This window comes from Haliotis cracherodii, unplaced genomic scaffold, assembly GCF_022045235.1.
Source record: "Haliotis cracherodii isolate W230 unplaced genomic scaffold, xgHalCrac1.p SCAF_13, whole genome shotgun sequence".
In the NCBI taxonomy this organism is placed as follows: domain Eukaryota; kingdom Metazoa; phylum Mollusca; class Gastropoda; order Lepetellida; family Haliotidae; genus Haliotis; species Haliotis cracherodii.
Window position 1 is genome coordinate 30,522,506 of NW_027266268.1, and position 67,083 is coordinate 30,589,588.

The 67,083-nt window shown below is 39.2% G+C and overlaps 2 protein-coding genes and 3 pseudogenes across 2 annotated transcripts; 3 read left to right on the top strand and 2 right to left on the bottom strand.

The window, feature by feature from the left end:
* The first annotated feature begins 31,214 nt into the window (after window positions 1–31,214).
* On the top strand, window positions 31,215–34,235 carry LOC139458607 (neuronal acetylcholine receptor subunit beta-3-like; annotated as a pseudogene).
* A 4,795-nt stretch (window positions 34,236–39,030) lies between these two features.
* Window positions 39,031–40,087, top strand: LOC139458608 (neuronal acetylcholine receptor subunit alpha-6-like; annotated as a pseudogene).
* A 1,743-nt stretch (window positions 40,088–41,830) lies between these two features.
* Window positions 41,831–43,049, top strand: LOC139458609 (neuronal acetylcholine receptor subunit beta-3-like; annotated as a pseudogene).
* Window positions 43,050–50,866: 7,817 nt separating this feature from the next.
* LOC139458610 (neuronal acetylcholine receptor subunit beta-3-like) lies at window positions 50,867–53,672 on the bottom strand. The gene is made up of 2 exons (XM_071240033.1): window positions 53,614–53,672; window positions 50,867–52,184 (listed from the first exon to the last, which is right to left on the bottom strand). The coding sequence occupies exons 1-2, from the start codon at window positions 53,670–53,672 to the stop codon at window positions 50,867–50,869; spliced, it is 1,377 nt and encodes a 458-aa protein (XP_071096134.1).
* A 4,756-nt stretch (window positions 53,673–58,428) lies between these two features.
* Window positions 58,429–60,623, bottom strand: LOC139458611 (neuronal acetylcholine receptor subunit beta-3-like). The gene is made up of 3 exons (XM_071240034.1): window positions 60,497–60,623; window positions 59,238–59,627; window positions 58,429–59,060 (listed from the first exon to the last, which is right to left on the bottom strand). The coding sequence occupies exons 1-3, from the start codon at window positions 60,621–60,623 to the stop codon at window positions 58,429–58,431; spliced, it is 1,149 nt and encodes a 382-aa protein (XP_071096135.1).
* Between the last annotated feature and the right edge of the window lie 6,460 nt (window positions 60,624–67,083).

Here is a 67,083-nt window from a genome sequence, read left to right on the forward strand (position 1 = left end):
TGCTGAATAGTATAGCCGGCGAGTTTCACGCCTAACATATTTCCTGGTCTATTTAAGTTTATTATTTAATTGAGATTTGTAGTTCTCTCTCTCTCTCTCTCTCTCGGACATTCGGACTGATGGTACATTATGCCCGGTTTTAATAACTCCACAATATGAAAGCTCCTAAGTTAACCTTTCAATAATTACAGGATGGGGATACTCTTCAGTCTTCGGACATTGAGTGTCCGATGTGGGCAGCGTCCAGACAGGACATCAGCAGGGCGTCGGCGTGTCGTGTGTTATCACCAATAAACATCAGGGAATAAATATGGTAATTTATGGGAACAGGCACGTTTAACATATATAATTATCATAAATATGTTTCAATTATTGTTTATCAACTACAATCAACCATCAGATTCCTGTCGCGGTATAACAATATAAGAACGCTACCATTGTCGAGTGTTGACGGACTGAAATTGACATGTCATATTGTGGGATATGATGGTTTGAGACGTGAATATACATTGCAAAGCCAGTTTAGTGTTGTTACAGATTTAATAAAGGCGATTATCTTGCTGCAAACAAACCGGCACGCGATCGGGTTTTTCATTCATGTGCCCCAAAATAGTGCTTTTTGTTACTTTGATTAAACCATTTGCTTGAGTGAGTCTGATTGAGTTTAATCGCTTTGAACAATATTTCAATAATATCACATCGTGTCAGCTTGATGTGGGAGGAAAGTCCTAAGTGATGCAGGTAGACGTTGTCCTCCTTGGTGAGACTTTCGGACATCGGTATGGTGTTGACCAAACAATATGTTTAGGGACAATCTTTGATTTGACCCAAAACCTGCAAAAACGACGAAGAAAGACAAGAGGCCGTCCTGGTCCACTGGGAACCGCAGCTTTTATGGTTACGGGAAACTTTGCATTAAAGTCTAAAAATATTTACAAAATGAGACATATTAAAATGATCGAAAAAATATTTTTTTCTTTCTTACATTTGCAAGTTTTTACTTTTGGCTTTTTCGAGTATATTAGAATGGCGAAATGAACAAAAATAACCGATTTTCCACCTTCAAGAATAAATTTAATTTTGTCCGTGACCTAAGATGCTGTTTTTACCATGTGTGTGTGCATTCTTCATCTACATCTTGAAACAAAATCATCTGGCGTAAAAAACTTGCTCATGTTCAAACATTTAAAAATGCCTCTCTGAATACCTTTAAAACCATCAATCTTTTTCGACACGTTCAGTTTGGTCCAAAGTACAAAACATGCAATCGATATGAAAAAAGTGCATTTCTCATTCATATGAACATATCTGATAGCGTCCATAACAGTTCTAAATGATTTTGGCGTGTTGGGTGTTTGGGGGTGAGTGTGTGACAGAGTTAGAGTCAATAAAAAGCAGCTCTAAATGTTGCACTTTAACTCTGAAAATGAACAGCGAAGGTAACATTGGCATTGTTTCCGCTGGTGAGTGGTGTTTGTCTTCATGAATCGCACAGAACTGAACTGTTCCCAGACAATATATTAACACCATTTTGTTTGTTTGTTGTTTAACGCTGCACTCGGCAGTATTGAATCAACATGACGGTGTCCAGTAATAGTCGAATTAGAACCAGACAATCCAGTGATTGATATTATGAGGAACGTCGACCCATGCTGTCGGGGGACGATGACATTCAACTAACCATGTCACAGAGACCAACACCCTATCCATACAGTCGTATTACCTTGTACATCAGCCATAGGTAACTTGATGCCGATTCTAGCCATGGGGTTATAAACATCGTTTTATCTTTTTATTTAATTAAAAAAGTTAAAAACTCAACAAGTGATAAATATTTGAAAGTCCACGTTGTTATATGTTTTGTATTTCGCTTTCAGTACAGCTTTTCTATTTATTGAGTTTCGGGCGTTTAACCCCAACATTCCCCCCAAACCTGACACTTGCTAGACGTCTTCTGATACTGTTTTGCTGTTACATCGTTATTCGAGGACTATGATATTTGTTGCAAAGCAAAAGCTGACAACATTTAATTTGTCAATAATATCAACAATTTGATTTTTCTCAACTGTCAGAGGAACGCGCGTGATGCCCTCTGTTTGAACGGAAGTGACGTTGATGTCAAGGTCAACTCTGACATATGCCATTTGTCTCAGCACTGAAGCTGGACTTGTCAGCCAAAGACAGGTGCACGCTTAATGACCGTAAAAACTCATTTATCTTTGGAATGATATTTTTATTTTCTCACAGTTTCTCAAACCAAGGATTACTTGAACTGCTTGTTGAATTAATCAAATTAAGGAGAACCCAAATACTATGCAACGATCAAAGAAAATGTATGCATATGTAAACGAACACTACAATATAAGATCACGTGATCTTATTGAATAAACGGCACTGTTACATAAACTGCCAATTAATGTTATTTCCGACCTGGCTTGGAATAATATACAAATAATCAACCCTCGATTAATTTACAAGGAATGTAATGTTACGATAAGAATTATTCGTCAAGGAAAGCATTGTGTAAGGACATCATTATAATCGAAATATACGTTACCAGTGACTGTCCAGATCAAACGCGAACCCCTGGGTGAGGATAGGGGATTGTAGGAGATTCCTGGGGGGTATTACACGAGCGCGTGGCACAGTCTGTTTCATCGGTCAAGCATAGACTAATACCAATCACCCCCTCCCTCTCACCCCCGGACAAAGCACCACCCGTTCCATCTGGGACCCCGTGGGGTCGGGCAGAGAGGCTGCGTGGTTGCTGCTGTTAGCTACACACTGTCCTATGTGAAGGCCGTTGTTTCAGTTTGAAGAGGGATTAATTATGTGAATGGCTTCATGTATGTACTCAAATGAAAGCGGCACAAATAAAAGAGAGTATTCGTGTTTCAATCACACGTGAAGATCGGATGGAATGTGTGTGTTGCGACACAGAACAGCTTTTGTCTGAACAGATTTTCAGCGATGTGAAAACAGTGGTACTTGACATGTGAGCAATATACAGCTCAAAAGAAATTAAGGAACATCTGATTCTTTCATATTGCTATAGTTAATAATTTGTCATGCTATTATTAACTATATGATTAACTATAGTAATATACAAGATCCAATATTTTATTATTGTGCAAACGTTCCATGTAGAAACACTTACAATATTCTATAAACTATATAAAAAGATAACATAATAAGTCAGGATAACAATACAAAGTATAAAAACATAACACTATGTTATGACCTAGGATTATCTATAATAAGTATTTCAAATTTATTTGAAGCTGTATACGTGATAGCAGAATATTTATAAATCATAAAATATTTTAAGCCTGCTTTTTATAAAAGAATAGTGTTAAGAGATATAAAGCAAACCCTGATAATCCAGACTATCATTTACATAGAACTCGTTCGGGCAATGAAAGGTCAAGGTATAGGAACCCTTTCACCCCAAGACCTGCATAATTTAAGAAATATACATTACTGTTAGACATTGTCATGTCAGTTTAACTTACTAGATGTGTCCATATTAATGAAAACTAGACTTCACTCTAACACATGCTGGTTTTGGACAAACGACAAACACACCCGTGAAGATCCGGGGTAGAATAGGTCTTCAGCAACCCATGCTTGACGTAAAAAGCGACTGTGCTTGTCGTAAGAGGCGACTAATGGGATCGGGTGGTCAGACTCGCTGACTTGGCTGATGCATTTCATCGTATCCCAATTGCGTGGATCGATCATTGGATTGTCTTGTCCAGACTCGATTATTCACAGGATCTTTTACACCGAATTTAGCAAACTAGTCTTCATACATACCCATGTTGGGTAGCGAACCCGAGTCTTCGGCAGAGCGAGCCGTCGCTTTAACCAATCTGCTATCACACCGCCTTTCAGATAATATAAATCACCCTGTCTGTCTTTCTTGTTTTACGCCCAAGTCAGCAATATTCCATCTGTTTTACGACAGCCTGTAAATACTCGATTCTGTGTAACCAGTGAATGATATTAAGAGCAACGTCCCACGCCGTTCTGGGACATTCACACTAAATTATTAACGAAATCAGAGAGCCTGACCAGCCGATCCAATTTGTCACTCTTACAACAATAGTCCGGGGACCGATTTTACCCACGTGGAGACGTGATTTTGGTTAGAAAGTTTGAACAAGTTTTTCCAAGGTTTTACAGTTATAACATATGTAACTACAACTACGCTTCAGAACATTGAAATTCACCTCAGCTATTTAATTTTTCTTTCAGGTTGTTTTCAGAATCTTAAAAAAAAAGTCTCGGAGGACCAAGTTTGTTGACCTCGTGTCCACAAAACGGGAAAGGCGAAATGAAGACGGCGGGTTCGTCTTCATGTTTTGCACGAGAAGTCCGTGAAATGTGCACGTGCACAGCTGCGATTGCGATTGGCCGAGCCCAGACCTGCGCTTCAGACAGCGGGATACGTCATCAAATGACAATAGCATGACTTGCACGTGAACTATTCAATTCTTGTTAGCGTCTCGTGCAATACGTGACAACTCGGTGACGTCACACTCACCATGCTTTATGCCGGTATTACACCTTTCACGAGAAACTATCCCACCATATGTCACAACCAAGCAATTACCTGTTCCCGACAGGTTTCCTTCAGTGAAACGACAATGGCTGTCACGTGTGTGGTTAACCTTCTTACGTCATGACTAGTCGTTCGGTGTCATATGGACACAACAGAGACATAATTGTAAGATTGGAAATATGGACCCCTTGCAGCGAATACTAAGAAGTCTAGAAAACTACTAAACAAGATTCGCAGCTCGATCGTCTTTAAGGGGCACGGGGTGTAAATACAATGCCTTTGACTCAGTGCTCAGAGCAACGAATATACTGCTCAACATTCGATAGGGATATCCTTTGTGTCCAGATTGGGGATAAATCTGACGTTGACGTACGAATAGGATGCGATTAGGGCATGGAACTGACGCATGTGAAGCTTTATTTCAAGAAGTAATAAACACAAGTAAACATGGGTGTGTGCGTGCGAAGTTTTTGTTGAGACACTGAGTGAGAAAAAAAATATTTGTTGCATCTCTCTTCTCCTCAAATGCGTGAGTCGGAATAATGCTACTCAAACCCTGATAAGGATACTGTGCAAGCTCACACTCTAACGAAAGTCGGGCCACAACATCGTATATAAATGTTTATTTGGTTTTTTTTAAATGGCCACTTCCGTGGTAGAGTGTGGTCTTTGCTGTTACCCTGTCTGGGGCGAAAACAAGGACTGGTCGGCTCGGAGTCAGCATTACTGTGTCTGAGTGGGGTATTCATGTTAAACTGCGGCATGGTATTTCAGTGAGCTAGCACTATAAATCGGCATCAGTCCGGACTAGTACAAGCAGCCACACTATATCGCTATATCACTGCAGTAATCTTGGACCCGTCGTTAAACCCAATTTCACCTCACCCGAGTGGGGTAGTCATCTGGTACAACAGTGGCTTAGCATTATAAAACTAAGCCACTTTATGTTGTCCATTTTTATCTTATTTTGTACCAATGTTGAGTAATCCAAGTCACTTACGTCGGTTTTAAGCAAGTCCGGACTAGTACTAGCAGCCGTACGTGTTTGTCGCTGTATGAGTAAAATAATCTTGAAGGTGACGTTCAGCACCATTTCGGGCGATTCCAGAATAGGTCCCCTGTACCCAATTCTCGTGGGAGCTGAATAAAAGAGTTTTACGCTCACTGAAAGAGGATCGGATGGCAGTGTGTGACCTTGATGATTATGTGACATCGTGACCCCACAACGTGGATCCTTGCTCATGCTGTCAGCTACCGATTTGCCTTTTCAAGGATCAGTTATTAACACGACATTGCTAGGATTTTGCTGACTGTGGCATAAAAAACAGTCACTCAAGAAGCCATTGAATGATTTCTCGTTATTTCTCTCATGCTATCAGCTATCGGTTTTCCTTTTCAATGATCAATTATTTTCAGGCCATCGCGATATTGACAGGATTGTGCTGATTGGCAAAACAATATCCACTTATTCCCCCCATTTATGGTTTATTTCTCTGATAAATAACTCGTCGCCTCCCCTCAGTTATGAGTAATAGTACAACTAAAGCCCCATTCACATGGACACTTTTACTTACGTGAGTATATATACTTACATAAGTAAATTTACTTATGGTGGCATGTGAACGCATTTGCTTACGTGAGTATATATACTCCAGGAGTAAAGAGACATGAGTAAAAGTATATTTGCTACACCTGATGAGGTCTAATAAAAGTATCTTTACTCATAAGTATAAATGCTCCTGGAGTATTTCTGGTCATGTGAACAGATTCTCTATTTGCTTACGTAAGCATATTAAATCCAAGATACTGATGATTTATGAAATGATGTTTACTTCTGCCTTGCATAAACTTCATGTGAATGCAACGTAAATATACTTTTGCTTACATGAGTAAATATACTCCATGAGTAAATTTGTTTACATGAGTAAATTTTGTCCATGTGAATGGGGCTTTAGTGACTTGGATTATTCAACATTGGTAAAAAATAAAATATAAATGGACAACATAAAGTGCCTTTTTGAAGGGACCTTCGACGTAGTCTCTTTAGTTCTTAACCCGAACGTGATCATATCGCATTAGACACCAGGTGTCTTGTCATTCAGTTCTAATTACTTAGTTCATTAGTAACGTAAATGTTGCGCAACTAGCTTAATCGTAAGATTCATTTGTGTCCTACAGACTGAAGAGGTGAAAATTCATTTCTTATAAACGACGGCAATACAGCTTCATTAACGATGATAGCAGCTTGGAAACGTTCAACACCAGTCCTAATCATCTAACAGACTCCATTATCGAAGCGTCTTAGAAAGGGAGACAACTGCTGCCGTAATGGTAGACAATGTGGTATCTCGTTGTTTACCCAGAAGCCAATCACAGATAAAAAATTTAGTGTCAATTAAAGAAACAGCTGTATCGTTCACGGAATGTGACGAGGAAATCTGTTGCTCTCTTCACGTGGTGTGATAACACGAGGGGTGTCCACAAAAATTCTGACATGCACGATAAGATTATTTGAAAGCTATGAATACAGATTGTGGAATTTCTTGATTGCTGCTCAGGGAATTGATAGTGATGACACACGCGGTTATATGACGTTGACATATTATGACGTCATTAGTACAAATTGCAATTGAGTTAAAACGAATTCAAGGTAGTCAATTTCAAATGAATGTTGTGAATTCCTGATTTGCTAAGTACTGGCCAAACTTTATGATCCTGTAAATTAAAACAATTGTTTGTTGTTTATCGATTCCATCCTTACAGTAATAATGATTACGGGATTTTATCGTCAATAAATAGTTAGATGAAATACCTTACAACTTTTGATATACAAAAGGAAATTAGCATGGTAACACATTGTGCAGAAATTTTGTGAGTTTGGTTTAGAGCCAATTTGGGCAGCATTTTAGTCTCGGCGAGTGACCTTGATGTGGGAGGAAAGCCCGAAGTGATGCAGGTCTCTGACGTTTTTGATGGAACGAGTACTGGTGTGGTGATAACAGACCCAGAAACATTATCAGGGCGTATACAAATTGAACTTGTATTCATGGAGATCTAAGAGTATTGACATAAATATATAACATCCGTATTCTATCATATCATTCTATCAGAGGAATTCAATAATCATACTCGTTTACTTATTCAACCCCAAACAGATTAACCGTAGCATGCCTATCTTATTTTAACAAATGTAACAACTCTGCAATCTGTTTTATTAAAAGAAAACAAATCATTAGCCAAAAATGTCGAGACGGCTTGCTACAGCACTTGCAAACTAGTTTTATATAAAACTATGCAAACTGGTTATTTTACCGATCGATGCTCCCAGAATATGACATTAGAATGATGCGCAAGTCAAATGCAGCGGAAATACTGCCAACACGTCTTTTAAATCACTCACTCATGAACTGTTTTGCTCAATGGTGCCCCTCCCCCCACGAACAGAATGTGTTGAGACGGTTTATTCAAAGACTAGATCTTCAAAGAAAACTACCCTTTATGTTTAAATCACAGAAATTCAATTGCAATTAATAGCGCAATTATCACAAGACACTTTAGTACCAAGACACCGACTCACCATATCTTGCGTATCTCAAGATAGAAACTATTGCTATATGTTCTTAAGTAGTCAGAAAGCTCTGTTCAAATGTCAATATCATTCGAACCGTGTCAAACGAATCTGAAAGCATGGGCGGAGAAATAAATAACAATAAAACATAAAAATGAAGGGAGGCAGACATCAACCTTGTCTACTCCCACTTCCGGGTGAAAAGGTGAAACATTGTGGGTCGGGAAGTAACTACTAACATAATTTAGAGGAGGGAGGTCCCAATTGGAGTTTCAGTATCTTTTCCAGTGAATTCAGTCATTTGTTTAAGATAATGTCTTCGGGGTCTTCAGTAACTACCGTTAAATCTGCACAGAGGTCGCAAATCAAACAAGGCCGTTCTGTTCAAGCAATAGTGCAAATCGTACTCCCGAACTCAGTCTTGTGGAAATCCGCGGTTTTTGTGAAACTTAATTTGCATTCTTCCAGTTCGGTTAACCAGTCATCTTTATGAGAGCGTCATAATGAAAACGACAGCGCGGCCAATCTCATTAAATGACACCGTCGTTTAAAGAAAGAGATTTTGAAACGTAAAGAAAAGGGGTTAAACCAAAGGCTGTGCTCTCCAATTTGTTTAAACAACAATTTTTGAAACCTGTGAAAAGTGTCACTCTAAATTTGTGATTTATACAAAGTGTGCCATGCTGCCCTTGTCGCAGAAAGCACATAGAGTTCCTTAAGCTTTGTAGGGATAAGTCAGATCTTATTCATAAATCTTCAACAAAACAACTTCTGACATTGTTTTCAACAGGTGGGAAATATAAATCACCACGTTTTATATCACTTGATAAATGTATTCGCCATATGAAACATGTCTCCAAATAAGTTGGGTTCATCCCTGTAGCTGTATTGTCCAGAACACTGTAGTTGAAATCAACCATGTTGACTGCTTATAATCACTTATAAATGTCAAGGGAGCACCCTGGGATTACAGTGAAACCTTGAAAATCCAGACGGTACCCTACCTTAATCGTCCAGATTAAAAAAAATCCGGATTAACGAGTCGTGGCTATGGTATTATCTTCCTATGGGTGTACGAGGGCGTTCACAACAATGGCCCAGTGGGTAGGCTGGGTTTGAAGTGGCCCCTAGCAACCTATGTTGTAGGCGATTAGATGAATCAGGAGTTCAGACCCTAATTGACTTAATTGATGTAGAGTGTTACTCATAATATCAATCACTCGATTTTCCAGACTCGATTATTTTCAGGCAGTAGTAATATTGCTAACTGCGGCGTTAAACAACAAACAAACAAAACACAACAATGTTGTTTGGAACGAACGTTTCTCTGTACATCACCTAAATTGTCTGTAAGTCACAAGACATGTACTTTCATTTTCTTAGTCAAGTACAATAATATTGAACGCGACGCTAAACCCCCATCTCACCTCACTTGTTCATGGAATCGCTACATCTTTGTGTAATTACTGGAGACCCAGCGTAGAATGTGCCCCAATACTCCTTTGCTTGTAAAGGCGACTAATGTGGGAATCCGCTGGGATTCAGGGTTCGAATTGGTTCCCAGCAACCAATGCCGGTCGTAAGGGGGGACTTACTTGATCTGTGACTTGGTTGGTGGCGTATCAACGTACCCGACAGCGGCATTGTTGCTCATGATATCAATCACTTGATTGTCTGGTCCAAATGTGATTATTTACCGGCCGTCATGATATAGCTGGAATATTATTGAGTGCGGCCTTAAACAAAAACAAACAAACACACAAATATCACTGAAGTACAGATAAACCTATGACCGTCTGTAATCATCTGACCTTATCGCCAGCAGACATCATGAGTCTAATCACCCAACCCCTCAACACTGACCAAAGCTGGTCGCCACTTAAGACGTCGTTAAGGGCCACGAATAATCTGTACATAATTGAAACGTGGTGGTTACATCGCCTGAAAATCTTAACATGGACCAAGCATTAACTGGGGCTTGCATTTCTCATCCCTCGGCTTTAGTGTTGATAGAATCTGTGTTGTTTTTGTCCACGCACTCTGATCATTTCCACAAGGGGTTTATATGAAATGAAAGACGCATTCTGGAAGAAAAGAGAATTTACACTGTTATTTTGGATTTTGTGATTAAATGAAATTGTTTGTTTAGGATGTACCTTTGTAAATCTCAAATGTGTTTGTATAACCCCCTGAGGTTGATGGTTGGTTCTCCCTAAGAGCGTATTAGTTACATGTAGTCAGGTTTACAATGATTGTAGAGCCTCCTATGAGGAGTTACTAATACTTCTATACTCATAAATTTGTACTTGGTGTTTCAGACGTCCAATGTTCTAAAATCGAAGACAAGAAGTGAAAGTGTTTATTATGAATGACGGGAATCGAACCTGCAACTTCATATGACGTGTTTAGTATTGGAACCCATTTTTTTCCCACGGAACCTCGGGCAGGTGAAGATGTTCACTTTTACATGTCATGAATCCAGTTGGTCCATGCTGCACGTGGGTTTCTCTCGCACGCGTTCATCGAATCCCTTTTATCACGCGACACACTGTTTTGCTTCACTATAAGGTATCTCAGTGTTTTCTTATTATCTATGTGATTAGTCGCTTTATAAGTTGGGCAAACCACTTCTCAGGATGACTTGCGATTAGGGGCGATCGGGTAGCATTGTGGTTAAAAATTTCGCTCTTCACGCCGAAGATCCGGGTTCGATTCCCGACATGGGTAAAATGTGTGAAGCCCATTTCTGGTATCTCCCCCGTGATATTGCTGGAATATTGCTAAAAGCGGCGTAAAACCATACTCACTCACTCACTCACTCACTTGAGATTACAAACCCTGACAGGAGGGGGCCTACGGTAAGAAATCCCCAGAAGTGGTTTCCAGTATGTGAAGATTCATTCATAATAACTGTTGTACAGCGGACGCACATGGAACAGAAGTCTGTAAGTGCGATTAACATACTCTGGCTCTATTCTTCGACAAAAATTTGCATCACTTCACAAGGGAGTTTTCAAGCAGTTTTTGCAACGTCCACACGCGTACACTTGAGGGGAGTGAGTATTTTTACGAAACCCTGCTTTTCCGGACCCCTGGAATCGGAAACACTTGCAGTTAGGGACGTCTGAATGATTTATTTGTTTGTTCTTTTACGCCGCCATATAGCGCGGTCTGTAAATAATCGGATCTGGACCAGACAATCAAGTGATTGATATCATGAGCATCGACCGGGTATTGGGATACGATGACATGTACCAACCAAGTCACCGAATCTGATCACCCGATCCGGTTAGTTGCCTCTTACGACAAGCATAGTTTCTAACCCGGATCTTCATGAGATACGTCGACCTGAACAAAATAACTATTTAGCATTCCATGCTTATGACATGCAAATTGTGTGAGTGGCGGGTGCTACCGGTAGAGCACGACATGCTTACCCTTTTCGCGAACAGGGGCGGTCGGGTAGCCTAGTGGTTAAAGCGTTCGCTCGTCACGCCGAAGACCCGGGCTCGATTCCCGTCATGGGTACAATGTTTGAAGCCCATTTCTGGTATCTCCCGCCGTGATATTGCTGGAATATTGCTAAAAGCGGCGTAAAACCATACTCACTTACTCACTGTTCGCGAGCACCCGGTGTCATCACTGTTATTCAAGTATCCATTCACTTAATTTTCACCAGTATTTTGCTTCCAAAACTAATTTAGGGGGATAATCGGAACTGATTGTTCTCTGGCGTTGACATTGTATATTGTTAATACGGCAATATTCACCGGGAACCATACCATCCGAATAAATATTGATTCACCGTATACCCCAGTTGGAGGAACGATGTTTCGCATAAAACACGAGACATTGTATACCGAAATTAATGTAAATCGTTTCATTGTCAAGTTACACTGATTCGCGGATCGATGTTCGTCAAAGCTAAGGGGGCAGGTAAGTGATTCACAGCGTAAAAGATCTAGAGGGCAATAAAGGATGGTACCAAAGGTCAGTAATAATAGTTCTAAATGTATCTTTTCACTTTAATGCACATTTGTGAGTCGTTACTAATTATGTGACTGAAGACCTTGAGGAACTGAACTGAAATGTCATTACTTTAGGTAAACAAATACGGACAAAGAGAGTCCCCTTGCTTACTCCCATGCTGAAGAATATTTTTAGGGGCAACATGGAGAAGCTTTATGGGGATACATAAAGGGGATAATTCAGTATGTAGAAGGATCTGTCTCATGAAAGGGTAAACTTTCATGACTGTTTCATGGACCCTTCATTAACATATGCCAAGTCACCCGTGGTTTCGTTATGGCTTTGTTTTCATGACTCATAACGTTTGTATAGCCCGGGACTCACTTTGTCCACGCCGACAATGTTTTGTTGTAACATAGCGATTCCTCTGAGGCATTAGTTTTCACGCAAAGCAAACAAGGAACGTGAGAAAAAGATAATTCGTTCGATTTTAATTTGAATTAGAAAAATCCAGATAAAAGAATTAAATTAGAATTAAATTGAAATCCGTTAGTCCGAACACCATTAGCCCCTACTAATGATGGGAACTTCTATATTTGATGACAGGTACATTAGTTCGTACCCATGGCTCGTTAATCTGGATGTAGAGATGGCCCGGTCCGTGACATCAGGGATTCGCTTTACAAAGATAATCGATTTGTAAAGAATTATTTGTGATAGCACAGCAACCTATCGAGTGATGTCGTGTGTGTTAATCTGTGTGAAATTAATTTTTGTTTAAAGGCCAGTTTGACAGAACTGATTTATCATTATCAAAATTATAATTAAAAGTATGCACAACCTAATCAATTAGCCTGTCATACCTTCAGAACAGCGCACAGTGGGTGTGCGTTGCGAACTTATAGAACTGGTCTATCAATCATTATGCGTGCGCGGCACGTCATAAGGCTATAATTAATTATATGGTCATCAGTGAATGATGAAAGATGGGTGACCGTATGGACTGAACTGGACCATGCAGCATCAGTGCACGGTGTTGAATGCATGTCTGTAGGGCCAGGGTCAAATGATTCACATGGGAGTTGAAGGTGTGATCGTTCTGGACCCTCGCCTTCCTGTCTGCTACAACTGTTTATTAAAGGAACATCACTGTCTGCTACAACTGTTTAATAAAGGAACATTACTGTCTGCTACAACTGTTTAATAAAGGAACATTACTGTCTGCAACAACTGTTCAATAGAGGAACATTACTGTCTGCTACAACTGTTTAATAAAGGAACATTACTGTCTGCAACAACTGTTTACTAAAGGAACGTAACTGTCTGCAACAACTGTATAATCACGGAACGTTACTGTCTGCAACAACTGTTTAATCACAGAACATTACTGTCTACAACAACTGTATAATCACGGAACGTTACTGTCTACAGCAATTTTTAATCAAGGAACGTTACTGTCTGCAACAAGTGTATAATCACGGAACGTTACTGTCTACAGCAACTGTATAATCACGGAACGTTACTGTCTGCAACAACTGTAAAATCACGGAACGTTACTGTCTGCAACAACTGTATAATCAAGGAACGTTACTGTCTGCTACAACTGTATAATCACGGAACGTTACTGTCTGCAACAACTGTATAATCACAGAACGTTACTGTCTACAGCAAGTGTATAATCACGGGACATTACTGTCTGCAACAACTGTTAAATAAAGGAACATTACTGTCTGCAACAACTGTATAATCACGGAACGTTACTGTCTACAGCAACTGTATAATCACGGGACATTACTGTCTGCAACAACTGTTAAATAAAGGAACATTACTGTCTGCAACAACTGTATAATCACAGAACGTTACTGTCTGCTACAACTGTATAACCACGGAACGTTACTGTCTGCAACAACTGTATAATCACAGAACATTACTGTCTGCAACAACTGTATATTCACAGAACGTTACTGTCTGCAACAACTATATAATCACAGAACGGTACTGTCTGCAACAACTGTATAATCACAGAACGTTACTGTCTGCAACAACTATATAATCACAGAACGTTACTGTCTGCAACAACTGTATAATCACAGAACGTTACTGTCTGCAACAACTGTATAATCAAAGAACGTTACTGTCTGCAACAACTATATAATCACAGAACGTTACTGTCTGCAACAACTATATAATCACAGAACGTTACTGTCTGCAACAACTGTATATTCACAGAACGTTACTGTCATGTAATACTATACGCACGCACGCACGCACGCACGCACGCACGCACGCACACGCACACGCACATGCACACACCACCCAGACACAGTATACTGACTCCGAGCCGACCATTCCTTGTTTTAGCCCCTTAATGCCGAGCGCCAAACAGGGTTATAACAATTACTACCTGTTGCCGTTTTCGTGTGACGCGTTCAGGGGATCGAACCCCCGGCCTTCCGCTCGCCGGGCATGCGCTCTACCATGCGAACAAATCTACGTTCATACATACATACATATGACAAGATTATACATCGTGTATGTTACTGTATTGTCTGTCAGACGTTCGAGTCAACACCTCAACCTTGGCTTTGCCCCCGCGAAGATCAGGGTTAGAATTGGCCTTCAGCAACCCATGTTTGTCGTAAGGGGATTGGGTGGTCAGGCATCATGACTTTGTTGATGCATGTCATCATATCCCAATCACTGGATTGTCTGGTCCCGACTCGAATATTTACAGACCACCTCTATAGTTGGAATAGCTGAGTGCGGAGTTAAACAAACAAACAAACAAACACAAATATCGGTTTTTGAATTAATGTGACAGAATGTTCATCAGTTATTCGAATTCCCTTATATCGAACTATAGATATATTTGATGATCCCAGAAGCGTCGAGGTAAAGAGGTTTTACTGTACACTGAAACAATGCCGGGGAAGCGAGTTGGTATTTTCAAGAGAAATCCCGACACAGTGAATCCTAATTAACGGGATCGGGTGGTCAGGCTCGCTGACTTGGTTGATACATGTCATCGATCTCAATTGAGTGGATCGATGCTCATGATATCAATCACTGGATTGTCTGGTCCAGACTCGATTATTTAGAGACCGACGTCATATAGCTGGAATATTGCTGAGTGCGGCGTTAAACAACAACAACAAAAGCATTAACAGGGCCCCTGCTTATCGGAGTCGTTCAAGAATCGCAGCCTAATTGTAAATTGCGGTTTTAACTGAATTTTTATCGACACTATGGTCTCATTTTGGCTTATCCCGAACTATTGATCTGATCGTCCCAAGACTTCGCGTTATAACTATGTGTCACTGTAATCAAATTAATTATGTGAGACGAATGTTGTTGCTGGTTACGAATCTTACAGACACCCGAATGACAATCAAAGTACGTTTTGAGTGCCAAGAAGTATCCAACTACAGTATTCAACAAGCTGGATCGTTACCTCTAGATAGTGAAACCCCTTATATCCGGACACAGTGAAATCGCAAATGTTGACATAGGTTTGATTGTTTGTTTGTTCTTTAAAGCCGCAATATTCCAGCTATATGACGGCGATCTGTAAATATTCAAGTTTGGACCAGACAATCCAGTGATTGACATCATGAGCATCGATTTACGCAACTGGGATACCAAGCCTGTCCACCCGATCCTGTTAGTCGCCTCTTACGACAACCATAGTCGCCTTTTACAGCAAGCATGGGTTGCTGAAGACCGATTTTACCCAGGATCTTCACGGGTCCGAAGTAAAGGTATGGAATAATGTCCGTTATATATGTTGTAGTTCCCTACAGTGGTTGTGAGGCCACTATAACATCACTTTATAAAAACATACATTGAGTAGGCCCAGTTATTTTTTATGTCCTAAGCACTTTAACATTACTTAACAATTGTGCCGCAACGTTCCCAAGCTTCAAAACCTAGCAGTCTCTTTGGTTTTCAAAGCCATTGCTGGTCGTCAGGCCTGGTGACACTGATATAAAACAAAATAATCTTCGATATTGAAAATAATCCTAAAAGTGCGGAAATCGAACCGAATTTAGCATGCATAATTTCGAGAATATTTTGAATCGGGACAGCAGCTAGGTGATCGGAGAGAAGGCTTTGGATTGGGGTAATGGACGATGGTTTGGAATAAGCCTACGACACCTTTTGCAGAAAGGACAACTCGTGAGAACGAGACTTACTCACGCTAGCCTCGAAACAAAGTAATGTGTGATTCGTTATAAACACGGGACGAATAGTTTAAGACTAAATGTGACAACGTCATACGTTAGCGCTTCAATCATTGGTCAAAGGGAGACAACTTTGCTGTAACCAGACTCTTCCTTGTAATCAGACTGTCGTCTAACAGAGTTGGTTATTTTACTAGCGCTTCTATCAGCCTCGATTTCGACCTTGGTACACCTTGGAACTCTCACAAAGTGATTATTTATTAGTTATAACGGCATATCAGGGCTACTTCTTGACCCTTCACAGGATGCAGCCATGAAACGTTGTTAAAAGCAAGAAACATATTGTTATCCATAAAAGTTTCATGTCTTTATGTGCTTCAAAGCTGTACTAGCCTATCAAAAACTTGAATTTACCATTTATATGCCATTACCCTTATGCATGTTATACCATTGGCTATATGTGTGTTATACCTATAACCTCAATGCGTGTTATACCATTAGCCTTATGCGTCTAATACCATTAGCCTTATGATTTAGACAATATTTATTTCCAAGAAAAAGGAATGGGATTGCGGAACAGATTCAACCGATTTAAACACCTCTCCCTACAAAGGACATTTAACAATTAATGAGAGTTAACTGTACATAAAATAATAAATTTAGATTAACTGTTGCAAATATTATGATGCGAATATACAAGTCACACACAAATACACACATATATCGGTACATAAACAAACACATACAAACAACTATTTGACTGATGTAATCCTAAAGAAGACATATTTAGACACCATTAGCCTTATGTTTGTTTAACCATTAGCTATATTCATGTTTACATTAGCTATAGACCCGTGAAGATCCGGTTTAGATTAGGTCTTCAGCAACCCATTGGTGCTGTAAAAGTCGACTATGCTTGTCGTAAGAGACGACTAACGGGATCGGGTGGTCAGGCTCGCTGACTTAGCTGATGCATGTCAGCGATCTCAATTGCGTGGATCGATGCTCATGATATCAATCACTGGATTGTCTGGTCCAGTCTCGATTATTTCCAGACAGTCGTCAAAAAGCTGGAATATTGCTGAGTGCGGCGTTAAACAAAAAGCAAACCAACATTAGTTATATGCGTGTTATGCCATTCGCTTCATGCGTGTCATTAGCTTTATGGATGTTAAACCGAAGCCTTAAGTCGCTATATGGCTGAAAAGGCCGATGCGACGTTAAATTTTAACTCACTCAACGAAGCCTTCTGAGCGTTATACGATCAGCTTTATGCGTGTTTTGCCGTTAGCCTTGTGCGTGTTATACCTTTAGCTTTATGAGTGTTGTTAGATGGCTCAGCCATATGCGTGGCATAACGAAGGTTGTGTGGAAGACATGTAAAATAAGTCAGGAGTTCGATTCCCAACATTATCCATCAATCCAAACATCTACCCATCCATCCACCTAACTGTATACAGCTACTAGGATAAATACGAACAATAAAAAAAACACTTTATGGATAACAACGTCTGATTTATGTATTTCATTTAGGTAAGTGCGAAATGCAAAAAACAAGAAGATGTTATCTTTAAAGTTGCATGTTTTCTTATTCACTCACCAACTTCTCGAATGCCAATCAAACAGTTACCCGTCATCCCGTTTTGACACACACGTTTATGGGAACCTGACTGCTAACCATTCACAACATGGAGTAGTCTACAAATATTGGTCAAGTGTTGGTGTACTACCTTTTGAGATGTCACTGTCCATCTGGATGGTCAGCTCTTGGCAGCCCTCCTGGGCATTATTAAAGGTCATCATAACACATGGACACGTTCAAGTGTGACTGGTACCTCCCACCCTGCCCAGCCTACCCCGGACCCCCTCCCCTACCCCCCACCCCACCGGCTCCTCAAAGCGTCTTTTGAGACATTTCACTCCTCCAACAAAGGTCTTAATCAACGCAACACTGGGAACAATGGTCGTGCCATACGGCTTGCTCCGATACCGCTGTACTCTGTAATTATTTCAACGTCTTAAACGCGAGAAGAAAACTAACGATCTTAATCCTCTCTTGTTCTCACCAGAGTGGACGGTGTGATTTTTAGATGACCCGCGATAGGAATGTGTCATGTGATTTGTGGTTAAGATTATCAAGGATACAATACCTCCTCAAGAAATGTTGAACTGTTTACAGGTGACAAGGCACCTACGTGACATCTATGAATTTTGATTTGATTTGAGACACATTCCAAACTTACAAATACCTTGTCTATATATCTTTATATCAAATAATATAAATAAATATTCATTGTGCTTTATTGTAGAAGGTCGAGCTGTGATAAGAACTCGTGTAGACCTCTAGCTCTGCATTGTTCAAGATATGAAAAACACTCGTTTAGGTGAAAATAAAATATGTTTAAGCCGGTGAATATATCTTTAAGCCTCTTAGCAATATTTCAGCAATGGCACGGCAGAGGACAACTAATATGGGCTTCACAGACTATACCTATGTAGAGAATCGAACCCAGAACTCGAGTTGATGAGCGACGCTTTAACATGATTTTACCCCACCACATTCTTAGGAAGTCAGTCATCTATGTTAACAGCAAATGTGAATGCAAGGAATGACATATTATGAGGGTTTTAAAGGAGCATTTTTATAATATTATACTGCTCAAAAGAAGTTTAAGAACACCCTATATTTTTCATATGACTGTTGTTAATCTGTCAAGTCACATGATTAACATCAGTTATGTTCCTTGACATCTTTTGAGTAGTATATTTGAGCAAAAGCAACTCTTTCAGCCAGATTTGTTTTGGGAGACAAAAACAGCAAAACCGTATCAAGATCATGGGTTACGGCCATTGTTGGCCTTCTCATTCAGTTTAAACACACTTCATTACCTGCGGGCCATGTAACAAGTTCACGATGTTCAAGTGATTTTGAAGTAGAACAGGATGTGTTTTGTTATAACAATAGTCTAAAGTTTTCCGTAACTTAAACTCTGTCATCTTCAATTGGCAAACAGGTCCTCATCACACATCATCATTAAACCAATCTCATCACCCAGGTACCCGTGAAGGTCCGGGGTCGAATACGTCTTCAGCCACCCATGCATACTGTAAAAGGCAACTATGCTTGTCGTAGGATTCCAGCTATATGACGGCGGTCTGTAAATAATCGAGTCTGGACCAGACAATCCAGTGATTGATATCATGAGCATCGATCCACGCAATTGGGATCGGTGACATATATCAACCAAGTCAGCGAGCCTGACCACCCGATCCCGTTAGTTGCTTTTTACAAGCATAGTCGCATTTTTCGGCAAGCATGGGTTGCTGAAGACCTATTCTACCGCGGAATCTTCACGGTTCGCTTGTCGTAAGAGGCGACTAACGGGATCGGGCAGGCTCGCTGACTTAGCTGAGGCATGTCATCGTATCTCAATTGCGTGGATCGATGCTCAAGATGTCAATCACTGGATTGTCTGGTCCAGACTCGATTATTTATATACCGCCGTCATATAGCTGGAATATTGTTGAGTGCGGCGTTAAACAACAAACAAACAAACAGACTGTACTCGATTAGTCGGAATCGTTTTCATATGGATATGGAATGGGTTTTATCGCTTTTATTTGTGTGTGAGAGTGTGTGTGTTGTGTACGTGCGGGTGTGGTGTGTGCATATGTGTGCATGCGTGCGTACATATACTGCATTTGTATGTGATGCCACACAATACAAGGTTAGGCTAACATTTAGTCTCTGAAATCATAAATTACACAATATCCTTCCTGATTCTAAAAATTAAAAAGATTCCCTAAGCTGTGGAATAGAACTAGCTTGAGCTGGCTAAACTTGCTTTTGTATGCGTTTCTAGATTATCATTTTTTCATAAAATAAATATATTCCACGGTCATGGTGCAGGATTAACTACAAGGTGAGTGGAATATACTGGTGACATCGCCGCTTGCATAGATATTAAAACTTGATATGACGACTATTTTGGCTATTTCGATCCGAACCCAAAACGAAGCAGTGGGTTCGGCGTATACAGTATTAGAATGGAGATGTTCTCATGGCTTTCACCGCCTCCGTGGTCTAGTGGTAGAGCGTCCGCCCGGGGAGCGGAAGGTCCGGGGTTCGATCCCCAGCCGCGTCATAACGTAAAAAGATGGTAGTTGTTGTTACCCTGTCTGGCGCTCGGCATTAAGGGGCTAAAACAAGGACTGGTCGGCTCGGAGTCAGTGTACTGTGTAGCACAATAAATCGGCATCAGTCCGTCTAGTACAAGCAGCAACACACACACATACACGTGCATGCACGTCGCTATATAAGTGCAATAATCTTGGACGCCACGTTAAACCACATTTCACCTCACCTCACATGGCTTTCACCAAAGTGGTTTACGTCAGCATCTCTCAATCTTCAAAAGCTTAGAGATGCAATTTATTTGTAATACTAGCAACCATTTCCTTATTTAATACCATATGCTTAAAAGATTAACTTTAAATGATATATAAATTCAATTTTACTTAAGCCTAAAATCACGCTCACTTTTTTGTCTGGGTGTTCAGTTGTCGAAGTGACTCTGTCCATTGTGAAGCGCACGTAAAATGTCTCGTACATCTGCTATTTGAACCCTAAAACATGACCAATTGAGAAAGTTGGGTTTTCCGAAGTTTTGAAAAGAATGACAATTATATCGCGGTGTTTCAGCCTAATGAAGAAGGAACCCGAGAAGTTTGAGATGTCTACCACTTAGGTGAACCTCTCGAACAAGTGCGAAAAAATTGTTTTGGAAAAAGGTATTTCATTATAGAATCTGCACATGCATTTGGTGGATCGGATCGGCAGAGCGCCGGCTTGTGTTGTGGTCCACGCGTTTGGTTTCAAATTCAATTTAGGGAGATTAAATCCGGTTAAACCAGTTCTACATTAAAAACATAGGATGTACATCTCCAAATATGTAAAAGAATATCCGAGTTCTCCAGATTTGTTGATAAACACGGTGAGCTTGTTTCAGGGAGTTTGAGTCTCCTTCACCTGAGCGTATGTGTGCAACATTGCTTGGCCATCCGCATTTGAATAATATACTCTTAAAAAAAAGGAAACGCAAAGCCAGATTTGTGTGAGGTAGGAAAATAAATTTATACGAGGAACCGTACAAGGTATTAAGCCAAAAAGTTATGGAGAGAACACTTGGTGATTGTAGTCATCTCAGTTATCGGTACATAGGAAAAAATCCAAGGTGAAGGTCAGGTACCTTCAATAACGTGTTTTTCCCCCGATGGAATCGATAGCGGCCTGACATCTCCTACCCATGGAAGAGACGAGTATGCGAATCACATCTTGGGGAATGCGTAGCCCAACTCGGCCTGCAACGCAAAAGCCAACTGCTGCAACGTCTGGGGTTGTGGTTGACGTTGCCGTCTATCCAATTCATCCCACATGTGCTCCATCGTGTTCAAATCCGGGGATCGAGAGGGCCAGGGGAGAACATCAACGTTGTTGTTGTGTAGACAGGCTCTTGTGATCCGCGCCGTATGCGGTCGAGCATTATCTGCTGGAATATACAGTTGCCGTTGGCTGCAATTGGGAGGACGTGTGGTAGGAGAATTTCGTTGATGTATCGTTGAGCCGTAAGATTGCCCTGGATATGGACCAAACCTATCCCGCCATGATGAGAGATATCCGCCCATATCATAACGCAACCCCCACCAAACCTGTCCACTTGCTGTGCGCAGTTTCCGGCGTAAAGTTCTCCCCGACCTCTGTAGACCCGTGCTCTTCCATCCCGTCGACGGAGGAGAAATCTTGATCAAGACATCTCTCCATCGCAATTGAGGCCATACCCTGTGTTGACGATACCAATGCAGTCGTTGTTGACGATGTTCTCGAGTCAATATGACACGTCGAACAGGACGTCTTGCTCGTAGACCTGCTGCTCTTGAACGGTTTCGTACGGTCTGGTCAAAGATTCTGCGCAGTCCGGGTATTTGGGATGCGGGTGAGGTAGCTGTGGTCGTCCTTTCACGTGGGTGGCACAGTCAGATGTAGCGATCTTGGGCGGGGCTGGTTACTCTTGGTCGTCACGACCTTGGCCGATCACGCGTTGACCTATGCTGTTGAAACCTATCCCATAGCCATGTGATGGTGCTGGGCGCTACATTGAAAACACTGGCTACAGCTGATCGGGATTCCCCTGCCTGCAAGCGGCCTATGGCGTTGTTTCTTTGCACTTCTGTTAATCTTGGCATGTTGTTGAACCGTCACTGTCCGATTGACGCTGATGACAGGCAATCAAAAACCCTGCACTTTAATACCGTGCAGTACGTGCAGCTCCATGGCCCTTTTGTTAATGCACTGGTTGCGTTTTTTCCGAATCGTACTTGTTTCCCGATTAATCGTTTGCATGGTTTGCTTGGTCATTTTGATCTGGGAAATTTGTCACTGACACCATAACACATTACACCTCTTCATTTTGCACCTCTTGGTCCGCTAATTTTGCTTTCATGGCCAAAAATATCCGTTTTGCGTTTCTTTTTGTGAAGAGTATATATTAAAATCCTGTGCTTTTAGCATGTTTAACTGTGAGAACACTGTGTGAGTCGGCCTTGCGTGATGCACGTGAAATGTGCTCCCTTATAAAAACAATCAAATAAATAAATAAATAACAAGCAGATAATCGAAGTAAGGAATGTAAACTTGTTATTTCGAGAAAATAATTGAAATAACGGGGAAAAACTCGAAATTTCGAGTTTTTGAAAAAAACCTTGAAAGAACGAAAACATAATCGAAATTACAAGAAAATAATCGACGTAACGAGAAAACATTCGAATCAAAAAGAGAAAATAATCGAAATAACGAGAAAATGACAATTACGAGACAATAATTCAAGCAACGAGAAAAAAGCCTCGAAAGTTTGAGTTTTTGAGATAAACTTGAAACAACGAGATACTCTACGAAGTAACGACAAAGAATTCTAAATTTCGAGAAAATAGTTTAAAATAACGAGAAATTTCCATTAAAATAAAACACACGTGCACCTTGCGCTTGGGTGACTCAGGTTATGAAATACATGTCCCGGGGCAAGTACATCATTCATTTTGGACCAACTCGAGCATATTTATCAATCACCTTAACATTACTTGCAAATGTTGATGGACCTTCTATGAACAAATACAGCCCTGATCATGAATGACTATGTGTCAATCTGTCTGTTTCTTTTGTCAAGACACTACAAGTTTGGCAAACTATCACATGAACATGTAATATATAATATATAATAGCACACGAATTAACCAAACGAGGGGTAGCATTAATATTGGTCTCAGAATTGTATCATATTTGGCCGACCACCCAGTTTGATTCAGCAATTACCATGCCCCTCCTCCCTATAATAAATGACTAGTCCCTAAATAATGTTTAGATGTAACATATTTGAAACTTAAACTGTGACCTTTTTTCATGTGACCCACCCCCCGCCCCCCTCCCCTCCCCCCTCCCGAAAACATAAATACAATAAATGTCATACATTTTGGCGACCCCCATCTTTCACGGATCCCCATAATCCCAAGCCCCCGTCCACTCCCCCCAACACACACAGACGCACACAACCTTATAATAATAAATGATCAGGTCCTGAATGAATGGGAAATACATGCATTGTGTTCTAGGGCTGTGACGAGTCCAAATTTACTACCCGGGTACCCAACCCCATACTACCCGACCCTACCCGAGTACCCGCTGTAGGTCTCAAAAGAAAGGTACAAAATGTCCTATTTGGAAACGTTTGACCGTACTCCTGTCAAAATAAATTTAGATACACGAATGTGTGCAAAGTCAGAAAGAAATGTGAACATTTAGCACTTATAGTAACCATAGAGTTTTTGCCATTAAACAATATAATCACGTGAGTAAACACGTCCGGGTAGTCCTATGGCTACCCGGGTCCTACTCACTATCTACCCGGCCCGGGTACCCGAGTTACCCGTCCTAGCCCTATCAATGTGTTCTTTTCTTTGGTTTGACGTTAAATGAGTTATATATATGGAGTTTATTTGATGGATAAATAACAGTGTCTGAATAAGGTGTATCTTGGAGTATATTTTACGGACGCTTCAAAGACTATGGAAGACGGAGGCAGTGAGTATGGTTCACGCCCTTTCAGCAATATTCCCGCAACACGACGGCGGGGACACCAGACATGGGCTTCATACATTTTACCAATGTGGGATATGGAACCCGTGCCTTTGGCGTGACGAGCGGACGCATGAACCACCAGGTTAGCCCACCTCCCCTGACTATTGAAGAAGTTTCATGTGAAACTCCCCCCCCCCCCCCCCTCCCCCCCACCCCTCCCCTCCCCCCTCCCGAAAACATAAATACAATAAATGTCATACATTTTGGCTACCCCCATCTTTCACGGATCCCCATAATCCCACGCCCCCGTCCACTCCCCCCAACACACACAGACGCACACAACCTTATAATAATAAATGATCAGGTCCTGAATGAATGGGAAATACATGCATTGTGTTCTAGGGCTGGGACTAGTCCAAATTTACTACCCGGGTACCCACCCCCCTATTACCCGACCCTACCCGGGTGCCCGCTGTAGGTCTCAAGAGATAGGAACAAAATGTCCGATTGGGAAACGTTTGACCGTACTCCTGTTAAAATGTATTTAGATACAGGTACAAAATGATCTCGTCATGCATACACTTAAGTTGACTGAAGTTTTATCGTTATGCAAACATATAAAGTCAGAAGGAATGTGTGCAAAGTCAGAAAGAAATGTGAACATTTGTCACTTATAATGTAACCATAGAGTTCTAGATAATTTTTGTCATAAAACAATATATATCACGTGAGTAAACACGGGTCCGGGTAGTCCTGTGGGTACCCAGGTCCTACTCAGTACCCACCCGACCCGGGTACCTGAGTTAGCCCTATCAATGTGTTCTTTTCTTTGGTTTGACGTTAAACGAGTTATATATATGGAGTTGATTTGATGGATAAATAACAGTGTCTGAATAAGGTGCATCTTGGAGAATATTTTACGAACGCTTCAAAGACTATGAAAGACGGAGGCAGTGAATGTGGTTCACGCCCTTTCAGCAATATTCCCGCAACACGACACCAGACATGGGCTTCACACATTTTACCAATGTGGGATATGGAACCCGTGCTTCTGGCGTGACGAGCGGATGCATGAACCACCAGGTTACCCCACCGCCCCTGATTATTGAAGAAACAATGGATGGAAAAGCTACCTATAACACAGAGGCAGCGGTTGTAAAGCATAATATATGTGTGTACTCTGATTTATGTGTTGTTGTATCATAATTTGTGATAAATTATTGGATTTTTTAACGTTGACATTTCTTTAATTAATTTTAAAGTTCACAATGAACTTAGAAGCTGGACTTCACTTTCAAGAGCGTGAACATGTCATGTATCGTTGTCATGTAAATGATGTGAGGTGCGACACATAAATATTTGCTTCACACTCTCACTTTCCATCTCTTTTAAATTGACATAATGTTGTCGTGAGTGTTAATTCTGAGACTAACGATAAGTTAGAAAGGGCAGGGTTCGCTTCCGGGGTCATCCTCTATATCTCCAGGGCTCGCACAACGGTAAACCTGCCAACTCCTGGATCCCTTCCCGTGGAGGATGTTTGACGTAAGAGGCGACTAACGGGATCGGGTGGTCAGGCTCGCTGACTTGGTTGATGCATGTCATCGTATCTCAACTGTGTAGATCGATGCTCATAATGTCAATAACTGGATTGTCTGGTCCAGACTCGATAATTTACACACCGCCGTCATATAGCAGGAATATTGTCAGCGAGCCTGACCACCCGATCCCGTTAGTCGCCTCTTACGATAAGCATAGTCCCCTTTTTACGGCAAGAATGGGTTGCTGAAGGCCTATTCTACCCCGGATCTTCACGGGTCTATCACGTAGGTATCTTAGGACAAATAATACATATATTATATTTATAAGTGTTAAAAAATGTATTTTGTCAACAAAAATATTTATTAACATTTTTATTTACCACATTTTATACTCATACACATGTCGTATTTTACATTTATTGTTTTAGCATTTACAGCCTGTCACTAGATGACTGGTACACAGCTTTCAGCACCGAAATATTGTATATTTATAAATTATTACGGTTACTCTTTCCATGGAAATATTGCAGATTATTTCTTTCAGTTTTTAAGATTCACACCACTGTCCGCTGTATATTTGTTTATGAAAGGGCGTTGTAAGTTGGACAACTTTTGCCCAATCCATTTGACCTTTTATTGTCATTGAAATATGTTTCAAACAAGTAAGGTGTCAATTACTGTTTGGGTAATTGTGACCAGTTTACTTTCATTATCCAGCCATTTAGAAGGCCTCTTGTATGAAGATCGAGTATCATTAACCTCGCGAAGAGTGTTATTTAGTCCAAAATGAAGGGACTGTTTCGATATTTTTTGCTGTGTTCTAAACATTTTTGACAACACAATTTAAACACGCCTATTTGCGGCTAGATGTTGATGCTCTGTATCACTATGTCCGTGTGAGACCATTTGAAACAGTCATCATAATGAGGGTGGTAGGGTAGCCTGGTGGTTTAAAGCGTTCTCTCGTCACGCCGAAGGCACGGGTTAGCTTTCCCATATGGGTACAATGTATGAAGCCCATTTCTAGTGCCCCATGACGTGATATATCAAAATAGACGTAAAATCTAACTCACGCGTCGGCAATATCACATTACAGCACTGATTATATGACTGCTTCAGACAATTAGAGTTCAAGATCGGCGACGAACGCACCTTTGGCAGTTCCTGCAAGAAGCGATCGTTTAATATCAATATTTACAAAGTTATTTATTTACAAAAGTTAAACACTTCAACGACAGTGAACAAACAGTCTACGATCATTTTTCTCCTCAATGAATAAAGTAACTCGACAATTAAAACAGTCATATTCCACACGGGCGTGTCAGCTATAGCCCTCATGTGATAACAGCGTGACAGAAGACGTTTCCATGTTTTATCGAATTGTCCTATTTATGATGATTTGCGTTTTACTCTTTTGCAAAATGCCTGTTTTTTTAATAGTTCATTTAAAAATTATATAAAGAGCAGCTATGTTTTGTTTTAATATCCAGTGAAAATCTTCCAAAAACAACTATCCAAAACCTGTTTTTATTTTTTACAACGATTGAGTGAGTGAGTTGGGTTTAACGCCGCTTTTAACAGTATTCCAGTTATATCGCGGCGTGTCAGCTTAATGTGGGAGAAAAGCCCGAAGTGATGAGGGTCTCAGACGTTTACCACTTGGGTGAAACCCACGAGCACGGTATGGTGCTGACAAACCTATAAACATAATTGGGGCGAACCGGGATTCCAACCCACATGCATAGGTTTCTGGCGTGCCTAAGGGACGCAACTCTGCACAGCGAATCGCGGCGCCTTAGACGACTGGGCCACCCGTGCCCCCTTTTACAACGAAGGACAAACATGTGTATTGACCTCGTTACATCCATTTTCTTTCATATAGTATTGACACTAGCTGTGACCATAATGCTTCGTAGCTGATAGAATTTGCGTTACAAGCCCTTGTGAAATATTCTGTCCGACAGAAGTTGTTTGGCTCGGTTATTCTAGTTGGATAATATCAATGCTTATAATTTTTAAAGTGCAGGATGTTTGGTATTAATATAGTGACATTTATAAATATTTATTTCTGGGCAGGTTCTTTTCCCTCTGTAAGACGTTTGCAGATATCAGAGGCTGTATACAATGCATTGTATTATTTATTTAAAAGGTTAATAGCAACTAAAATTGTGTATGTTTTTCGTAGTTATGTATTTTAAGGTTTCTAATTCGTCATAGATGAGGCCGTTTGGCATACCAGCAAACAGTTTATAAAACCTGCATTAATGCTTTGTGATAATTGTTATTTATCAGAATTGGAAGAGGAACGCCAATTTACTTTAGTTTGCCCATGCTATAAAACGCACATATCGTTTAATTCTTCGTTATTTTCATGAGTACCCATCAAGACAGATATTTGTATTATATATATATAATTAACCGTATACTTTAAAATATATAATGACCGATTGATAAAATGCATTAGCATTGGAAGAAATATTGTCTTCTTTGGCCGATTTCACATTGACCATTGCCATTTTCATAATTCTCACAGTCCAGCCAGATGTGAAACAACATTGTGATAATCGTGATCTCAACCTGCAGAATCTTAATGATTTTGTACATATTTGGATGACTCCCCTCGTGATGATTTGTGGCGTCGTTCCACTGCTCAATGACATATAAGTGTGCTTCGTGACAAAGTCATCTTGTTTTATTATGATGGTTTGGAATCCTCTTTGGCAATATTTCCAGTGAAAGAAAGTTTGACGTCTGGTTTTAACCATGAACATGTATACGGCAAAATCAAAGTGTCGATCCCTCTCTGAAGTGGGAATAAACAGTAAATCAACCTCGCATTTGCCAGAGTAGATTACTGTTTCTGGTCTTTATATATTACAAAATGATAAATATGTTCACTTTCTCACTGACCCGTGAAGATTCCGGTGTAGAATAGGTCTTCAGCAACCCATGCTTGCCGTAAAAGGTGACTATGCTTGTCGTAAAAGGCGACTAACGGGATCGGGTGGTCAGGCTCGCTGACTTGGTTGATGCATGTCATCGATCTCAATTGCGTGGATCGATGCTCATGATATCAATCACTGGATCGTCTGGTCCAGACTCGATTATTTACAGACCGCCGTCATATAGCTGGAATATTGCTGCATGCGGCGTTAAACAACAAACCAACCAACCAAATCACTCTCTCACTGATATATTTTCACTCAGTACAGTGTGTATAAATATAGTCCACCAATTAGTTGTGCGTTATATATATCGAGATATTCACCAATTCATATTTAAGATGCCTCCCTTAATACCCTATTGTCTTACTAATCGCCACGCTCGGGTGCATTTATACCCATAACAATAGGTGATGAACAAGTAGGAAAAACATTAAATTAACCCATGCAGCATCGGTCTTCACTTCCGCTATTATTAAAGGGTTTTGATTATTTTGTTATTTTTTTGTGGTTATAGTCAGTTGTGTTAGCCTTATCAGGCCACTACCCTATCAGTTTGGGTTTCTCTACCATTTGTTTCCATTAACAGAGAGAGAGAAAGAGAGTTGTTTTATTAACGTGTCACGTATTGCAAAAGAGAGATATATACATGTTCTTTGGCATATTAAAAGGTGACACCCAGCCATTAGGCTTATGAGACACAATAAAACATTATATAAAATATATACTATAAAATACATTTACAATAAAATTTACATGTCTAGCTAAAAGACTAGCTAAATGATTGCTTACGTTTAAACGTGTTTAAAAGTGCACTGGCTAACAGAGGCTGAATTTCTTTACATTTTGAAATATAAATGAAAGCGTCATCAACGCTAATATTTTCAAATAACGGATTTTAAACAATACATTCTCTAAGTAAAATACTTCTAAGATCATCATATAAAGGACATAACATTAAAAAGTGAAATTCATCTTCGACAAATTTTTGATGAACAAATTTTCTAAAAGGGTTGGTGGAGTTGTAAAACGTCCTGTTTCCATAGCCAGGGGTAAAAATCCAGATCTAAAACTAACTAAAATGCGACGGTGGTCTCTGTATTTAATACTTAAAACATAAGGAGCAACAAACGTTACGATCACGAAATTGCCCGTAAGTTCTTAGTTAATTACCATTAACGTTATGTTTATCGCTCCAAAACTAATATGGGCCATTTTCTTCTGTCGGGACATTGGAGCAGTTAGAACATCATAGATATTAAGATTACAGGTAATTTTAACAACTTTAGTACTCCATGAACTTCTATAAGACTTAGACATAGTAAACATTTTCTTAATCAAATCGTTACAAGTACTGTTGTTAATCTTGATGTACAGTCTAAAAACATTAACATGTAATTTAACAAACGGGGAGGAAAGACCCATGTCTCCGTTAGTGGCTATATTGGAGGTACGTTTACTAATACCAAGACGGTATTTATAGGCTCTATTTTGGATTAGATTAACTTCTCTATGAACGTTCAATCCCCATATTAACACACTGTTTAACCCGATATGCCTACATAAAATAAATAAACTCAAGTCCTGTTGATTTTAAGAAATTACAAAATAAAAAGTACAGCCAAAATGTTACATATATTTTGCGCAAGACATGTACGCAATTCCATTGCATTTGGAGTTAAAATGGCTGCAATGGCCATACATAATTATTCTCAAGGCTGCCAAGGCAGTCATTTCCAAATTCGGATTCCAACTGATTGAATGGATGTCATCATTGGTGGGAACAAGCTTGTGAAGTTTCAGCTTCGACAACAACAAACGCCGGACAAGTTTACCATGATATGAGCTCACTTTACGTTTTGTCAGGTGAGCTAAACCTAAAGGAAACCGTGGTTAGAATTTGCCTTCAGAGTAGATCGATGTTAAAAATGTCAATCACTGAATTGCACACATCACAGGAATATTTATAACCGGATAGCTGGAACATTTGCTGAGTGCTACGTTAAATAATACACACGCCCCAACCCTTGTTCATTATGTCACGTCCCTTATCGTTATCTTCACATGTGTTGTCCTTTTCATTGTGAATCATCTCTGTGTATAAACTGTATGTCCTATAACTGAAGGAATCATTGAAAGCTGTGTTACACAGGGACAAATAGACAAGGGCGATACCTTTCCCGTAACTCGTTTGTTTACTCTGATCAGTAGGATTGTGTCTGTAACCATGACCATGGGGAAAACCCGTTTATGTCACCCTTATCTCAGTATCAAGATACCTTGATTCAACACTCCATGGAACGCCGTTATGGCATGGAACGATGAATGCAAGCTTTGTGTTATCTCCTGGCAAGTATTTCTTGTGTGAAAATGTCAAACTCGACTGACGTTGACCACCTTGATGCCTATTATATATTTATTATTAGCTGCATTAAGCCATGTGAGCTACAGTGCACTATGGTTCCTGATATAGAAGATGGATTATCATGAAGACAAAAGCAAAAATGTGGAGCGTTAGACCTCCACTCAAAGCAATGCCATCAATGACCATAAACCTTTTGACGCCTGGACTGATTGTTATAATCTTTCCATTTTGTTCCTTTGACTGTCCTGCTTCTCTGCTACCACATCTAAACCCAGATTCTGTATAGCTACGTAAAAACAGCATAGGAATGTATATGAGCATCCATTGACCTTGTGTGTGGATCCTTGGTTTTGTGATGTTGGACAGTAGAAAGTACCTCAATTAAGTCGTGTCAAAGTGGAAAGTTAATCAAATGGGTCATTATTAATTAAGCCAGAGGTCATATTTAACTGACCCAGAGCTATTGTCGATGACTAGAGAACATTTTGTTACAAAAGTCAATAATGTGAAAGTAGATGATACTTTCTTCTACTAAGACTATGTTATTTATGAAGATGAAAGTATCATCTACGTAGATAATTTTATCACCAACGTAGATGTAAGTACTATCTACGTAGATGATATTTTGTGTCCAGACTGTGGTACTAATACGTTTCGATAGAGAGTGGATAATACGTTCTTCAATGTAGATTATGTTATAAATGTATCTTCTTCATTGATGGGAGGAGTATCATCTTTGAAGATGAAAGTATCGTCTACGTCGATGATATTTTGTGTTTAGACAGTGGCACTACTACGTTTCGATAGATAGTGGATAATACATTCTTCTATGTAGATTATGTTATAAATGCATCTTCTTCGTACACGTGAGGAGTATCATCTTCGAAGATGAATGTATCAATACGGAGATGATGTTTTGTTTTTAGACTGCGGCACTAATATGCTTTCCTTATCTGAACCATAACAGTATGGGTAAATCATTCTGTGGTTGGCGAACTTTCGCCTCTTGACATTTGGCCAAATCTTGTTCGGGAATCACGTTGCCATATATGGAAACATAATCATGTTTATATTCGTTTGCCCTCTTCGGATACACCTGGTGTCATCACTGATTTTCAGAAAGCCATGCATATAATTTTTACAGCTATTTTGCCTTTTACGAGCAATGGATTTTGTTTCGGTGGATAATCAATACAGCTTATTCTCTGGCTTTGACGTTTATTTATATTTCATACAACATAAACACAAGAGATGACTATGCAAATTAGACCATAACTCGTTACCTATTAAGTAAACATACACTGTGACCAAATATTGGTTTGATTTGTTTAATTGATATGATGACTATATAACATTACTTAATATAGCACACGGTGAATAGGATCAAAGCCAAGAGATGCACATGTCGCGTCTATATGTATAGATTTTTACCTGCACACATTCAGCGTCGCCTTACAACAATACTTGACGATCGAAAAGCTATTTATGCTCAGACAGTCTGCATATTGACAATGATCTCACTGGGTTGTTGAAGCAAACTCAAAAGTGCATTTAGATAGACACTGTTCAGTATTTTCTGCGTAATAATTCTCAATATCACGTTTCCTAAACTATGACTTTGCTGACATTAATTGGTTTACGCCAGTCTCCGTGAGTGTGTTGTTTTGATATAGAAATAGCTTAAACCCTGCAGTGTTGTGCAGAAGGCGCCGTCACCTATACATGAGTCCACGATCATAGTAACAGCAACTAGGTTTGATCATGTCTACTGTGTGTATTGTTCTAAAGCTATGTGTATGCCTGCCTGTGTTGGACTCATGGTCTTCAGTCCAGTATTGATCAGGGTCCTCTGTACACCTTGTATAATGACCTGCTGGAGCGCTACAAGCCGCATATCAGACCCAGGAAGAATCCTAATGAGACCGTGGACGTACTGGTCTCCTACAGAATGGCATCTATGGCAACCTTGGATGAAACTACTGAGACATTGAATTTCTTTGGATACTTAACGCTTGAATGGACAGATGACCTCCTGACTTGGAACTCAGGTAGATACGGTGACATTACCAATATAACTATATCCGCTGAAAAGCTGTGGATTCCGGAATTAATTTTGGCAAATGGATTAGGGAAGGTGTTTTTTAAACCCCAAAACGTAGAACTGGCACGAGTGAACAACGACGGACGGGTGGAGTGGTATAAAGCAATAACAAAAGGTACAAAGTGCTCTTTAGACATGACAAAGTTTCCGTTTGACACCCAAACATGCAGTATTAACATTATGCAATGGGCTACTGTCGTAGCTGAAGTTAATATCACAGCAAATTGGGTAGAAATTGATTCGGTTTTGTTTCAACAAAACGGAGAATGGGAAGTAGTTGGGCAATCAAAGGATACCATTGTTCATACATATTCTGAGGTTTCGACAACGACAGAGGTGGTTTTTACATTCATCCTGAAACGCAAGTACCAGTATTACATCATCACCAACATCCTTCCCATCATGCTTCTCTCCGTACTTAACCTCGGTGTGTTTCTACTTCCTCCAGAGTCTTGGGAGAAGGTATCCTTGTGTATGTCCATTGGGATGTCCTACGCAGTCTTCTTGTCTGTCATTGGAGAAAGTTTACCGGAAGTTTCAGATACTGTCAGCATCTTCAGCATCTATCTCCTCGCAATGATGTTTCTCAAGGTGACAACAGCGTTGTTCCTCTGTGGCCATTTTGAATTTCACCACAGAGACAATGTCAAGGAGTGTGCGTGAGCAATCTCGCTAAGTCCTAAAACAAATGAAACAGAAATCGAACCTCTACCAGATTATAAACACGATCGTGCACCCGAGAATATTTCTGCACGGAAGAAAACAGAAGGAAATAGACAGGTTGCTGCGCTTTTAAACAAAATTGGTTTCAGCATTATATTTTCTTTGACGGTCATCTTCACTACTGTTTGTTTTGTCCTGCTCTTGAAAATATAGTAAGTATGTTTGACTACCACATGTTATCATTATGTACTATGATTGTTTATTTCATTTAAACTTGTATAATCAGCACGACTATAGTTTTAGTATTTATCTAAGCATGTATTTTTAAATTCTGTTCAGACACTTTATACTTCATAATGAATTTAGTCATACACATATGTTTGTTTTACACAATAAATCATTGATGCTTGAGGGGGGCAGGGGGTGGGGTCGTTATCAGTAAATGATACAGAATATATAAGGATAAAGATGCACTGTTATGCGAAATGCCTATTTACACAAATTCATAGGTTTGTCAAACAGATTTTATTTGGCTTTAAAGGGTAAATAAAGTCAACATAGCAACTTTGCATATTTAAATATTTTAGGACATACTTCATCGCAAATGGTTTGAGCAAAATTAAATTTGAAAAATGGAAATACCGTTAAACGGACGATAAAAAAACCCTCAAACGCAAAATCCCGAAACTGAGGGGATTACCCTTAGTGTGGTTAAAACGGGTTTCTGGTGTTTGACGCACTGTGCTATTTCAACGATCCGGCCGTCGACCAGTCTGCCTGGTGGTTTATCGGGGTCTTCCTACTTGTTCATCACCTATTGTTATGGGTATAAATGCACCGGAGCGTGGTGATCGGTAGGATAATAGGGTATTATGAGAAGCATCTAATGAGAGAGTGAACATATTAATAATTTAGTACAGTTTGGGTTGAAAAAGGAATTACAGACAAGTAATCCACTGTGGCAAATGCGAGGTTGATTTACAGTTTACTTCATAATTGATGTACAGTGTAGTTTATTGGTACGATTGCTTCATATGTGATGTACAGTGTTGTTTATTGGTCCGATCACTTCATGCGTGATGTACAGTGTAGTTTATTGGTCCGATCACCTCACACTTGATGTACAGTTACTTATTGGTCCGATCACTTCATACTTCATGTACAGTGTAGTTTGTTAGTCCGACCACTTCATATGTGATGTACAGTGTAGTCAATTGATCCGATCACCTCATACGTGATGTACAGTTTAGTTTATTGGTTCGATGACTTCATACATGATAAACAGTGTAGTTTGTTGGTGTATCACTTCATACGTGATGTACAGTGTAGTTTATTGGTTCGATGACTTGATATGTGATGTACAGTGTACTTTATTGGTATGATCACTTCTTACAGTGTAGTTTATTAGTCAACGAGAGAGTGAACACATTAATAATTTAGAACGATTTGGGTTTAACCAGGAATTACAGACAAGTAATCCACCCTGGCAAATGCGAGGTTGATTTACTGTTTATTCTCACTTCAGAGAGGGATCAACACTTTGTTTTGCCGTATACATGTTCATGGTTAAAACCAGACGTTAAACATTCTTTCACTGGAAATATTCCCAAGAGGATTCCAAACTATCATAATAAAACAAGATGACTTTGTCACGAAGCACGCTTATATGTCATTGAGCAGTCTAACGACACCACAAGTCATCACGACGAGTGGTATCCAAATCTGTACAAATTCATTTAGATACTGCAAGTTGAGATCATGCCCTTGAGAGGGAGAAAAGACAACTTCTTGCCCACCAGAAAACAGCGAACGATTATCACAATGCTGTTTCACATCTGGTTGGAGTGTGAATTATATAAATGGAAATGTTCAATGTGGAATTGGACAAATAGGACAATTTTTTCAGTGCTTATGCATTTTATCAATTCATTACATATTTTAATGTAAATGAATGCTGGATGCACGGATGCATGTTGCTAAACAAAACACGGTGGGGATAATCCCTTTGCCATCTGCTGGACAAATAGAAAGTCACCGTTTATGCTAACCAAAGAGGATGTTAGTCATCATAAATATTCGTAACAGACATAAGTTGTTATTTTCACTTATTCACAATGTCAGGATAAAGGTCGTTTCACACACTCATTAATGTACGTCATGTTATGTTTGTAGGAATAACAGAAAAAAGCAACATATTGACCGCTTCCTTGCGTATCCGTATAGCTGCTAAGCATCGCTGCACCGTTTCGCCGGTATCTTTTGGCAACGCCCATAAATAGTTTTGATTTGGAATGCGATTACGGAATGTGCGATTTCAGCACTTTCAATTGGACGTTTAAATACTTCCTACGAATATAATGATATTTTCTCTCACGGAAATTGACTTAATATATATAGGAAATTGATATTTGCATACTTTTTCACTTATACAGTTCTAAAAGTCACTTATACTCGGTGTAGAACATAGTATTGAAATCTCATCTTTGTGTTCATCTGAGTGTCATAGTTCACTGTTTTAATTTTTTAACGTTTGTCAATAAATGGTACTTATTTATCGTTGTATATTTCAGAATATGTGTACATACTGTACTATTATGTTCGTTCTGCTTCAATTAGGTAATTGTGAAAAAAATGTAAAGTTAAGGTGTGTAAATCAGTGGAAGGGAAATGGCTATTTGACTGTAATTAAATTATTTTACGTGTAACAGATGTAACATCTGTACTTTACTGAGAAAGTGTTATCCCAAATATAACATTTGTTACATTTGACCACTTTCTAAATGGCATTGTATGTTCATATTAATATACTCGAAGCTTAAGTAAACGTCCTGGCCAAATTCCCTTGTTTTGACTTTGCCATAAATTCCGAATTGTATGCGTGAAAAAACCGACCAGCAAGAAGGCGAACTCAATTGGTGCCCATGTGGATGCGTACTTCTTGCTTCAATATCTCAACCCCAAATTGTTATGTTATCATTGAGCACGTCCAGCGCTAGCATATCACATGTTGTTTTCTCAGTTAACTTCAGATGACATTTGCTTTCATTTTTGACAAATTGTCGTGAAATGTCCTCCTCATTATGTCAGCTGATGTATTCCCGTGTCAAATTACATCAAATTTAAATCATTTGCTGCCTCTGTATGCTGGCATATAGTCAAGATGAGATACTGAACATGTACAACATTTGAACCAGTACTTCTGACCCAAACGTTACAAGTATCGCATGATTTAAGTAATATGTTTCAAGTAACGTTTGGCTAAAGTGCAAGTATCATGAAAAGTAGTAATAGTGTGAGTGAGTGAGTTGGGTTTAACGCCTCTTTTAACAGTATTCCAGTTATATCGCGGCGTGTCAGCATAATGTGGGAGGAAAGCCCGAAGTGACGCATGTCTCAGATGTTTACCACTTCAGTGAAGCCCACGAGCACGGGTATGGTGCTGACAAACCTAGAAACAAAATCGGGGTTAACCGGGATCCCAACCCACAAGGGACGCGCCCAAGGGACGCAACTCTGCACAGCGAATCGCGGCGCCTCAGACGACTGGGCCACCCGTGCCCCTAAAAGTAGTAATAGATTTTCCTTACAGCTTTATGTAGCCAGTATGATGTTACGAAGCCTAATGGTTCCAGCTATACAACAGCTAAGTCCAATTCACAACCGATAAATAAACAAAACCAACAACATTGATTCAACAACTGCAATGTGTGCAAACAATCACAAATATTGATAGTTGTAAGATTATGTCGTTGGTGGGATACTTCCGTCGTGTTCATCTCATTTCATAATCATTCTATGTGGAAGCGTATTAGAGCCACAGCCTAAAAACACGTATCATCTATGAAGATAATACTTTCATGTACGTAGCTAATACTTACATCTACGCAGATGATACTTACATCTTGGTATTTTGATATTCGCGAGTGGGGGGTGAGATGATATAGTTTTTTATATTTTGAGTTATTCTTACCCCTTCATATTCACGTTTTACCTCTTAAAGCTAACTTCCGTAATGGAGAAATCATGGGGTCAACATATTCGAGTGATTTCTCTCATGGAAACCATGTTGTGGTTGATTTATATTTTTTCTTAAATTTTGAATAATGACCTATACGTGTTTGTAGTTTGGAGAACATTTTGTACTCTTCTCTCTTTATTACTGTTGTAAGTGAGTGCGGCGTGTCATTCTTCAGGTACTTCGACACACTGAAATGAAGATTTACTTTATTAAATGTTTAGTATACTTTCTTGTTCGAAGATTATATTCAGTACGTAGATGAAAGTATCTTCTAAGTAGATGTGAGTAGTATCATCTACGCAGATGAGTTTTTGTTTTTAAACTGTGGCACTAATACGCTTCTATAATTCTGAAACCTTACAGTAACTTTCGCATTTCTCTTTATATTTGGCCAATGCCTGTTCAGGTTATCACGTTGTCATTATCAATACTGGTTATTTTCTGACTTTTTACGTTTTATTGTTATTTCATCCAACATAAGATTATGGCGACGCTAACTAGATCATAACTCGTCATGGTTGTCATTTGAACCACACGCCTTTACGTAATCATACACTATGACCAAATACTGTTTTGATTTGGATGTGATATGCACATAACATGACATAATATACCACACGGTGAATAGGGCTTAAGCAAAGACATGCATGTGTGAAGTAATGTCTGTGAATAGATTGTTCCCGTGCACACATTCAGCGTTGCCTATCAACAATACATAACAATGGAAAAGCTATCAATGCTCAGGGCGTCTGCATGTTGTCTTTAAAATTGAAGCATAATCATTCTCAATATCACGTTTCCATGACTACGACTTTGCTGACATGGATTGGGGCACTGGGTGGTTCACAGACAGTCCTCGTGAGCGTGTTGTTATGTTGTTTTGATACAGAAATCGCTTAAACTCGCACTATTGTACAGAAGCCGCTATATTAACCTATATAAGGATCCGTGATCTCCATAGTGACACAACTACATTTGATAATGTCTACTATGTGTATAGTTCTAACGCTATGCGTGTGCCTGTGTTGGACACATGGTCTTCAGTCCAGTATTGATCAGGGTCCTCTGTACATCTTGTATAATGACCTGCGGCAGCACTATAAGCCGCATATCAGACCCAGGAAGAATCCTAATGAGACCATGGACATTCTTTTATCTCACAGTGTGGTATCTGTGGAAGCCTTTCAGTTCATCTGGTTACTTAACACTTGAATGGACAGATGTTCTCCCGCCTTGGATTTCATCTAGGCACTGATATAACCAATATAACTATGTCCGTTGAAAAACTGTGGATTCCGGACTTGATTTTTTAAACTGGATTAGAGGATTTTGAAACCCCAGAAAGTTGAATTGGCATGAGAGAACAACGACGGACGGGTGAAGTGGTATAATGGCATGACAAAACGTACAAAGTGCTCTTTAGACATGACAAAGTTTCCGTTTGACACCCAAACTTGCAGTATTAACATTATTCAGCGGGCTATTGTCATAGCTGAAGTTAATATCACAGCAAATTGAGTCGAAATTGATTCGACCATATTTGCATGAAACGGAGAATGGGAGTGAGTGAATTGAGTATGGTTTTACGCCGCTTTAAGCAATATTCCAGCAATATCACGGTGGGGGACACCAGAAATGGGCTTCACACATTGTACCCATGTCGGGAATCGAACCCGGGTCTTCGGCATGACGAGCGAACGCTTAAACCACCAGGCTACCCGACCGCCCCAACGGAGAATGGGAAATAGTTGGACTGTCCAAGAACACCATTTTGCAGACATCTTCTGAGGTTTCGACAACGACGGAGGCGGTTTTTACATTCATCTTGAAACGCAAGTACCTGTATTACATCATCACCAACATCCTTCCCGTCATGCTTCTCTCCGTCCTTAACCTTGGTGTGTTTCTACTTCCACCAGAGTCTGGGGAGAAGGTATTGCTGTGTATATCCATAGTGTTGTCCTAAACAGTGTTCCTGTCTGTCATTGAAGAAAGTCTCCCGGAAGTGTCAGATACCGTCAGCATCTTCGGCATCTTCTCAAGGTGACTACAGCGTTGGTTAAGACCGCAGTTCAAATCTGACCCCGAAAGCACTTGTTTCTTGTGGTATAAACAGATGTTTGATTTTATTTCATACCCGGCATTGTTCACCAGCACTCCAATATCTTGCTGCCACTGATAATCACCACAAACATAGCCACACTAAAACCACCCACATTCAGCAATCTCAACACATGGTAATCCTTCACATCTGAGAGAATAATGCTCTTCATAAATATTGATTATGCAAATAGTCCCACTGACATCATATTTACTCAGCACTTACCCAGCAAAACATATTACATTATAATATTTTCTTTTAGAACTGTACGTTTTTTAAAATTTGTATGTTTGTTTTAGATGGGTTTTTCGAAAATAATAATTAATATTAAGAAAAGGAATGCTGATCTGAAAACGATATGTAAAACACGGTAGGGAAACAAAGATGCATGAAACTGATTTTACTTAATAAATATTGGAAACATCCAGTTAACTTACAAGACTATTCTAAGCAAATGGGTAATATGCTTTTGACTGAAATACCGACGAAAAATGGGTATGAGAGTGTATTGGAAGTTTCAGCAACACCATCAGAGCTTGACATTTGGCGGAAAACTAGAAAACTTTATTTGTGCACAAGATAATGAAGGCCATTGTATAAAATACAACCGACGAATCCCACACACCAGCTCGCCTCCTTTTCGTCCAACTTTATCAGATTTTTTACTGTCACACAGTTCTAAACAGTGACAAAATCTTTTTCCTTCATCTATTTTCAATCTTTTCCATGCGTCAGCTGCACTCAGTGCACATTAATATTCCACGTATTGTATTACTTCATTTGCATGCTCAGCCGCACCAATCAATTCTGATCTGATATGGGCAACAATTAGAACTGAACAATGTTGACACTTTGCCTATTTCTCGTTTGTGGTCAATAGCACGGTGTTGTAATTGGCAGCGAATCGACTGCGTCTTTCTCCAACACCGTGGATAAGAAGAACCTCCAATATTTGTTTCATATAAGTTACAGAGAAACCTTGATTCACGCCACCAGGGAACGATTAAGAAAACACACTTTGTGTAATCATGAGGTAATAATTTCTTGTTTGAATACACACAAACATGTCTCAGCTATTAGCTCACCTTGATACTAGGTCAAACTGAAAGTATGTCCCCTGCATGACTGTTGTCAACACAATGAAACTAAAAGTTGTCTTCAACAAGGTTTGATCAATGAAATTCAAACATGTCTTTAACAAGGTTAGGTTGTTAATGAGAAACTGAAACTTGCCTGAAACAACGTTAGGTCCTGTGGCTATTCATATCCATCAATTACTTTCAGAATAAAATAGAAAACCAAACATCTCAATAGATACATATTGATGTTTACAAAATCTAAGATGACAGTAAGTGTTTAAATTATATGTATAAAAGTAAATCATATACTACATAACCATGTTAGCTACAGTGCATTATGGTTCCTACAACAGACCCTGGTTGACTCCAATGTAAATACTTACAATGACAACAGCTCATTACTGACAGCATTCATTCGGTAAACTTCTGTTGTGGAATAGATCATGCTTGTGAGTGGAAACGTGAACAGCCACATGATTTGACTGTTGATTTAATTTAGATTGAGTGTAATAACGCTGAGTTTGCCTGGTTCCTCTGTGACTGTCCTGTTTGGCTCCTACGCCTTCTAGTCCCGGATTCTGTTACCCCCGTGTGCGGATCATACAGATATATGGTTGGATCCATTAACCTTGAGTTTGGTTTTGTAATGTTGGACCTGTGTACGGTTGTTATACTATGCGTGTGCCTGTGTGGGACCTGCAGTCTTCAGTCCAGTACTGATCAGGGTCCTCTGTACACTACAAGATATATATCAGACCCAGGAAGAATCCTAATGAGACCGTGGACGTACAGGTCTCCTACAGTTTGGTATCTGTGGAAGCCTTGGAGGAAAACACTCAGACACTGGCTTCAACAGGTTATTTAACGCTTGAATGGACAGATGACCTCCTGACTTGGAACCCAGGTAGATATAGCGATATAACCAACATAACTATAACTGTTGAAAATTTGTGGACTTGATTTTGGTAAATGGATTAGATGACACGTCTCTAATACACCATGACGGGGAAATGGCAAGGGTGAAAAGCGACGGACGGATAACGTGGTATAAATGGATACAAAGCGCACAAAATGCTCTTTAGACACGACAAAGTTTCCATTTGACGTCCAAACTTGCAATATCAAGTTTATGCAGTGGACTACTGTCATTACTGAAATTAATATGACAGTAAGGTTGGGTCGTTATTGAACCATCAATATTTCAACATAATGGAGAATGGGACATAGTGGGAAAATCTCAAGACACAATTGTTAATTCATATACTGAGATATTAATTCAGACTCGGTTGGTTTTTACCTTCGTCTTCAGACGCAAGTACCTGTATTACATTATTACCAACATCCTTCCCGTTATGCTTCTCTCCGTCCTAAACATTGGTGTGTTTCTACTTCCTCCCGAGTCTGGGGAGAAGGTATCGTTGTGTATATCCATAGTGTTGTCCTATGCAGTGTTCTTGTCTGTCATTGGAGAAAGTTTACCGGAAGTGTCAGATACTGTCAGCATCTTCAGCATCTATCTCCTCGCAATGATGTTTCTCAAGGTCTCTACAACGTTGATTACAGTAGCCATTTTGAACGTTTATCACAGAGAGACCGCAAAGGAGTATTTGTGTGCAAACTCTCCATGTCTTAAAACAAATGAAACAGAAATCGAATCTCCGCCAGATGATAAACGCGATGGCATACCCGGGAACATGTCTGAGCAGGAGGTACCAAAAGAATTAAACAAACAGCTTGCGGCACGTATAAACAAAATTGGATTCAGCATTGTATTTTCGTCAACAGTCATTTTCACTATTGTTTGTTTTGTCCTGCTCTTGAAACTTTAGTAAGAATGTTTTTTAGACTACTGGATGTCATCAATATTGCTAAGAATCATTTATTGCATTTAAACCTGTTTAACCAGGATGGCTGTTGCCTGAATATTTATTCTTGAATGCATTATATATTTTTGTGTGTAGATACTTTAAACGTCATAATGAATTGATTTATGCGCAGACATTTGTTCAACACAATTTATTATATATGCTTGAGGAAGGGCATAAGTAGATGATACTGAACATAGAAGGAATGCACTGATATGACAAATGCCAATACTCACACCTTTGTCTCCAATTTTAGAAAGCACCTATTCCCTATGCAGATCATAATATTAAAACCGTGTCATTTTTTATGCCTAAATTTGTGTTACTGTTCAATGTTTCAAGTTTTGGTATTAATTAGTTAATTGTGGTAATGTATTGTACAACATACATTCTGCTTCAAATAGAGAATTATAAAAAACCTAAATGTTCAACGTTAGAAAAGAATAATTCTTTTTATTACACATCCGTGAGGAGATCAATAACGTCTTTATCAAGCATATCAAATACATCCAGTGCGGACCATTGTAACCAATGTAAACAATGTCTGTACTATCTCAAATCTCACCCAATGTCTCAAGTCCGTGAATTGCTGGTCACAAACAAAAACTTTTGAAATGCTTTTGAACTTTCAGTAATGCAAATATAAATTGTCAATGCATGAGTATAGCCCGTATAGATTATTCTCCAAAACTGATTCCATTTGGCGTAAAGGGCGAAATAGCTGTGGAAAAGTATATGAATGGACCACTGAAAACCAGGGATTACACCAGGAGTTCGCGGGTAAAGACTTTACTGTCCTATAGGTTACACTCACCATTGACCCAACATACATAAAGAAGTAATTATTTATTACTGGACGCTGCACAGCAGTACTCCTGCCATGCGACGGCGGCCTGTGAACAAACCGGACAATCAAGTGATCAATGAACCAGAAAATCCAGTTTCACGAGAGTGCTATTACCGATTTTGCTGAAACCAGTAAAAACGATACGCTAATTTCGAATTACGTCTGCTGTGTACAAGTGCAGAGATGTTGCTGCTTATAAGTAAAAAATCTGCAAAGAAATATATTCGTTTTGAAGCACAGTGGGTGCAGTCTCGGCCCAAACATTTCTTAAGTTGCTGACTCAGCATAGATACATGTTTCTGAGCTTATGGTTAAACTCGCGAAACTATAGACCTAGTTCAAGCACATATAAATTGTCAGTACAAGAGAATAACCAGCCCAGAATATCCCCCGAAACAGTTTCCACTTGGCGTAGAGCACGAACAGCTGTGGAAATTTGATGAATGGACCACTGAAAATAGTGATGATACCAGGTGTTCCCGAAATCATCTCATCTTTGTGTTCATATTTATGTAATTTTTCACTTTTTCAATTTTTTTAATCAATTTATAAATGGTAGTTACTTATTGTTTTACATTTCAAAATATGTGTACATACTTTACAATGTTCGTTCTCCTTCAATTATAGAAGTGTGAGTGAGTTTATGCTTTACGTCTCATCGGCAATTACAAAATTGTGAAAATCTAAGTTCATGTTGGTAAATCATTTGAAGAGAATTGGCTATGTGACTGTTATTGAATGATATCAGATCATCAATATACCCGAAGTTTAAGTTAAAACTTCTTGGCCATATTCCCTTGTTTTGACTTTGCCATAAATTATGGTTCATATAAACCGATAAAAACCCAGACCAGCAAGAAGGGGAGCAAAATTGGTACCCATGGGAATGCGTACTTCTTGCATTAATGTATTTTCCCCAAATTTTTATGTTATCAGTGAGAATGTCAGTGGTTTTCTCAGCAAACTTCAGATGATATTTGCTTAATTTTTGCCAAATTGTCGCGAACCTCTGATGTGAGTTATGCAACTATATCTATGGCCACCACATTTAGTAACAACCGCCCCATGTATCATGGTATGAAGTTTTGTTCCCAGGTTTGTCTTATGGTTGAAAATCAAATGTTTTGGCAGAATTGAACTTGATTCTTTTCTTAGACTGCAAAAAATTCAAACGAATCCTTTGAGATTTTGAGAATCCACATTCGTCACTGCAGTTAACTTACAATCTGAAATGTAAATGAGAGTAGCACCCCTTGGACCAAATAACATAATATTAAAATCATTTTCTGCCCCAGTATGCAGTCATACAGCCAAGATGAAATATTAAAGATGTACAAAGTGTAAATGTCCGAACTTAATATACCATTTGCCTCCCTGTGTGACAAAGAAGAAGCTTTTTCATAAATATTGATGACGGACATAACAGAACTAACAGCACTTTTGTTTGTCAGCGTTTGTCTACGTACGTTGTCTTGTCCACCAAATTGAACCTAAATTAAATATTGTTGTTTTGAAACATATTGATAACGAAAAACAATGGCTCAAGGAACAGTCAGCAGGATTGATCAGGCTAGGTTCAATAAATACCAACTCAGGCAACTGACCAGCTGATTACTGCTAGGTAAACCTTCTCAACTCCACCAAAGAATTTTCCTTTTTAAAACTAATTTTACAGTGAATAATTCAAGATGTAAAAGGATGATCATTTCATGTCATCTTTCTTTTCTTTTTCTTTTTTTTTGTTTGGCTCCTGAACATGGTGAGCACACGTGTAAAATAATTACCAGATCTATTTTTTTGTGTAATTGTTCTTTTGAACATAATATGTAACATCATAACACCCAAAATGTTACTAAATTAGACATCCAATTTTCCCAGATTTGCGAATGACAAGAAACAATGTGAATTTGACAAGCACATTTTTTTATTGTGTGAGAAACATAAATACATAGGATATACATGTATGTCAACAATAAATTATCATTTGAATAGTTACACAAATATTTACAACATTTCAATACATTGTAATATTACGTTGTTATTTTACTGCTAGCGTCACTTCAAAACTTTTTTTTCATTATTTTATCAGATTAGAAATTAAGATTTACTGATAATAGATAATTAATAATTAACATTTTATTCTTTTGAAAAATCATGAAAACAAGATCGATAATAAAATTATATAATTTAGGGACCTGTTTATTTGTAAAAAATATTAAAATGAAAATTTAACATTGCTAATGTTAAGAAACGTTAGTGATTTCTTCATCATCCATAAATTTGAGTTTTTCTTTGCCAAGTTTACTAACTTACAGTTTACACATTACACATTAGAATATTTAAAATAGCGACACAGCTTTCCACTCTCAGGGAGCCAATTAGATTGTGTGAAAACAAATAAACCACTGTATGAGAGAATAATACATAAAAAATACATTTCTTATTTTGTCATTTGTCAAGGTGAAATCTTCAAGTTAAATAATTACAGGCCAAAATAAATGAATTATATTGATCTGGATAAACTCTACCTGTTGAAAGGGGAGTCAACTGCTGTAGTTGCAAAACATCCTGGTCGTGAGATGTAGGGTCCGGCAAAGGATGGTCGTTTCCTGCATTAAAACTAAGTATTGCGTTAGATGCAAGTTATTTGAGTCTTTATTTTCTTGAAATATGTAATTTAAATCTCGATTATTTTGATATAACTATGAAATATGTTTTGGACGCTGGGTGACACAAAAGATCGATCGGCTACAGATCAACACTTTGTTTATAACGTGACATTGCTTAAATGGTTGATGGTTATTTAAAAAAATACAAAACGCAATATGGTAGTTTATCAGTATTTTGACAATAATCAAATAACGTTTAATTAGCTGTTTTATTAGCTTTGAAAACGCCAAGTAACGCCACCGGAGCGGCTCACCTGGTCCCATAATATTGAAGCGGTATTTCGTTTCGGTCACCGTCTTCCCATTCTGCGAAGGTGTCCTCACTTTTCCTTTCGTTTTTCATAATAATTTTTTTTAAGCAGTATATAACGTATGAATCTCTTCTCAGATTACTTTATCTCATTTCTATATGACGTGCTATTTTACTTCTCTGTGTTGTTCTTGTTTTCTCTTCAGTCTGAGGTTATACTGTATCATTTTTACTATTTTGATATCTTTGCTTTGACGGTGCCGATTGATGTTGTTCAATACAGGCTGGCGGTGGGTGTTTTTAATCTATGCTACATGCTAATCATTTCGGGAAGATGATACACATTTCTCTATAATTTAGGTTACTTTGCTTATATAATTTCCGATTATCATTCTTAGTTTTACTTTTTCTCTTTTGCTTTAAAAGATTTTCCAGATTTAAAGATTATACATCTAAACGTACGCAGTCTTAAAGATAAAGTAGATTTAATCAGTGCTGAATTAGATAGTTATGATGTTGTATGTTTAACAGAAACCTAGTTGCACCATGATATTCTAGCCACTCATATTACACTGATACCATTTGCAAATCGTAGCCTGTATTAAGGAATATATTTTAGATCTTAAATCAGAGTATAACGGACAGCCTGAGCTGTTGACAGTTTTTACGTAGTTAGTGTTAAAACCGAATGTTTGCGGGGATTAATAAGATTTCTGAATTCAGTTACAACAGTAACCTTACATGTAGTTGTTACATTAAGTCATTTCATTCAAATTTGCTTGATATGATTATGTCTTTTAATTATTTTAGGATGGATGGTACAGTTACCGAATAAAATATGCTGAAATATCAATTCATTATGATCATATTTCATAATATATTTGTTAAAGTAACCCTCCTTACATTAAAGATAACTATTTAAAGAATATAGTACTTGAAGACATTGAAACAAACCGATTAATCAGGGGGGAGACTTTATACTGAGGGGGTTGCGAAATATATCCGCCCGGGGGAGATCTTATTTCAGAACAGATTCTCCAGGGGAGAATCTGAGCTGGTATAAAATCTCCAGGGGGAGAATTTGTACGGGGGAGAGTTTATACCGGGACACCGGCAATTATTTTTAGCCAGCCAATCAAAATGCGAGGACACAACTCAACACTCCGGCGCAGTGATGACTCAGCAAAAACACTATGCTGGCTGCCGACCGCAAGGAACTTTGGTACGGAGAGTGCTCTCCAGCCAATCAGATTGCTTGAAAAAAAAAAAAACACTGCTGGCGATTGGAGATTAAGCCCTGTTATGGGCGAAAAAAGCGTTAAAACACGTAACTTCTTTGATAGGCATTTAGAAGTTGGAGTACTAAGTAGGGATAAGAATTCATGGATGAACAACTTCTTTATTACACTTAAGAGCGACGTTTCGGTGTTCTAACACCGTTATCAAGCAATTAAGACACGTTACAAATAGAAGGTGTAAATGAATAGAATTTTTTTTAGAATTTCTTCTTTGTAACTGAATAAAATACATTATACCATAGGTAGGAATGTCGGGTAAAACACTGTGTTCGGTTTGATATCCATGATAGAGAAAGTCAAACTGCTAGGTTGATGGCCTCAGCGAACAGTGAAAGTATCTCCATTGTTACATAACAAATTAACAAAATAATCGAAAACTCTTAGGTAATAAGCGAAAGTGGAGACTGATGTTGCATCGGCTGAGTCGAATGTTTTAATTGTCCTAAGGTCAAATTCAGCCACCACCAACGTTTGTTTGCGTTCTTATATTACGACTCTAACTAACATCCCATTACGCCATTATGTAACACATACAGGAAGTCCAAACATGACATGATGTCACAGTTTGCACTGAGTTGCGCCTAAAGGGTTAGTGAGTATGGTGTAACGCCGCTTTAACAATATTCCAGCAATATCGCGACGGGGACACCAGATATGTGCTTCACACACTGTACCCATGTCGGGAATCGAACCCGGGTCTTCGGCGTGACGAGCGAACGCTTTAACCACTAGGCCACCCGACTGCTCCGTTGTGCTTAATGACAAGAAATAATGTGAATATTACTGAATTACCAATGCATCAACCATCATCTCTTGGGTTTTCTATAAAAAAACCTTTGGCACATTTGCTGCAAATAATCTTGACGTTTTGCAACACCTGTTTCGTACAATCAGTATTTTAAATCAGTTTTCACCACCTCTGTTTCTATTGTACACGACGTACACGATTAAAACACATGAACATCTTTGAAAGAAAAAGACAGGTCCAAAGAATACAGCTCTTGTCGTTTGAAAAAATGTTTTATTTAAACAACACCTGTTCACAAATATTGAGTTGAGAAAATATGCGTGGACAAACATGCTGACAAAACAAAAGTGCTTTTAGTCCTATAATGTTCTGTGCACCATCAACATTCATGTATTTTCTCTGTCACATTCATGTATGGAGGCAGATTGTATGTTTAGCACTTTAACGTGGTATTTGGCGTGTTGGGTGGGTGTTTTTAAAAAAAAGAAATATGTTGAAAATATTGGTTATGCTGTCGTCACTACATCGGCATTCTGGGCGTTTCGAGTATATTTATTTCAAAATGTATCTAACTAGCGAGAGAGTTTTGAATACACAAGTTGTAATATAAACGGTATTTTAGTGGGGACGAGTGTAGTAATTCGTGTATAGTTTTCGCATTATTAAAATCAAACGTTAGGAACAGACGCAACTGACAAAAGGGGGAACACAACATGAACAGTTGAATGAATCGACTATAAACGGTTCTCTCATGGTGCAACCGAGAAATAAAGTGCGAAACATTGTTTTGGTACTTCATTGCAAGTGTATTTGGTCTGTTGAGGCCGTTTATATATTAGTGACAGAATGTTGAACGTGATAAGGGTACAAAATGGACACAGAAATGGAAAAGAACGAGCACCAAGCAGTCATCAAGTTGTTTAGAGAAATGTACTCCCTAAGAAAATCATGACCGCATCTCACAACTGTATCATGATAAATGCCCTAGCTATTCCAATGTAAAATATTGGGCTACTATGTTTAAGGCAGGGAGAACAAGCTTTGATGATTACCCTATCTGTCTGGACGTCCCTCAACGTGAAATGAAAATGAAATTAAAATTCAATCGAAGAGATGGAAAGACTTATACTGTCAAATAGACGTATTACCATTGCTGAACTTGAGGAAGACGCAGGTCTAATCCATGAAGCCATTGAAACTATTATTCATGAACATTTACAGATGAATAAGTTATCTGCTTATTGGGTGCCAAAGTTTCTAAATTCTGTTTTAAGGAAAAATGAACTGACATTTCTAATTATCCAGCTGGCTTCCATTTGCCCATTGCCATTTCCATTGTCCATTACCGGTCTGTGATAGGTTAAGTCCTGTCTTTTAGTTGTCCGCTATCATATATCAGAGCTATCACCTATAAATTGTTAAGTGTTTGATTCCATTTGTCCATTGCTAATCACCCATCAGCTTCCCTTGGTAAGTTTCTACTTTTGTTGTCTTATTACTTCTGTTGTTCTTACAGGTATATCTACATGTTCTCTGCTTCATAGCAGTTCTTCACCTGACGAAGGAGTGAGTGACTGAGTGAGTTAGTTTTAGCGCCGCTTTTAACATTATTCCAGTTATATCACGGCGTGTCAGCTTGATGTGGGAGGAAAGCCCGAAGTCATGCAGGTCTCAGACGTTTACAACTTTGTTGAAACCCACGAGCACGGGTATGGTGCTGACAAACCTAGAAACATAATCGGGGTGAACCGGGATTCGAACCCACAATCATAGGCTTCTGGCGTGTCCAGGGGACGCAACTCTGCACAGCGAATCGAGGCGCCTTAGACGACTGGGCCACCCGAGCCCCTTTGACGAAGGAGTAAGTATATACTGCGAAACGTTGTGTTCCATATAATAAAGAAGGTGACAGCCATACATTCTCTTCCTTATGTGTATCACTTCTAAATACCATTCAAAGACTTGATACTTACTCAAGTTTTAAGAGCAGGACAAAGCAAACCACAGTGAGAATGACTGTCAAAGAAAATATTATGCAGAAACCAATTTTGTTTAAGAGTGCAGCAAGCTGTTTGTTTCCGTTTGTTGATATCTTTCGTTCAGACATGTTTCCAGGTTCAGTGACGTGTTCATTATCTGGTGGAGATTCGATTTCTGTTCGATTTGATGCGTGTGCACATGTAAGTTCCTTTGTAGTGTCGCTATGGTAAACGTTCAAAATGGCGACTATAATCAACGTCGTAGTGACCTTGAGAAACATCATGGCGAGGAGGTATATGCTAAAGATGCTGACAGTATCTGACACTTCCGGTAAACTTTCTCCAATGACAGACAAGAACACTGCATAGGACAGCACAATGGATATACACAGCGATACCTTCTCCCCAGACTCGGGCGGAAGTAGAAACATTCCAAGGTTAAGAACGGAGAGAAGCATGACGGGAAGGATGTTGGTGATGATGTAATACAGGTACTTGCGTGTGAAGACAAATGTAAATGCCACCTCTTGGTAAATATATATCTCATCATATGAAGTAACAATTGTTTCCTTCGATTTTCCTACTATTTCCCATTCTCCATTTTGTTGAGACAATAATGGGTCAATTTTAATCGAATCTACTGCCATATTAATTTCATAAATGACAGAAGTCCACTGGGAAAACTTGAAACTGCAAGTTTGGGTGTCAAACGGAAACTTTCTCATGTCTAAAAGGCAGTTTGTTCGTCTTGTTATCCATTTATACCACGTTACCCGTCCGTCGTTTTTCACCCTTGCCATTTCCCCATTGGGGAGTATCAGAGACTGCTCATGTAATCCATTTATCAAAATCAAGTCCGGAATCCACAGCTTTTCAACAGGAATAGTTATGTTGGTTATGTCACCGTAGTTCCAAGAGTTCCATGTCAGGAGGTCATCCGTCCATTCAAGCGTTAAGAAACCAGTTGAAGTCAATGACTGTGTGTTTTCATCCAAGGCTTCCACAAATGCCATATTGTAGGAGACCAGTACGTCCACGGTCTCATTAAGATTCTTCCTGGGTCTGATATACGTCTTGTAGTGCTCCAGCAGGTCTTTATACAAGGTGTACACAGGACCCTGATCAATACTGGACTGAAGACTGCAGGCACCACACAGATACACACAGAGTGTTACAACTGTTCCCAGGTGTTCCATTACAAAACCAAAAAGGTCCACACACAAGGTTAACTGATGCCAGCACACACGTGTGTGATCTACACATAAGGATACGCAGGATCCGGGACTAGTTGTGGCAATGCTGGACAGTCTCAAAGGAACAAAGGGAAATGCAGCACAGATGAAACAGTTTGTCAGTCACATGGATGTTTAACTTACCTACATCCTATTCCAAATACATCAGTTAAAGGCTGTCATTAGCAGTTTTCATTGTCAGTATTTACTTTACAAACAATCCTTCTTCGACAACGGTGGACTCTCAGTTTTGAATTTGATGTAAACCTGTGATCACCATCAGTCAATAGACGAGACAGGTTTAAATAATGTGTTCACACAAGAAACATTTGCATCCCAAATACACATGATTTCATGGAATAAAAGCGTCCCGTGCTGCAGTGAAGCAAAGAAGCTCTCTAACTCAAATTAAGTCAACAATCCGTTTGATAAGTAACAGCTCTGTAACAGACTACTGGATAATGACTGTACAACAACGAGAGAAAGGGTCGGTGTCGTCTTTGTTTAATCTGTCTCTGGAACATTATCAACATTCATTACTGCAGTTATGCGTGCACATGAAGTAAAACAGTACGTGGGAAGTTCATTCAGTTTACATAACGAGGCTATTGAACCAAGCATTTCAACTCAAATGCAGCGCAACTATTGACATTTACCTGGCAGCATTACTCCCAATAGCAACCTAGCAGTAATATACACGTGGAAAAAAATAAGCACCTGGTAGTTCGGTAGTTCAGACGCATAACGCACATGCAAGCAGCACGTATTCTTCCAGGGTAATTAGCATGGAGATTCCAAGCGAGAATATGGGTACCCAGCTGTCCGTGCTTGTTGTGAATGGATCGGGGTTTTATGTTCGGTGTCTTGGATGATTTCATTTGATCGTATCTTTATTGTATAAATAGATGCTCATGATGTCAATCACTTGATTGTCTGGTCCAGACGCGATTATTTACAGACCGGCGTTATATTGCTGAAGTGCTGCTTTAACGAACAAACAAACAAAGAATAGCAAAAACAAACAAATTTGACATTTCGATGTAAACACACAGTACAATACATGTGTCTGTAATCTTCATATAATATATTTTAAACTATTCGTTTCACAATTGACACAGAAATGTTGAAAAAGGTTATTGAGATTAATTTCATCTCTTGCTCCAATTAGTAGATCAGTTCCATGATGAAGCTTCAGGGATGCCCTCATATCATTCGTCTGATACAATGTGGCCAGTTATAATAATCAACTCGTGCACCAATCATGTTTTCTAAATTTCAAAATGGTTTAGAATTTGTCGCCTATAAATATATATTTGAGTCATTCCTAAGTGAAGAATAAAAAAGCGTCAAAGGGTTTTTGTGAGATCATGAATCCTGATCCAAGGGATAAACCAAAGAGGCGTCAGTCCTGAGGTTTTATTCTGAAGATGAGAGTTTTAAATTTAATTGATTAATGTCAACTTCTTTATTATGAGGAAACACGACGTTTCGGGATATATGCTTACTCCTTCATCAGATACTCCGAAACGTTGTGTTTCTTCACATTAAAGAAGTTGACATCCATAAACTAACTTCCTTATGTGTATCACTTCTAAATGCCATTCAAATACATCATAAAACCCCTTTAATTAACGCGTTTTATCCAACACTTAGGAATGACTGAAATAAATAAAACCCGAGGGTAAGTTTTTTATCTCAGGTATTAACCGAAAAAAGAAACTTAAAACAAAAGTTATCAACATTTATGCGTTTCAAATATATACTGAACCAAATTAAAAACTTCACAATCCTAAAATTTTAACATTTTGACCAGTTATCATTGTGGGCCTTATTGTGTATTTAAACAGTAATGGCCACGTATTGTCTTCAGTTAACATCCGTTTTTGTGCAGGTGAATCGATCAAAATCATGTGCACTATAGTGGCAAAAGTGGTATTTCACGTGCAACTGGTCACGTGGCCATAATACCGCACGTGTTTTCAGCCATATATATACTTATTAGCAGTCATTAACAAAAAAAGAAAAACACAAGAAAACAAAAGTCTTGACGGCCATTTGTCATGCCACGCCTTTCAAATGTGCAACGTGAACGTGCCATCGGCATGTTGCAGACGGGAACGTCCGTAGCTGAAGTCGCAAGGACGATGGGTTGTAGTCGACGGAGATTTACAGACGCGTCTGCAGCAAACGATTACCACCGCTGATCGCCCTCGGCCAGGTCGACCACGTGTGACGTCACATGCAGAGGATCGTCAGATTGTCTTACGACACCTCCGTAACCGATTTTTGACGGCTACATCAACCAGAAATGAACTGTTTAGGGGTAGACTGAGTGCACAAGCCGTTCGAAACCGTCTGAGAACTGCTCACCTTTAAGCACGACGGCCGTACTGCGGGCCGATTCTGACTCAATTACACAGACGTCAACGTCAATTGTGGGCACAGCGACACTTACGATGGACTCAGAGGAATTGGGATCAAATCGTCTTCAGTGATGAATGCCGATGCTCTTGGCAGAAGTCTGCGCACTCTCCAGAACAAACCACAGAATTTGTAAGATCGTGGCACCATTTTGCAGCAACAATGGCGTCGTCTTCCCAATCATATGTTCACAAGCATCACAAGATCTATGCGGAGGCGTTGTGTGGGAGTTGTCAACGCACATGGTGGCCATACACGCTACTGAACTTGTGTGCCATCAGATTCTCCTGCTTGGGACTTATGATGTTATTACCGAATACTGTAGGTGCTTGGAACAAATGATGGTTACCACCGTTAATTAAAATCCTTCTTTGGACATGATTGATTAAAAAATACCTTCTCTGATACATTTGTCCGTTGTATATCATATATGGGATTACTTTTAAAAATGTGAAGTTTTTAATTTGACTCAGTATACTTTCCACGAACCTTAGGAAACTGGCGTAAAATGTATGTTGTATAAAATACAAGTCTGTTGAGGCCGTTTGTATATTAGTGACAGCCAGCTGAACGTGATAGGGGTACAAATGGATACAGAAATGGAAAAAGCGAGTACCGAGCTGTCATCAGGTTTTTGATTTTAGAGAAAAAGTACTCCCCGAGAAATTCATTATCGCATGTCACAAGTGTATGGGGATAAGAGCCCTAGCTGTTCCACTGTTAAACGTTCGACAGCTGTGTTTAAGGCTGGGAGGACAAACTTTGATGATGACCCAAGGCCTGAACTTCCCTCAACTTGCATCAATGGAGAATCAATCAATGAGAAAGAAAAACTTATACTGTCAGATAGACGAATGACTATTGCTGACCTTGATCGGTTTTCACGATCAGTAAAGAAGGGTATGGCCACTGTATTCCGGGAAGCAAAGGGTGTGGTCCTTGTTGATTACTAAGAAAGTCAAAAGACGATTACCGGTGCCTACTCTTTGCTTCATCGAGAGATTTTATCAAAGAAAAGTGGAATAATTACAAGACAGTAAACACTACAGCGGAAGCACAATATTCAATGACAGTTTATAACATGATGGCAGTGGTCAGTACGATCCGAGATAGAATAGGTCTTCAGCAACCCATGCTTACCGTAAAAGGCGACTATGCTTATCGTAAAAGGCGACTAACGGGATCGGGTGGTCAGGCTCCCTGACTTGGTTGATCGAGTCATCGATCCCAATTGCGTGGATCGATGCGGATAATGTCAATCACTGGATTGTCTGGTCCAGACTCGATTATTTACAGACCGCCGTCATATAGCTGGAATATTGCTGAGTGCTGCGTAAAACAACAAACCAAACAAAAAACAAAACCAGTATCAAATACAAAACTACAGTGGTTGTAGCAAAAGTCAGTGATAATAACAAATATTCACCCGACGGCGACAGTGGTCACGCTTTCGAGATGGGCTAGGTAGGAATTTAGGGATGATGAGTGATCCTCACATGAAAGCTGATCCCTTAGCGATGAAAATGCGTGTGATTTAAGTAAACACGCTATTGTCCCCTTATATAGTCTAACAAGATACTGGAAAGTTCCATATAATACTCTCACAACATAGAAAATTCTCCGTGTTTCTTAAACATACTATCACCGGTATCCGAAATCGGACATTTAAACACCACACAAGCATCTAAATATTGTAACTTCCTGACGACTGATCACTACCCAAACACAATGCAATGAGCGTCTACCGAATCTCAACAAAACAAAAAACAGTGTAACACAGTAAAAATCATTGTTCAACAGTAAAATACACTGCCATACAACAATGATATCCTAACTACAAACATCACCAGGTTAGAACGAAAACATCTTGCTGAATCAGTTTTATTTTCTAGGAAAAGAACAGCAAGTACAATGCCAGATCTATTTGTTAACGAAATCAATATTGAATCTGTTAATTCTCATTAACGTCTTGGACCTACTATGCAGCATGATGGTCAGTGGCAGATGCATATCGATAGTATTATTGCCAAAGTTAGTGCAATGATCAACTGTTTTAGAAGCTTGAAATAATGTCTTCAAAGGAATAGCCTCCAAACTTTATATAACTTATTCATTTTACTAACATTTGCTTTTGGTCATTACATCTGGAATAATTGTACTAAGAAGCAAGAAATGTTATCAGAAAAACATTCGTCAGATGCATTAAGAACGATAGGTGGATCCGTCAGATGAGTGTCTTATTCTGAAATACTTGTATATAATGAAACGGGGTTTTCGTCTCTAAGCGGTCGTTGCTTAACTCATTAAATATGTTTCTTTCAAACTGTTTTATAAACGAACGTCCAAATAGCTTTTAGATCTAATTCCAATAAATGTGTCAGCCAGTTCAACGCATGGTACAAGGTCCTCCAACATACTCAAAAGTCCACTTCGTCGCACAGAAACGTATAAACAATCGTTTTTTACATCTACTTGTCGCGACTGGAATATAATTGGAATCTAACACGCTTATGATAAAAAGATATCAGGCAATTTACAGAGTACTAGAGTGAATACGATCATTTATTGTCAACTTCTGTTTGATTGCAGTGACCAAAATTGACACAAATTTGATCGTTCTATTGTTGAGATCTCACTTTGGAGCTGTGGATATGACTACGAGGATAGTCTTCATTATCTTTTGTGTTTAAGTGTTTTAAGTTTGAGTGTTTGAATTCCATACATGAAAGATCCAACTTTTTTTTCTAAAGGGATACAGTATAACGACTATTTTTAATCTGGTTATGATTATTTTACCCAAACAAATCGCTTTGGAAGTTCATAAGCGTCACATGTTTATACAAAACGATTCCGTTGCGTAAATTATGTTTAACCACCTTAGTCGAGCTGTTAATATCTAATATTTGTATGTTATATGATTGCCTATAGTATGTTATTCTGAAAATAGTATTAATCATATGTGTACTTGGGAGGTCTTCAAATAGGCCAAGATGCTATTAACATTTAGTTTTTACAGTGTTCTAATTGAAACAGAACGAACATTGTAAAGTATAACACTTATTTTAAAATGTACAACAATAAATTACTACTATCTATTAATTAATATCTTCTTTTTTTAAAACAATGCAAGTAAACACAAATTTAGCACAAAGATGAGATGGTTTCAATGTTATGTTCTACATATAGGTCATTACACGAGCTTCAATTTAATATCAAGTTTATGTCCTAAGTGAAATAGTTTTAGTTTATCCGAGGCTTTTCGAGGACAAACTGAACCTTTTGACGAGGTACATGAAGTACACTGCACCGCTGCGCCGGCCACGCCTCCAAGCATATTTGTTGTAGAACTGAACAGACCGCTTATGTGGTCTAGCGGTAGTGCGTCCGCCCGGAGAGCGGTAGGTCCAGGGTTCGATTCCCGGCCACGCCATACCAAAAGACGTTAATAATGGTACTTGTTGTTACCCTGTCTGGGGCGAAAACAAGGACTGGTCGGCTCGGAGTCAATAGACTGTGTCTGAGTGGGGTGTTCATGTTAAACTGCGGCATGGTATCTCAGTGGCCTAGCACTATAAATCGGCATCAGTCCGGACTAGTACAAGCAGCCACACACACTCACACACACACACACACGTGCATGCACGTGACTATATAAGTGCAATAATCTTGAACGCGACGTTAAACCCAATTTTACCTCACCTCACCTTCCTCAAGCATATATAATGAATTGTATTAAACAAATATTCGTGTATGAATAAATTCATTATGACATATAAAGTATCTGAACAATAAAATGCATTCAAGAACTAATACTTAGAAAATAGTCGTCCTGGTTATACAAGTTTGAATGAAAATTCTTGGCAATAATGATAACATCCAGTAGTTTAAAAACCTATTTCCTAAAGTTTCAAGAGCAGGATAAAACAAACAAAAGTGAAAATGACTGTCAAGGAAAATACCATTCCGAAGCCAATTTTGTTTAAACGTGCCGCAAACTCTTTGTGCCCTTCTTTTGCTGTCTTCTGATCAGACATGTTGCCGGATGTGCTTTCACGTTTATTATCTGGTGGAGATTCGATTTCTGTTTCATTTGTTTTAAGATTTGGAGAGTTTGCACACGGATACTCTTTTCCAGTCTCTCTATGGTAAACGTTCAAAATGGCTACTGTAATCAACGTCGTAGTGACCTTGAGAAACATCATGGCGAGGAGGTAGATGCCGAAGATGCTGACAGTATCTGACACTTCCGGTAGACTTCCACTAATGACAGACAATAACACTGCATAGGACAGCACAATAGATATACACAGTGATACCTTCTCCCCAGACTCTGGTGGAAGTAGAAACATACCAAGGTTAAGTACGGAGAGAAGCATGACGGGAAGGATGTTGGTGATGATGTAATACAGGTACTTGCGTCTGAAGACAAATCTAAAAGCCATCTCTTGGTAACTATATTTCTGATCATATGAATAAACAATTGTTTCCTCCGATTTTCCTACTATTTCCCATTCTCCATTTTGTTGAAACACTAATGGGTCAGGGGCGGTCGGGTAGCCTAGTGGTTAAAGCGTTCGCTCGTCACGCCAAAGACCCGGGTTCGATTCCCGACATGGGTACAATGTGTGAAGCCCATTTGTGGTGTCCCCCGCCGTGATATTGCTGGAATATTGCTAAAAGCGGCGTAAAATCAAACTCACTCACTCACTCACTAATGGGTCAATTTCGATCCCATCTTCTGTCATATTAATTTCATAAATGGCAGAAGAGCACTGGGAAAACTTGATGCTGCACGTTTGGGTGTCAAACGGAAACGTTGTCATGTCTAAAGGGCATTTTGTGTGTTTTGTTATCAATTTATACCACGTTACCCGTCCGTCGCTTTTCACCCTTGCCATTTCTCCATTGGGGAGTATCAGAGACGTGTCATCTAAACCATTTACCAAAATCAAGTCCGGAAGCCACAGCTTTTCAACAGGTATAGTTATGTTGGTTATATCGCTATATCTACCTGGGTTCCAAGTCTGGAGGTCATCTGTCCATTCAAGCGTTAAATCCACACTCAAGGATCCGCACACGGGGGTAACAGAATCCAAGACTAAAAGGGGTAGCAGCCACACTGGACAGTCACACAGGCACCAGGCAAATTCAGCGTCATTACACTCAGCCCAAATGAAATTAACTGTCAATCATGTAGCTGTTCGTCCTACCACTCACAAGTGTGATCTATTCTAGAAGTACTGATCAAATACTGTCCTTAATGAGCTGTTGTCTTTGGAAGTATTTACATTGGAGATAATTACAGTCAATGCATTGTCTGTTTCAGGAACTATTCTGCACTGTAGCTCACATGGTTATGTATTATATGATTTACTTTAATATTTCTGATTTAAACACAAGCTGTCACCTTAGATTTTGTAAACATCAAGATGCATCTATTGACATCCGAAAGTAATTAAATGTACATGAATCGCCCCATGACCATGGCTTTCAGTTTTATTGTGCTGACAAAGATAATAGACAACAGTCATGCCGGGGACATTCTTTTAATTTGACCTATTGTCAAGGTGGGATAATAGCTGAGACTCATTTGTTTGTATTCAAACATGAAATAATTGCATCTCGATTACACAAAGTGTGTTTTCTTAATCGATCCCTGGTGTTGTGAATCAAAGTCTTTGAAACTGATATGACGCAAATATTGGAGGTTCTTCGTATTCTTGGTGTCGGATAAAGACGCAATCAGTTCGATGCCAATTACGACACAGTGCTATTGTTGATTACAAACGAGAAATAGGAAAAGTGTCAACATTGCTCTGTTCTAATAGCTCTCAACATGAGGTCAGCATTGATTGATCTTCCTCAATCGCCCAGGGTCGGCGACGAGTTCCTTCGAACCAGTCCATTTGTAGATGGAGTCTGCTGTAGATTGACTGTTCTGTCTCTTCGTGGATCGAATTCATTTACCCTCGGCTACTCGCTGCAGCTTGACCTCACCTCTCATCTGGTGATCTGCCTCGCGGTCGGCGACGAGTTCCCCACACCTCTCAACTTCAGTGGGGTGGGGGTGCAATTGTCGGAGTTGGAAGATCATATCGTACTTGGATAGTTCCAACCTATATATGTGAAATTCAACGGTAAAACAGGGGCTTAATTATTACCCAGTGCAACAACCTAATACAAATATACAAATTTGAAAAGAAGTACGGATCTAACAGAAAAAAATATGATTAAACATTTTCTGTATGTAATATGTTTTATTCAATTAACACTGACTAAAACAATGGAAATACATTAATGCTTGGTACATATGTTGTTAGTGGCACTATGTGCATCATCAATATTTACGTCGATCCAAGGACAAGATGTACGTCCCTTGTTTGCTGCATCTGCATTCGCTTTGCATTGGCGTCTCATGTTACGTCCAGGATTAAATGGTAAATCAAAGCCGCTTCGTCCACAGGCGTAGAAGAATATTTCATCGTGGCATGGAAGAATCTTATGATCGTGGGTTCGAATCCCATATTCGATCTAAATTTCATCCTTGGTTTGTAAGCGCCATAACCGTCTCCGTGGTCTAGTGGTAGAGCGTTCGCCCGGTGAGAGGAAGGTCGGGGGTCGGGGGTCGGGGGTCGGGTAGGGGGTTCGGGTGTAACAAATGTTTAAACTGGTTGTTGGGTCGACACGTCAAAGTGAGGGCTTAAACTCTGCCGGTGCATGTACTATCACGGAGACTGCACAACACGTAAATATGAGGATCCAGTTCACCAAACCTTAGTTCAGCCACGGCAACCATACACACATCCTCGAATCGTAGACGATGTGACAACCAGGGCAACCACCCACACATCCTCACGTATTACACACTTCTGTTGTGGTTTCAAACAGTACCTATAAAAGGCTAATGAAATATTATTTTCTGTTTATTCTTTCCCGCCCTGAAGGTTTTAATTTTATAGCATGTTTGTCGCCATTTTGGTTTACTGAACATTACGCCCACGTACAGAAACTAAACATAGGGCGTGAAATGTTAATGCTAATTTATTACAGCATTAAGATATACTTTACAATCCTCTTTATTTAGCTCTTTGCTGCATGTGACTGTTTCTGGTAATTAACTACCCTTATTAAACCCTTCGTGTAATAATCCTCTGTCGTGTTTTCCTCAAGGACAATTTCAGCAGTAAATACTGACTGGCCGGTAGGCAGACGGACCTAATGTGTCTGGAATTTGGAGCTGTGGATACGACATCCGGAACTAGCAGAAGCAAAGGAAGTCATCCTATCAGACTCGCTAAGAGCACAACAAACCATCTGCGGCAGGAATTCAAACTAAGGCAGAAGGCGACCTCGTAAACACATAAAACAAAAACAACAACAACAAAAACAAATCATTCAGCAGTAGCCCTGACAAGTCGTTACAAACAATAAAGACGTTAAATGTTTCGTGTCTTCATGAGGCAATATAATTTGTTTGCAGTTTGATTATTATTAAAACAAAACGTGTTTATACTATGGTGCATTCGTTTGGTACAGAATAGAACACTGCGGCATCTGAGAAATAAATATAGGGTTTTCATTTCAAGGATATTTCACCAAACTTGATAAACGGTGTTGCGTTTCTACTTAATCATTCTACTAAACGCTTAATAGGCACGGGTGGCTCTCTAACGAACGAAAAGTTATGCATTTCCAAATGCAAAGGGTTTTTAAAAAAATAGTTTTTCTTTGTTGTCACATTCAGTTTTATTATTGCTGCACAACAATTTCATGTACGCGAGTCTATGTAATGTGACTATACCAGTTGTCGACGGCATAAACCATCGCTGTACCATCTGTTGCAGATTGTGTGAACTCCTAGTTTGAGTGATTGAGTGAAATTGTCGTAGCTTTGAAAATAGTTTAGTTAAAACAATTTTTAATTCAATTAAATGAAACCTCAGATTGGTACACGGGCATAATGGGATTGGAACACAGGCATAATGGGATTGGTACACAGGCATAATTGGATTGGTACACAGGCATAATGGGATTGATACACAGGCATAATGGGATTGGCACACAGGCATAATTGGATTGGTACACAGGCATACTGGGATTGGAACACAGGCATAATGGGATTGGTACACAGGCATAATGGGATTGGTACACAGGCATACTGGGATTGGAACACAGGCATAATGGGATTGGTACACAGGCATAATGGGATTGGTACACAGGCATAATTGGATTGGAACACAGGCATAATGGGATTGGTACACAGGCATAATGGGATTGGTACACAGGCATAATGGGATTGGAACACAGGCATAATGGGATTGGTACACAGGCATAATGCCCATTTGCAGACCTCAGTAGTACACATATGATTGACACAATGTTCAGAACAACACACTTTCGACACTTATGTAATATTCATATGTTAACCGGTATCATTTAGTTCAATTAAGCAAGTAAACCTTGATTTATACACAACGCAATCGTGTTTTTGTATAAACAGAAATTGGTTCGGGTAAAAATATCATGGACAGACTCAATAATCTTTATATTTAATGCATCTGGAAACATATTGAAATATCACTAATAAATTGATCACATTTAAGTCAGTGTACGTTTCAGAGACCAACCCGATGTTAACTCCAGTTCCACGTGTTATGAATATTTGATAAACATGGCTTGATACATTTTCATCATTATCGTTATTAAATAGAAAATGTAGAGTGCCCATCCAACATATTACAGTCGAGAACAGCAGATCGTAAAAACGATTTTTTGTTCAGGTCTTTGAAAGGCATTTAGAAGTGATACATAAGGAAGAGAATATATGTATGTCAACTTCTTTATGATGAGGAACACAACGCCCGATTATTTGTCGGATCTAATTCCAGTTAATGTACTGTCAGTTCTATATCTACTACAATGTCTTCCAACATACTGCAAAATCCCTTTTGCCGCAAAGAAACGAACAAAGAATCATATGGAAGAGAATATATGGATGTCAACCTCTCCATTATGAGGAACGCAACGTTTCGGAATATATGCTTACTCCTTCATCAGGTGAATGATTCATCAATGATGAATGATAAAGGAGTAAGCATATACTCCGAAACGTTGTGTTCCTCATAATTGAGAGGTTGACATCCATATATTCTCTTCCTTATGATTCTTTGTTCGTTTCTTTGCGGTAAAAGGGATTTTGCCGTATGTTGGAAGACATTGTAGTAGATATAGAACTGACATTAACTGGAATTAGATCTGACAAATAATCGGGCGTTCATTTACATAACATTTTACGAAAGACACACTGAATGAGTTAAACGACGAGCGCTCAGAGATGAATAGCCCGTTTCATTATATTTTTTAGAATGTGTCATTCTGACAGATCCACATATTGTTCTTAATGCATCTAAATGAAGTTTGTTTTCTAATAGCATTATGGGGGCGATCGGGGAGCCTTGTGGTTAAAGCGTTCGCTAGACACGCCGAAGACCCGGGTTCAATTCCCGAAATGGGTACAATGTGTGAAGCCCATTTCTTGTGTCTCCTCCGACGTGATATTTCTGGAATATTGCTAAAACCTCAAATCACGATTTGCCCGTTTAGTCTGGTCATTCTGTAATTTAACCTCAAGAAAATTGCAACAGAATATTTTACGACTGTTTCCTTTTAATTGAATGTATTTGAGTTTGTATTAAAAAATCTAACAAAATCAACATTCGAGAAATTCGGGTTAATTCCCGCATCAAAAAAGATAAAAACCAACGAGGAGAATATGGCATCTACGGGCCGCCGTACATCAAGAAGAGCTCGCAAAAGGAGATAATTCGTAGTGATCCTGCTAGTGCCTTGGAAAATATTCAAAAAACAAACAACGATAACGGAGCCGTATTATTTGATGGTAAGTTGACAAATACACATTTATTTAAAAATGTAATTAATAATGATGCAAATAATAGCAGTTGGCTTCCAATATACTTCTTACATGCCTATCAACCATAAATTGTGTAGCGTCGTCTGCTATGTAACAACGGCCGCACCAGCAGAGTACGTGTGTTAAACACGACCGATAACCATATTCCTGTCTTTTATAAATTCATCCAACATTGTTACAATTATTATAAACATAATTATGTGAAAAATTATATCGAAAAGTGGACCCTCCTTAATAAAATAAAAAATGTATGGAAGCCCATGAGTGACATGATGTATAATCATTTGCGTAATGCGCACGTAATTTGCAATTCATTAAATTCATTACGTTTTACAACCAATCTTGACAATATTGATATCGGAACAAGTTACCTATTTCTAAAACACCCGATATTGACATTTCTCGTCTTGAGTGCATTTGTTTTACTGTTTAAAGTCACAAAATTAACTCTTTTAACCGGCTTGTAACCTTTTTTTTGTCTGGGAAATTGGTGAAAAACGGAACTAGGAAAATTCAGCAATGCAGATGTAAATACTTGAAATATATAGGAATTTAAACAACTTTACTCTCTTTTGGCACGATTCTGTAAGACATTTTTCTTCTTTCAGAATTACGGCTACCATTCTGGAACGGCATGATCTCAGACAACAGCGCCAGAGGATTCTGTCTCCGTTTCTTGACTTGGAACTAAATTTGTAGCAAGAGTAGACCAAATACTGTCCCCAAAGATTGTTTGGAATACAGCGAGGCACTTGTGTGTTTATTCGCCGAAGGCCCGGGTTCGATTCCCCACATGGGTGCAATGCGTGAAGCCAATTTCTGGTGTCCCTCGGGGCAATCTCATTAAAATCATATCTTTGTACTCGCTACCGCCAAACAAAGATCTGAGGACATCCCATTAGGGGTCGCGTCAGAAAGACCTTTCATCCTACCAATCAGAGCGTCGCTTACCAGATCATGAAAGTGACAGTAGAAACGTGTTTTCTAATCATGCAACCACGAAATATTTGACACGGGGTATTCCGAACAACAGTTACGAGTTTTATGATTATATCCACACAATCTAGGCCACCTATAAGCCATTCCAGAGTGGTCTTCTTATCAGTTTTAATTTTTTTAATCGAGAATACGTCAAAATATGTTTCGAAGCGTAGTCGCCAATTTGAAACTAGTGTCGTAAAGGTCGAGAAAGCTGCTTTCTGATTAGCTAATGTCGATTTCTTGTCAGTCATTTCATTGGTCTGTCAAAATTCGAGAAAGGTCGTTCTGACGTGACCCGTAATGGGATGTCCTCAGATCTTTGTTTAGCGGTAGCGAGAACTAAGATCTGATTTTAATAAGATTGCTCTCGGGGGCACGGGTGGCCCAATCGTCTAAGGCGCCGCGATTCGCTGTGCAGAGTTGCGTCCCTTGGGCACCCCAGAAACCTATGATTGTGGGTTCGAATCCCGGTTCGCCCCGATTACGTTTCTAGGTTTGTCAGCACCATACCCGTGCTCGTGGGTTTCACCGAAGAGGTAAACGTCTAAGACCTGCATCACTTCGGGCTTTTCTTCCACATTAAGCTGACACACCGTGATATAACTGGAATAATGTCAAAAGCGGCGTAAAACCATACTCACTCACTTGAGCGTTTGCCATATTGCTATGCTATGCAATAGTCTATAATCATCTTGTACTTATACTCAAATTGAATAGATTCGCTCACTAAAAAAATGAATCTATAGTCAGTATAGCCTGTGTTCATTCAGCGTATCAGCGACAGTAATAGATAACCGGCTGATATGAGTCTCGCCGGGGCCCCTTTCACCAGAATAGACTATAGTCGGCCAACTACTCATGCGTTACCAAGTTCCAGTTCTTTATGATATTAACATATTTATTTCCATAAAGTGGAGGGATTGGCAAACAAGCAAATTTTGCTTATCTGAATGCCTCTCCCAAACATGATACACATACAAATTACAATGCATTAAAGTGATATGATAAATTGCATACATGATATAATTGACATTAAAGATGATTATTGTTCTGTAAGTGTTTTATTACTGGATTATCTTTCGAAACTACAGCTACGTTATATTATTTACATCTAGCACAACAACATCACAGTATCATATATACTTGCCGTAAAAGGCGACTGTGCTTGTCGTTAAAGGCGACTACTAACGGGATCGGGTGGTCAGGCTCGCTGACTTGGTTGATGCATGTCATCGATTCCAATTGCGTGGATCGCTGCTCATGATGTCAATCACTTGATTGTCTGGTCCAGACTCGATTATTTACTGGCCGCCGTCGTATAGCTGCAATATTGCTGAGTGCGGCATTATACAACAACAACAAAATTAACTTCTGAAATATGCAACCAATATACTTGCTTAGACGAATGAGTGTTCAGCTATCAGTAGTTGTGAATAAGCATCGGAGTTTATAAAAGTTGGGATTTATACGACAGTAGTTTGGAAATAATTTTGGAACATATGATATTCATTTCCCCTTGTACGCGAGTCACAATTCGGACAGAGTCTCAATCAAAGGAACATTCTGCCACGACCCGTTTCTACGGACAAAAAAGTATTACTTGTACGAAATTGTAAAACTTGTATTAAGGACACTTGACTTA

Coding starts and splice junctions, on each gene's coding strand:
- LOC139458610 (XM_071240033.1), bottom strand. CDS start 53,672: ATGGATGTCAACTTCTTTAATGTGAAGAAACACAACGTTTCGGAGTAT. Junction 52,185..53,613: donor TCGGAGTATCTGATGAAGGA/GTAAGCATATAT, acceptor TGTTCCTTTGAG/ACTGTCCAGCATTGCCACAA.
- LOC139458611 (XM_071240034.1), bottom strand. CDS start 60,623: ATGATCTTCCAACTCCGACAATTGCACCCCCACCCCACTGAAGTTGAG. Junction 59,628..60,496: donor GCTGCAGCGAGTAGCCGAGG/GTAAATGAATTC, acceptor TACCCCTTTTAG/TCTTGGATTCTGTTACCCCC. Junction 59,061..59,237: donor CGAAATTGACCCATTAGTGA/GTGAGTGAGTGA, acceptor CTGACCCATTAG/TGTTTCAACAAAATGGAGAA.